The sequence below is a fragment of the Pecten maximus genome, chromosome 14 (genome assembly GCF_902652985.1).
Source record: "Pecten maximus chromosome 14, xPecMax1.1, whole genome shotgun sequence".
Classification (NCBI taxonomy): domain Eukaryota; kingdom Metazoa; phylum Mollusca; class Bivalvia; order Pectinida; family Pectinidae; genus Pecten; species Pecten maximus.
In genome coordinates, this window is record NC_047028.1 from 7,222,955 (window position 1) to 7,295,043 (window position 72,089).

General features: G+C 37.2%; 2 protein-coding genes across 3 annotated transcripts; one reads left to right on the plus strand and one right to left on the minus strand.

Annotated features, from left to right (window-relative positions):
- Positions 1-413: 413 nt before the first annotated feature.
- LOC117342411 (U2 small nuclear ribonucleoprotein auxiliary factor 35 kDa subunit-related protein 2-like) lies at positions 414-14,320 on the plus strand. The gene is made up of 10 exons (XM_033904567.1): positions 414-531; positions 3,357-3,457; positions 5,682-5,851; positions 6,436-6,531; positions 7,819-7,857; positions 8,824-8,933; positions 9,249-9,358; positions 10,761-10,923; positions 11,348-11,457; positions 11,759-14,320. Exons 1-10 carry the CDS (start codon positions 437-439, stop codon positions 12,703-12,705), a joined length of 1,941 nt encoding a protein of 646 aa, XP_033760458.1. The 5' UTR covers positions 414-436; the 3' UTR covers positions 12,706-14,320.
- Positions 14,321-24,944: 10,624 nt separating this feature from the next.
- Positions 24,945-46,048, minus strand: LOC117342897 (sodium- and chloride-dependent glycine transporter 2-like). Of its 2 annotated transcripts, XM_033905188.1 has the most exons (15): positions 45,822-45,923; positions 43,874-44,008; positions 39,906-40,037; positions 39,412-39,620; positions 37,231-37,319; positions 36,615-36,747; positions 36,294-36,428; positions 34,426-34,529; positions 33,846-33,970; positions 31,457-31,572; positions 30,803-30,934; positions 28,385-28,484; positions 27,429-27,529; positions 26,128-26,295; positions 24,945-25,325 (listed from the first exon to the last, which is right to left on the minus strand). In XM_033905188.1, exons 3-15 carry the CDS (start codon positions 40,006-40,008, stop codon positions 25,110-25,112), a joined length of 1,731 nt encoding a protein of 576 aa, XP_033761079.1. In that variant the 5' UTR covers positions 40,009-40,037; positions 43,874-44,008; positions 45,822-45,923; the 3' UTR covers positions 24,945-25,109. The 2 variants fall into 2 exon arrangements, with proteins under 2 accessions (XP_033761079.1, XP_033761078.1); XM_033905187.1 differs by lacking the exon at positions 43,874-44,008 and having other exon boundaries at positions 45,822-46,048.
- Positions 46,049-72,089: the final 26,041 nt, after the last annotated feature.

Here is a 72,089-nt window from a genome sequence, read left to right on the forward strand (position 1 = left end):
GATCTCTCTGCGGGCAAGCCTCTTTAATGAGATATGGGACCTAGCATTAGAGATATTTCGAGAATTTGGTTATTGCATCAATATGAGAAAACTGCAGTATATTATCTATGGGTATACGATTTATGAAAAAAAATTGTAACGATATATACGATGTATAAAGTCTACGTTAGCATGTAAGTGAGCAGAAACGTGAAGTATATAGTTAATGTTATGTCGGTATTTAAATATGAATTACAAATTGTACAGCTAATATACAAGAACAGGGGATAAGAATGCTTAATGCATTTATTCCGGTTTTTTTATTCGTACCAGTATAAGGCCTCTGGTTAGCCAGAGACCTAAAAAGTTTATTATGGTTAACGACGTACCGGGTATTGGTTTGCTGTACAATTGTGTATCGTGACAATGTTAAGCGTCTATGCGATAGAGATAAAGCATGGAGAACGAGGGAGAAGAACATGGCTGTGCGCAGGAGAAAGTCACCATGATTGACGATTGTTGCAGCGAACAATCGAATAGCACCAAAATAAGGTTAATATACATGTGCATATCTGTGTTATCGTTCATCTTGACCGCCATTTATGTGTTTATAAATCTGTTATATCGACCGATTCGATATATAACTTGCATCACATGTCGTTCAGCTGTCGTTTGCTAAGCAGATACACAAACACTCAAAATTAATACAGGTAAAAATTTCTGTCATAATATATTTACAGTTCACAGCACCAGTAATCTACTGCAGAGAAAATGAGGTTGAATAAGAAATGTCCTCAAAAACAGTCTACCGCTAAGCTATTTGGTTTATTTTTATACCAGACGAAAAGTGTTTTGCAACCCTAGCCTGTTAAAGGCTAAATTACTTGAAATTAGTTTGGTAGCTTACATATTTTATTGAAGATATATCTCATTACAAATATTATACGGATAACAGTGGCTTAGCTAGACCTGTTTCTACGCAGAAGTGGTACCGAAGGTACCAACTTATTTTGTTATAGGCCTTTCGAGCACTTTAACTTGTTCTACTGCCCCTTTTCTGGTGTAATGAAATAAAGAACAATTACTAATTGTAATTGGAAACATTTACAGAAGTCCCCCAAGTGATCCCGCAGTCGTACCTCTGTTTTCGCCATCCCTCAAAACCACTTAACACCAATTTTCAACAAAATAGAATAATATTTAAATTTCGACAAATCGGAGCCTAGTAAATGACTACCATTTCGTTAAAATATGAAAGTGAGGTTACAAGAGTGACCGCTGTCCTATGATGTACCTAGATACCAAATTGCAGAAAATCTGACATTATCTGAAGAAGAAGAATATTTTAGCGTAGTTGCATATTGTTAACTTACTATCCATGTGTTTATCATCAGGGACAACTTAAAGGGACATCACGGTAAAAAACATTGTTATTTTCATTGAATGTACATGTTTTGTACCTTTCCAGTTATGTTTCTGTGCTATCCCAACATTCACAGTCGATCCTTATGTCCAGCTTGACCCCTCGATTTAGTTGGGAATCCCCCTCTAAATTTAGCGCGGAAATTATTTTTAAATCATCACATAAATGTTTTGAAATCGAGTCATTTTCATCCATAAACACAAACACATGATAGCTTACAAGTCGAAATATTCCATCTGGGTTTGTTGGATAACGATGTTATACATTGTTTCAAATGTTTTAACATGTTCTGCATATATTTTGGCGTAAATATTCATGTGTATGTATAAGTGTTAACCCTGTGCATATAGTAGTGAAAGACAGTAGCAAAGTACTAGTACTGGTACAGACTATGAATATTGTACCAAGTTTGCGTATAGACATAGCAGCATACATATTCATGGTTCGCTTGTTTGAACTGTTCCCATCTACTGTACTGCTTCCCAGTGTAATTCTAGGATTGTATTTGACCATTTGGCCATTCTTCTCTTTGTTGCTGAAGCTGTTACCGTTTTCAACTGCTGTCGACTCGTGTGGGAGGCCATTTTTGTTTTCAAGGGTTGAAGTTTGTTGTGCCCATGCCTTAATTATATCGTGTATGATGCAAAATTTTCATATCCAGACTGTTGATCAACGAATTATGATTACCTCTTTATAATTAATAATTTATGTTTTTATGTACAGATTTCATTAAAATCAAACTCATCATTCATAAGGATATGCAATAATATGAAAAAAAATGCAAAATAAAAATTGGTTTACGGTGATTTCCCTATTAGTAATTAGCAGTTATCGTTACCTATCGCACTTTGTCTGAGTATTCTGATATTTTCGGATTAGGCTTGAAGCTACTTGCAGCTGGTGCGGGGGCTATGTTCATAACAGGATCCAAACAAATGGTACCTTTACCGCTGTGTCAGAAACACAATAAATCTCTTTGACTAACTTTAAAAAGCTTTCTATCTTTTGGCTAGTACCTGGTGCTTTCTTCATTTTCAAATTATGTCTACATGCTTACTTTCTCAATACTCGGTATTCTAAAAAAGAAAATACAAAAAACAATGACAATTAAAGCATATTTGTTTTTTTTTGAAGGATTTTTTTTTTTTAATTAAGTGTACCCACTTGCGTACCCCCGTATAGGAAGCTACGCTCCTGGATAATTTGTATAAAACATAAGTAGACTTAGAATGATAACACTGAGAAAATTACATATGTGCACATGGGCTGATCAAAATATATCACAAAAACTTCATCCATTCCTCATTTACATCATTAATTGTGTAAACAGGACAATTCAGACAGACTTGATTACTTACAGTTACTCAGATTCCAAAATGTGCTTTGGCAAAGTAAACAAGTATGCAGCTCACAAGTCACCTGCAGTGTCCATCTATACTTTCAATTTAAGAAAATCAGGTCTGCTAGACTTACCAGTTAGATATATAATGGTCTTCAACTCCTCATGGTTCAGATTGATTATCTACCCATATTTTTTTGTTCTTGAAACATGTGACCATTAGTTGATAGAAGTCTTGAAATTAATAAGTATAAAACTGACCAAACATCATATTTATGTCTGTACACCGGCGGTATTTGTCATGGGGGAGATCACATATGTTATTTTTCTAACCTGAATAGAAATACTCGTAAAGACCTCCTTTGGACCAATTTGCATTAGAGCTGCATATTTAAAGCTGTCCAGTCTTTTGGATTTCGATTTTAAAAAGTAAGGAACTTTTTTATGAGAATTTGTGCCTATAATTTCACAATCATGATCAAGAGTCTCGGAAATAAGTAGGATAGGCATTATTTCACAAGATTCCAGTTACAATACCCTATAAGTGATCAACCTATAGAACATCTTGATGGTTCAGGATGGCATGCATGATGTTGGTTTTTTTTTTCTTTTCAGTCATAAACAATGGAGAGGAAGACTAAAGAGAGAGAGACGACGTCAGAAAAGACAAGAACATGCCAGGCAGTCTACAGCAAGTACAGGAACGGAAAGATTAGGTAGGATATTTGAGAAAAGTAAAGCTATCCATATCATTTCATAGCTATAATATGAGTGGTTTGGGTGTTATGCATATTTAGCTCGCCATCATCACATGTTTAGCTGTTCAAATCGCCTTTCTTCAATGGTCGTCCGTCTATCCTTTTGCTCACAAAGACAGAAATTACAGATATTGGTCTCCTGTTGTGAATAATGAATTGTGGGCCAATTGGAACCAATATGGCCGACAGGCAACCATTTTGAATTTGACAGGTTAAAGTTTGTTACTGCTATTTCTCAGAAAGTACTGAATGGATCACATATCTCATGAACCCACTGACACATTTATTTATATTGATGAACAAGATAATTGGGTATTTCTACATAAACTCTATTTGTTTTATTATGTTTTTATTAAAAAATGGACAGAGATGAGAGAAAAGTTCAGTCTAAATCTATCAAACGACTTAGTCTAGTGCAATATTTTTTATGCATCAATTTAATATAACACTACATTTCTTGCAGAAAAATTTATATACTAAGGCTTTTTTTCTGTATGAAATAAAATTGGTTGAAATCAGTCTACCAACGATAATCAATACTGTATGTAACTGTTATGAATTTTCCTATTTCTAAAATGAAATTACCTCAGAACTTTTGTTGTTAATGTTTAAGTATCTTACCATGATTATCTTTGTTTGACTGAAAAATTTTTACTCCTAAAATTGTTGGTACATTTTTAGCTCACCTGGTCCGAAGGACCAAGGTGAGCTTATGCCATACCGTGGCGTCCGTCTGTCGTCCGTCCGTCCGTCAACAATTGACTTCTTCTTCATAACTGCTGATCAGAATTTGATCAAATTTGGTCAGAAGCATCCCTATGGGTAGGGGACTCAAAATTGTACAAATGATGGGGCTGGCCCCCCCCCAGGGGCCTGAGGGGCGGGGCCAAAAGGGGTCAATTTGGCTATATTGATATAAACGATTTCTTCTCTGAAACCGAGCAATGGATATCGCTCATAATTGCCTGGTAGCATCACTATGTGGTGAGGATTAAGAATTGTACAAATGATGGGGCTGGCCCCCCAGGGGTCTGAGGGGCGGGGCCAAAAGGGGTCAATTTGGCTATATTGATATAAACGACTTCTTCTCTGAAACTGAGCAATGGATATCGCTCATATTTGCCCGGTAGCATCACTATGGGATGAGGATTCAAAATTGTACAAATGATGGGGCTGGCCCCCCAGGGGCCTGAGGGGCGGGGCCAAATATGGTCAATTTGGCTATATTGTTATAAACGACTTCTGCTCTGAAACCAAGCATTGGATATAGCTCATATTTGCCTGGTATCATCACTACGGGGTGGGGATTCAAAATTGTACAAATGATGGGGCTGTTCCCCAGGGGCCTGAGGGGCGGGGCCAAAAGGGGTCAATTTGGCTATATTGATATAAACGACTTCTGCTCTGAAACCGAGCAATGGATATCGCTCATAATTGCCTGGTAGCATCCCTATGGGGTGGGGATTCAAAATTGTACAAATTGTGGGGCTGACCCCCAAGGGGCCTGAGGGGCGGGGCCAAAAGGGGTCAATTTGTTTAAACAACTTCTTCTCTGAAACTATGCAATGGATATTACTCACATTAGTATGGTAGCATGGTTATGGGGTGGGGATTCAAAATTGTACAAATGTTTGGGTTGACCCAGGCCGCCAGGGGGCTGAGGGTTGGGGCCAAGAGGGGTCTATTTGGCTAAATTGATTTAAACAAATTATTCTCTGAAACTTAGCAATTGTTAGACTGGTAGCATCCTATAGGGGTAGGGATTCAAAATTGTATAAAGGAAGGAGCTGACCCCCCAGGGGGCAGAGGGCAGGGTCAAAAGGGGTCAATTAGTCTTAGCAAGATCTTCTCTGAAACTAAGTAGTATGGATATCACTCACATTTGTGTGGTAGCATCCCTATGTGGTCGCGCCAAAAGTCAATTTCATTTCAAGGATTAATGCACTTTTTGGCATTTTTAGCATTAAAATAAAACCAATGTACATGTACCCATATAAAATGCTTATGATATATATTGACATAGCAATACCAGCGACAAATATACTGAAGCATCATTCTTGTTTCATATCTCATGAAACCAGGTGAGCGATACAGGCCCTCTGGGCCTCTTGTTTTCTGTTGATCATTTAAATATTTCTTGACAGTATTATGAGTAAAATCAATCCCTGTCTTTGGTTGTCAGAAATTGAAATTGTGGATGAAGAGTTTGACAGACTGAAGCAACAAAGAGATGAAGCTGAGAGAGCATACCTCCATTCGCAATGGCTCGAGCGAGAGAAACAAGCACAGCAGCAATGGAAGAGAAAGAAGGAAAGAGAAATAGTGGAAAAACAGAAGCGAGAGGAACAAGAAGTGAGTGACAGATTTAAGTTTATTTTATGGTCTAAAAGGAAATTATTATTGGCAGTTATTACTAATTTAAGACAAGAGATATCTCGAAGAAAAGGTGGCCGGCAAAGTTGACATTATTGTACGTTTTGAAATTTCTTAAATACAAGACTGTACATGTATATACAAATGTATATATTTTTTTTTGACAGAATTGAACAATCAACTGGCTCGAGATAATAAAGCTGTTTCATTTTGTCTAAAATGAAGTTTTAAACATAAACAGGGAATGACCAATTGTTAAAATTACTGCATTTATTTAGAAACTGTAAAATGTAGATTTGGCACAGAACAGAACATGTCTGACCTCATTATTGGAAACAAAAAAGTTCTGATCAATCATAAAATTTGCAAACTGATCTTATACAGCTTTGCGAAAAAAAATCCTTATCTACATTTATTGGAGAAATATAAACAAAAACAACACCATCAATGCTCTATAAACTAAAGGATAAAATCACTCCAATTCATAACAAATTAACATCCCAGCATATAGTATTAATATTCAAATCAACACCGGGTAAAATTTTGTTTCTTTCTAATTTCAGAAAAAGATCAAGGAAGAATGGGAAGAACAACAGAGAAAGGAAAAAGAAGAACAAGAAAAGAAAGACCAGAAGGATAAAGAAAAGAAGTCTCGCCAGGTGAAAGAAGCGATGTACACAGGATATCCTAAAATTACAATGTATTACATAGTAGACATCAATCCTAAAATTACAATGTATTACATAGTAGACATCAATCCTAAAGTTACAATGTATTACATAGTAGACATCAATCCTAAAATTACAATGTATTACATAGTAGATATCAATCCTAAAGTTACAATGTATTACATAGTAGACATCAATCCTAAAATTACAGTGTATTACATAGTAGACATCAGAGGTCTGTTGAAAAATGTCGTGATATTATGGTATATTCAGAGATGAAAAACTTCAGCCAATTGGCTGATTTCAGCCTTTTTAGCTCCCAAAAAATGGCCAGTTCCACATATAGTTTCCATTAAAGAAATAATTTTCAGCCTTTCTTATATTAAGATTTTCCATTTTTATTCCTGTATATTACTAGAGTAAATGTCAGTGGTCTGCTGAGAAATACTTTTTATTTTTTGATATATTGAATATTTTTAATTACAATGCACAAAAATTTAGTTGGCCTAGGATGGTTTGGTATCCGAGTACTTGGCGTGTTTTGCTAGTTAAGATGGCTTAAATGCTACATTAAAGACACATTATGAAATAAAAGGTTATTACATGTACATGCCTAAAAGGTGTTTGATTAAGGCTAAGATTTTGAAGTAATTATTTCTGCATTATACATTGAAAATGTTGATAAAAATTCCTTGACCAAGACACTACATTATGGCGACGAATTGGAATGGCAGGAAGATGTGTTTGATAGAATGTATCTTTTGTGGATTGGAATCAATATGTGACAGATTTCTGTACTTATTTGATAGTAATACTTTGACTTTTAATGGTGCCAGTAGTGAATATCTTATAAACCATTTTTATTGTTCCCAGATAAATGTTGGGAACACATTTGAATATCAGTGTAACTTTTATCAGACCTAACATGTTATGGACACGTGTGTGATATGTGAACTTTAGTGAACAAGAACAATAACTCAATAATTTCCTTTGATTGTTTTGTGTGACATTTTTGCGCTTATTGATATCGGATATTAATTACATGTGTATTTATCATTTGAATGGGGAAATATAATGCAATTTTGAAGTTCAAATAGCATCATGTTCCCAAAATCCTTAAAGATACAGTAGGAAATTAATTTAGAATCATATTTCAGTATGTGACCCAAGGTTTATATCAATGAATATGGTACATTTGTTTTGACATGAACTTAACTACAGATGTCAGACTTTTCAGCCCTGATCCTGCTTTGTCATCAACATGCTGCTGTTTTGTAGGAGGATCTTCTTCGTCAGGCTACAGCCAATGAAAATAAGGTATGTACACTGCTCCATCAGTCTCTAGCCAATGAAAATAAGGTATGTACACTGCTCCATCAGTCTCTAGCCAATGAAAATAAGGTATGTACACTGGTCCATCAGTCTCTAGCCAATGAAAATAAGGTATGTATACTGCTTCGTCAGTCTCTAGCCAATGAAAATAAGGTATGTATACTGCTTCGTCAGTCTCTAGCCAATGAAAATAAGGTATGTATACTGCTTCGTCAGTCTATATCAAATGAAAATAGGGTACATGTATGTACTGTATACTGCTTTGTGAGTCAACAGCCATTGAAAATAAGGTACATATATGTACACTTTATCATCAGATTCATTTCATTAAGAAGTAATTATAAATAATAAATGCATCATGTGTATACAAAATCACAAAAAGGGGGATACGGCAAGAAAGAACCGAGGTCAAACGGCCTGAGGCCGGTAGATTTAGTCTATGGGCTACTCAATAATGGTGACTACTAGCCCAGTTTTCAAGTGCATAATTTTTCATAATACATGTAATTGAGATCGGCTTTGTCAGGAGAAGACTGATTATGGTAAGGAGGGGGGATGAGATTAGCTTTCTTGTTTGTTAATTCAAGAGAAGAATTAACATGGTAGGGACGAGGTGGGAGGGGGGGACAGTCAATCTGTTTTTTTCCTCAGGGTAACTTTCAGACAGGGAATGGCTACACTGGACATATGTGATATCTATTTCATATGGTTTCATTTTGTGTAGTAGCATACTTTCTTTACCTTTATAAGTGTTTATCCAAAAACAGTTGATAGCTTAACCAGAAGTCCATTACTGGTGTGAGCCAATACTGTGGGCCAGGTAATCTTTGGACATTCAAATATTACTCAATAGAAGTAGGTCACTGTGACCTATATGCAAACAGTAGAAGAAATATCTAGGTCACATTTGGTTCCGGTATGTTTTGATAATCATGTTGTTTGCTGCTTCAGGATGGAGATGACCAGCCATGGCATAACCCCATTGTCCGAGTTGTCCAGGGGAAGGAGAGAGACAAGTGTCCATTTTTTGCTAAAACAGCAGCATGCCGGTTTGGTGACAGGTAAAAAAATTGATAAAATATACCATAATAAAAATACCAACCCAGGGGCTGAGGGACAGGTACCAATACTGAGAAACAGCAGCCATCTTGGACTGTAGAAGTTGAAGTTTTATTATCGCTTTTTCTAAAACAGTTCTTTGTCTGATTTAATATGTAAAGACGATTAAGAGGAAAGATTAGGAAAGTAGAGAAAAGATCTGGCTTTAGCAGACTGAATAAAGATCTTTCAATAGTGGAAGCCACAGTCCCTCTGGGATGTCTTGTGTATATTTTGTATTATGTTGTAAGTTGACATAAAATGTTCACATTGGCCAGGTGTTCACGTACACATCCCCAGACTGAGAGCAGCACCACTCTGTTGTTTCGCGGCATGTACAGTCACTTTGAGCTGGAGCAGGGCCTGATGGGCGAGGAATATGATACAGGTAACCTAATCAATCAATTTCTTCATACAAGAAATATATCCTGTTCATTAAATTCAAATTTCATTGATGACTGGGTCACATAGATCAATTATTCAAGGTAGAATTTTAAAGAAACATATATGTTTTTCTTTCTCATACAAAGATAGATATTTGTCCTGAATAAAACATTTGAAGTTAAGTTGTTAATAAAAGTTATTTTGGACCTAGGGTTAACTAGTTCACTTGATCATGAAGTGGGTATCCCACAGCTGTCCATCCACACTTTCCTTAGCTTAGACTCTCTCAGAACCTGGAGTGAATCCATAAACTTTCACATGATGAAACACTGTTGTGACCTATGTAAAAAGATATTTAACCAACGTCGAGGTCACCTTTCAAAAATAGAATGAGAGATATACTTTAAATTATGTGCCATACAGTGAAAAACACAGCACCTTACATGGCCTTGCTTGCCCCTATATTTCACCATGTTATTTTAAGATTGTCCTTTATTATAACCCCCACTTAGTAAGTATGGGTGCACTGTAATCACTTTGGCTCTCTGTGTGTGTGTCCATCGGTCCCTCCATAATCCATGCCAAGCTTGTACAGGGTACAATCTATTTCATGGACAGCTTTGGTTTGTATTCACCATAATATCTAAACATCATGTTCTACACCTGTTTAAATTTTGGTGATCATCGATCAAGGTTAAAGGTCAAAGGTCACACTTGACTCTTTTGAGATATCAAGCTTGTGTACAAAATATTTTGTGTTTCCATGAACAGATTCAGTTACTATTTACACCATAACATACTGAGATCAGATTTTACACCTGACCTGATATTGGTGGTCATAGGTCAAGGTTAGGAATCAAGAGAGAAACTTCTCCAGTTTTAGAATAAAAAGCTTCTGTACAAGATATCATATAACACTTTTATAAACAGATTTTATTTGTTAATTGAGGCGAGTCCCTGCTCATTTTGCTTTAATTTTCAAAATACTACTGCTTACTCAGTTTGGTAAGAAAACATGTTACCAGGATAAGAATTTCCACACGATTTAAGAAAACATGTTACCAGGATAAGAATTTCCACACGATTTTAATTTTGTAAAGTTCATTATTAGTTTGGTAATCCATTCTTTATCTAGAAACATTGTTTTGAGGCAATGATGAATATTTTTGGGGAAATGATGTCACACTTTTCAACTAAGGTATACCTTTAAAGGAGATTTATTAGAAATCACAATGCGTGTCTTTGGGAAAGGCATTGTCAGATATGATGAGGGAAGGAACTATTATAGAAAATTATACAACTATATATGTATGTATATCTGTATGTAGTTGTGGTACATTTAGATAGTATTAATCTTGGTATGATTGATGGTTGATGATCATGAGTGTTTTCCAATATATCCTCAGATCTAATTCTTGAATATGATGATTCTGAACTCTACCAAAACTTCCGTGAGTTTTATGAAGACATTGTCCCAGAATTCAAAGATATTGGTCAAGTGGTTCAGGTGAAAGTTTGCTGTAACTATGAGCCCCATCTCCGTGGAAATGTCTACATCCAGTACAGAAGGTATGCTGTCACACTGTAGTGTACTATATATTTATTCTCGCTGAAAGGCTAAACTCATGTATTGATTTAAGTACTTTTGTTGGCATAGATTTTCTTAGTAGCTTCATCAATTCTTCTTCACAATCTTCCCAAAAGCTCTGACTAGACAGTAAAACAGTATGCTGCTTAATCTTGAAATTATCAACATTACAAGAACTGCTACTAATATATATTTAAAACAAAATACATTGATATGTATAGCCTGAACATCATTAAAGAACCAAGGACTTGTGTTGTTTCTTCCTACATTCAATGTCAAGCAAATTAGACAGATTTTGGGTTGTCGGGTGTCAAAATCTGTATACATTTGATCAACATAATTGTCATGTACTGCCAATGCATAATTAACATGTTTGAAATTACAAAATGAATTATTATCTTACAGAGAAGATGATGCTGCCTCAGCCTTTGTACAGTTCAATGGTAGATTTTATGGTGGAAAGCAGCTGTCCTGTGAATATGTCACTATCGTGAACTGGAAATCAGCTATTTGTGGTAAATAAGGAATAGAGAAGTTCTAACAGACTGAACAAAATGTTGCTTTTCATTTCTAGTATTAAGCATTTTTACCAGAACTGAATTATTGATCTGTAATTTTGTTAATGTGATTTTATTTTGCCATTTGGGTCAAAAGTCTCATTTCAAGAATCTATAAGAAAACTTTACCAGTTTAACTTAAAGTGAATGTAAAGACATTTTTTTATATATATATTTCAATATCTTATACAGTATACTTCCAGCACTTGGTCCTGTATGCTGACAATGTGTTTTATTCAAGGATTTTGTATTTCAACAGGTTTGTTTGGCAGTGGACGATGCCCCAAAGGGAGAAACTGTAACTTCCTGCATGTGTTCAAGAATCCTGGCAATGAATTTTGGGAAGCAGATCGTTATGACAGATATAAACAAAGAAACTCACAAAGTACAAACAGAGAATGGTCTGAGAGGTCATCAAGTAGAAGGCAAAGAAATAGGTCAAGAGAGAGAAGAAGAAGCAGGTCAAGAGAAAGAAGGAGAAGCAAATCAAGGTCAAGAGAAAGGAGGAGAAGCAGATCAAGGTCCAGAGAAAGAAGGAGAAGTAGATCAAGGTCCAGAGAAAGAAGGAGAAGCAGGTCACCTAATGGTGGAAGGTCAAATAGGTCAAGATCATCATCAAAAGACAAACTTAATGAATCAAACAGAAAGAAAAGGTCAAGAAATCACTATTCCAGGTCGAGATCCAGGAGCAAAACTAGAGACAGATTGAAATCCAGAGAGAAAAGGTCTGCTTCAAGGTCATTGTCCAGAGGTCGATCAAGGTCACCAAGGATGAGAAAGAAACGTTCTGATTCAAGGTCACACTCCAGAGGTCGATCACATTCACTGAAGTCAAAGTTGAGCAAGAAACGGTCTTTCTCAAGGTCCCTGTCTAGAGGTCGAACAAGGTCTCCATTGAAGTCTAAGTATCAAAATGAAAGAAAAGATTCCAAGGTAGAGGACATTTGTACTATAACGGACGATATTGCTCAGAGTGAAAATCAATTAGTGTCAAAATTTGAAGAAAATGTTGAAAGACTTGAAAACAACAGAAATGAACAAAGTTTAGAAACAGAAGTAAGAAACGACTTACAGGAAAACAGCAATAGTTCAGATTCTGAGAAATCAACTCAAAATCGTCATCACAAAGACAAAAAACATAAACATAAGAAGAAACATAAACATAAAAAACATAAAGTCACATTAGAATGGATAGAGGCTTCTTGAATTAACCATATCATCTGTCAGTTTTTCACAGTAGATTTATTGCTGTAACACCTCTCACAACCAATATTTTGTTTACTCTTTTTGTTAAAAAATGTATTTTTGTGTCTACCATGTTTTTTGGGTCATCTTCAAAGAAGGACTATTAAAATCGAGATTCCTCGTCTATATAACAACCTTAGTAAAACTATTTTGAAAAAATAAAAAAACGATCCTTCCTACTCTAATTTTTTCTGGCATGTTGGTGGACACACACATTATTTTTTTAGGCCTTACTGTTGCATACTTCTCGAAGTTACAAAGAGTTTTTTCCCGAAATACGGATCATTCGTTATTGTCTATCTCATGATTATAAAAACATTCAGTTTACCCCCAATGCTTATCCAATCGGGATTCAAACGTTTTGATTGTTGATGACGTAACGACAGCATTAGGAAGAGAGTTCCAATGGTTAACAACCTGCTCACTGAAAGAATATTTTCTCAAATTTAGTCTATTTCTTCTTTTTAGTAGTGGCAGACTATGTCCTCTTGTTATCTTATTATTGTTTGGAATTAACAAACCAGCAGTGACAGCTTTATCGTATCCTCCATTTGTTAGTTTGTATACTTGGAGATCACTTATGTTCAAAATTTCAAACCAAGAAAAGTACTATTAAAGACCATATTTTGACAATGAAATGCATATTTAGAGCTGCTTTGTCTTCTTGAATTTCAAAATTCTGAATAATTTCTTACTGGTACAGCTTGTCTTAATTTACAGTCAAAAATTGAGGCTCTCGCCCAAATAGGAAAGGTTGGCAAGTGTGAAAAAGTGATGATATTTACCACAAAGTATGGAGAGTTGATCAAGCAGAGCTACCAACATCTTGATAATTTTATTGAATATTACTGTAACAAAGTTAGGATGGTATACTACATGATTTTCTGTTCATCTGTTGCTATACAGGGTTATGTCTGGACAACTTGTGAAGTTCTGTGGGTGTACATGTAGTCGCCACATACTGAAGTTTAGTACCTTGGTCTTCTTTTTTTTTTTATCTGCTTAATACTCTTATGGCAGTTTTGTCCCTTTTAGTTTTAATAGTAAACTGAACGTTGTCTTAACAAAACTTCAAGGACTTTTTGACTAAACTTTGTGGAATATCATTTTGAGAGAATTGGGGTGGATTTGGGAGGAAGGTATAAACGAGGCTTTTGCTCGCAATTAAAGATATGAGCTATAGTACCATTACTGTGAAAAAAAGCTAAATAGGGTTTATAGGTTCATAAGTTATAATTGATTATTATTGATATGAAAAAAATGTAATCTTTCAGAAATATCTTGTTGTAAACCAACTCCAAATTATTGTTTATTAAAAGTATGTGTTGTGAAGAGCTCATTTCGAAAGGGAGAAGCCTGTTTAGGGTTAGGTAGCACATTCCTATAATGGTATTATCCGTCCTATCAACTATAGTATACTGATGGTGGATAAGGTTTTAAAGCAAATGCTCTGTGATGACTCCTTTACGCATTGCTGGACTTTTTGGTTCCCACTTGGAACTCTCTAGACTAGAAGTCATACTTTGCCAATTAAATAATGTATTAAAGTCAGTGGACCAAAACTTCTGAAATTTGACTTTTGTTCTAGTGATTATTTCCTCCCCGTCCCTCTGTCAGTCCGTCCGCTCAGTTTTCCGCTTTTTTCTCAGCCATGCTTCAAGGTATAGTGGTGAAAGCTAGTATGTAACTTCAGTATGAGTACCTACAGATCAAGTTTGTGTTCCAGGCTTTTTGTGTTAAGGTCAAGGTCACTGTTACTATTCTTAGCAGGGGCCTGCAGGGGACATGTGTTGCTTTAGCAATATCCACCATTCATGTTAGTGCAAAGGACCGGTGAGGTTATGTCATGGTGCAGTGTCCTTCATCTGTCCGTTGCCTTCTATTAATCTTTTCTAAAAATTGCTACTTGTCGGGAATGTCTTATCAGATTTTGGCCAAACTTGGTCAGAAACTTCTTTTGGAAAAATGTAACCGATTTTGTATAAATGAACACTCTGACCCCTAGGGGCTTAAGGGCTGGTCATATATGGGAAATATAGGAGGTTCTTAACAATCCTAAGGTGAAGAATTCTCTCTCCACTTAACCCATTCGCATAGAATTCTTTCTCCTCTGAACCCCTCCCTGTAGAATTATCTCTCCTCTTAACTCCTCCCTGAGAATCATCTCTCCTCTTAACCCTTCGCATAGAATTCTTTCTCCTCTGAACCCCTCCCTGTAGAATTCTTTTTCCTCTGAACCCCTCCCTGTAGAATTATCTCTCCTCTTAACTCCTCCCTGAGAATTATCTCTCCTCTTAACTCCTCCCTGAGAATTATCTCTCCTCTTAACTCCTCCCTGAGAATTATCTCTCCTCTTAACTCCTCCCCGGAGAATTATCTCGCCTCTGAACCCCTCCCCGTAGAATTATCTCTCCTCTTAACTCCTCCCTGAGAATTATCTCTCCTCTTAACTCCTCCCTGAGAATTATCTCTCCTCTTAACTCCTCCCTGAAAATTATCTCTCCTCTGAACCCCTCCCGGTAGAATTATCTTGCCTCTGAACCCCTACCTGTAGAATAATCTCTCTGAACCCCTCCCCATAGAATTATCTTTCCTCTGAACCCCTTCCTGTAGAATTCTCTCTCCTCTGAACCCATTCTCTCTCCATGAAGACCCTCCACAATACAATACCCATGTGGTCTTTGGTCTATCTGACAGAGATCCGATCAATAATGCTATTATTTTGTATTAAATGGTGGGTCTGGCTCCCAGTGGCAGCAAATTTGGAAAGTATAGCAAATTGCAAATCAATATGGCCCCCTTGACCTCTTGTATACTTATGACCCACCATCATCAGATGTTAGGCTATTTAAATCACCCTTCATCCATAGTCCATGGTCTGTCTATCTAGAAATTATTCCTTGGTATTGCTATTTCCTCAGAGAAATATGAGAAAAATCTTTCTCAAACTAAAGCAGACTAAGTAGATTTTCCTTAGTTACTAGTTTTGCCTATTAAAATTCAAGTCTGATTGGGGACAAAAAATGGCAAACAGGCAGCCACCATGGCTTTTAGTGGTTTTATATTGTTTTTGTTATTTCTTGCAGGTTTTTTCTCGAACTTAGAGATTATCTCATAATCCAACAGGACAAAATGAAACTTCATATGGTGTCAGTGATGTGCTGATACTCAATAAGTGTTTAGTTGTTCATTTCATCAAACTTTAATCAATCCTTTATCAAAGTATGGTACCTCTTGATAATTGAGAATAAGATTTTTAGCCCATCATATGACAGTCCATTTAAATAATTCTTGTCATCACTATTTCAAGAGAAGTACTGAATTTCCTAAACTTAACATGTATGTTCCCCATGGTCCCTAGTTACAAGTACATTGTGTAGGTTCCCCATGATCCCTAGTTACAAGTAGGTTCCCCTTGGTTACTACTTGTGCCTGTTCAATTTTGAGTCTGAATAGGAAAACAAAGTGTCCAAGAGTTGGCCATCTTTGATTTCAATAGTTGAAAGTTTCATTGCTATTTCTGAAGAGTACTGGAGGGATATTTCTCCAGCTTTCTGTAGGATTTCCTTGGTCCCTTGTAGTGCTCATTCAATTTTGAGTATTATCCGGAAAACAACATGGCTGAAAGGAGGTTATATTCTTTTGAACAGAAGAATTGTTGCTATCATCATACTATTTCTTGAGAAGTACTGGTAGAATAATTCTGTAGGTTCCAGTTTGTCCATAGTTGTACCCATTCAATTTTCGTTCGGATCTGGAAATCAAAATGCCGGCAGGCGGCCATCTTGAATTTTGACAGTGGAAATTTGTTGTCACGTCACTATATCTCAGAAAGCTCTTATATCTCTTTTACAATTCATGAGTAGATTGTACATGCCATCACATGGTTAAGAGGAAGAGGGAAAGTAGAGAAAGGATCAGTCTCCAATAAGACTGACCAAGATCCATCTGAGATTTCTTGTTAAATATTTATCACATACATGTATGACCCCTGTGACCTTGGAAATACGTCAAGGTGGTTTATGAAACAAATTTGGTATCCCATAACCCAGGATGCTACCAGAGACCTATATACTAGTATATAGGTTTCTGATGCTACGTACTGGCTCATAGTCACGTCTCGGGACTTTCTGGTTATTGAGAAGAACTCTGTCGTGTACCCGTTAAGGAATGGTCTTTTCAAGATGGCGGACCATCATGATCACAGAAGATAGTGGTGCACTTTAAGCTAAAAAGTTAGGACTCGAAGTGAAGCTAATGGTCTAAAGAAAACGTGGACTTTGTACGAATTCCAAAGTCACTGTTCACATATATGTATTGTAATATCAAATACAGGTACATATACACACTATATGGACCGTGGACTGGGGATTCGTCCCTGTGCTGAAGACAAGGCTGAGGAAACTGAAAAGGTTGGAAAGCTATATTAAGATTCAGGTTGGGGAGTTTCAGAAAGATCAGTTGGGAAAATATAGTTATCCGTACAAACAAAGTTCACGACGGACGGATCACGCCATACTATAACACCCGTAAAATTTAGGTCTAATGTTGCACTTGACCACTTCTGAAATGACAAAAAGGTTTGTGTACAAGTCACCTGATGAACCCCGCAATTTCATTCACCATGGATTTATAATATCAAAATTATGTATATACATTTTGTATATTTGCAGCATATCCGTGGTAATCATTGTAACACTCGGGTTAAGATTATTTCAACAATGTTAGAGGATAACACGGCGAGAAACTTACGACGGGCGTCGGTCGGTTGGCGTCAGTCAGGGACATTTAGCTAGCTGAAGTAAGGTTAAGTTCAGGTTTAGACAGACACGTCGCGGGCCCTCCGTGCCGATTTATGTAGTGAACTAGGAAATAGACAAGTTTTATATGTTATGTGTTCAAAGTTACCTAGAGTAGTTAAAGCTGTACGCTATAGTCAGCCAAATCTATGCGAGTTGCTTCCCTTAGATTAGTTGTTAATTAACCCGTTTTAGGTTTACACTCTTCATTCTATATCAAGGTAAAATATAACCAAACGATAGAACCTGAAAGGCAGTCGTTATTAGGTAGCACACGGTCCGTGGGACCAGTGGTCAGTGCCTAGGGCTATATATGGAAATGACGAGATAGGGGTTTAGATACGCCCATATTTCGGGTTAAAGGTCAGGATTGGTCAATTGACCACATCCTCAATTCATACATATTAATTAACCCTTAGGGGATATAAAAAGACTTGCGCGTTTTGCATAAGGAGTTCTCCAGCAGCTTTCAGTCTAAACGGACTTAGTGCCGTTTGGATGTACATATTTAGGATGTGAGGACTTAGTTTTTGTTTAAATGTGTGTGAACTGTTAAGTGTGAATGCGCCGGCGATAGTGTGGAAGATGGATGAAACTTCATTGGATTGTATTGTACCTTCGGGATTTTCCTGTGGATTAATAAATATAAGTAAACTTTATATCCAGTGTTGAATTATGTTTATCACACCACAACCATCCCAAAAAAAGAACTTTCACGTCCCGTGTTCATGGAGAGCGGACGTTACAATTGGTGGCAGCAGCGGTGGGATGGTTTTAAAATGTGGTTGTGATAAACTGTAACTAACACTATGGATGTTTGAATTCTACGAAAAACTGATGTCTTTCGTTCGACGGAGTTTGGTACGATTGGATTCATACAACTCGTCAAATCCTGTAGTGCTATCGAGAGCACGAAAACTGTGTGTTTTAAGTCCGTTACTCTTAATTTACAAAGGAACGGCATATATTCGGAAACTTTGTTCGGAAATGGATTTTAACCCTGGAAGTGCTTGCCTCGAGCTTGTGGATTTATCTCCGCTACCCACATCATATAGTTGTTTGTTTCACAAAGAAATGTTGAGTAATGGAACGCTTTGACTGTGTGTTTAGCAGTTGTGTTCTTTATTATATTGAAGTTATATTGAGAAATCTATTTACTCGGGATATGATGCAGGACATAGGTCAAGGAGTTTCGGAGGATATTTACCATCGGGAAGCTGAGGATTTTTCTAGTGGTTTCCGAGTTACTATGGAAGTTAACTCATTGTGTTTTCTCGCGTTAATAGTGCCTAACGGAGAAGTATTTAGGAAATTAAAAGTGAATATTTTCGCTACTTGGAAGTTAAAATCCGACAATTTTCCGGGATTATATACAGGATATATACAGGACATGTATAGGAAATTTTATCCAATGAACCGTGAGTACATTTAAAAATCATCGAAATATTGTCGAATAACGCTTATAACAGCTGTGACGGTGTCAAAGAACTTTTGAATTGCTAAATAAAATGATTAAGCATTTTAGACACATGTTTTTGACCATTTAGGAAACTATGATCGTTCATAGATTGTGACGACTCTCAGAATAAGTAGTAAAATGAGCAGGAACTTGATCAGTGTATCGTGTGTCAGTCCTAGATTCGGGAAGGCTCAAATCAGGGAATAACCAAAGTCAAGTATCGCCAATTTCTGGACCTAAGACAGTAAGGTTGATGGGGTCGACCATACGGGGAAAGCGAACGGTGGTGCTAAAACAGACATTGGGAGAAAGTGGAAAAGTTTAAAATCTTCCGCGCAAAGTCGCAGACAGGAAGATGTGAAAGCTAAATTCGTGATGTTCGAAGCAACGCGAATAGGAAGTTGATAGCAAAATAGCCGTTAACTTAATTGGAAATTAGACTCTGGGGCCAGGAGTAATTCCATGATGGAAACATCTTTTGGCGTATCATCGAATACAATGTAACACCAGAAGAACGGCCTGTGTTAGTACCGTTTCGCACGCGATTTGAAACTACTTATGTCATGGAGAAATGTGCATTATTCAGAAATTGTGAAAATGTGGAATTGAAGAGACAAGTTTTAGCTCGTGGTTTTGGTAAAGAAAATGAAGAATTCCTGGAGAATATGTGTTAACATAGCAGATGATGTGTATCCTACACGTATTTGGTCGTATAGATGATATTTGGTCGCATTCAGTGGAGCTGTGGTTTAATTCGCTGGTATTTGTTAATTTGACTCTTTTCATCGATGTCAGATTGAGCCAAGTCCGCGTTCGTTACGTCTCAGCTAGTGAGGATGATATTTGTACATGTAGATGATTTTGGACTTTGAATAGTGCCAATCATGTGTTCCAGGATGGAGTAGGCGCTAAGTGGAACGCTAGTGCATATAATACTATATACATATATACGTAGTGCTTCATCTGGACAATAATTGTGTACGCGAAGGATTTTAAACAGTTTTGGTATAGTTTGACCGCTGTTTGGTAGCCTTGATATCGCGCGAAATTTAAGGCGAATAATGCAACTTCTTGTACAATGAAGTTTAGATCCTAGGACAGGTGGTTTCTCAGGATAGCATTGGAAATCCTTCGAAAATCGCGGCAGTTGAAGCGATGTTGCTCCAGTTTTGTATATTACCGAGTTACAGCTATAGAGCGTTAGATCTCGGAATTGCGTCAAATTATCGGAAATTCATGTTCGGTTTCGCACTAATAGCGAAATTTCTGCGTGACCTCGCCAGGAAAAGGTGTTTAAGTGGTCAAATCATGGACTAAGGAATGCTCAGTGTATGTTCGCATTCAACGAACTGGAATAACGACATATCTGCTCCGATTCTCGGATATCCAAGCTTGGAAAGTGGAATTTATATTCTTGACACGGATGCTAGTAACTTTGTCACATTTAATTGTAAACTCTGGATTTACATTAAGATAAGTGAAAATTAATGTTTTTCAAAGGACATATACTGGAAACAATATTCAATTCGAACTCAGTAATAATTCGAATTAACTCGGTAAACGTGTTCACAAAGTTTACCAATCATTCAGTACGGCACGGAAAACGGTAGCTATATTCATGACCAAAATGTGTTATGATATTGGAGATAAAATACGCAGATTCCAACATTAAATAATAGTGGGAACTAAGGCTAAGTTAGCCCGTGATTGGACCGGACCGTGGACAGTAGTCGCACGGCTTAGTGATGTGTTATTTAGAATTCGTTACTCCGGAAGATCAGAGCCAGTTGTAATACACAGCCTTACGGAGGTACACGTACTGAGGACAGCGCGACCGACCCCAGCACAGCGGGAGCTTCCACCCCTACCAATAATTTACCTATGCGTTTGGACTCGCCAGGTCCAACGACTGACCAGAAGTGGACACCCCTCGTTGTCAGGACAACGCGAACTGGGCGAGCCATCGAAACTTAAGAGACCTCAGTTTTAAACTTCAAAGGACTTACGAAGATCATCGACTATTGCCCTTTATGGACGCATGCCAAATAGGGATGAAGATTGGATTACGTAGTTATCATCGACATAATTATTGCCCTATGTGGACGCAGGCCCCTGGGGGGATGAAGAATGGATTTTGTTTTGAATCGGTAAAGATTTCAACTTTGTGAAGTGACTCACTGACTGAACTTATCTAATTCAAAAAGTAATGTTCGTTGAACTTTGGTTTTGGATCATTACCAGAGTAACTTTGGTTTTGGATCATTACCAGAGAAAGAATAAAGTTTTGTGAATCGCGAACATTCAGGACTTTTAAAGGATTATTAACTTTTTAATAGGAACGGTGCAAACTTATCAAGGGATTTAAACGTTGATACTTTGATCTGATGTTTGAACTGTGATATTAATTCAAACTTTCGACTTGGATTAGAACATTTAGTGAAATACGGAAATTCGTTACTTTTGGATTTGTAACTTTGAAATGGACTGAACTGTGCAGAATTACCAAAGGATTATTACGTGCGTGGATACTTTACAGTGACATTATATAACTGAACTTTGTGATATCAAAAAGTGACTTAATAATTTCCGATGGATATATTATTTAGGACAAACACACTAACTGTGATTATTAGTTATTGTTTCCGTGGATCACATTTATACATGTGAATTTTTTGGAATTTATTTCACTGTGTCAAAGGTAATGTACGAATAGCATGTTCATTAATATTATAGTTGTGAGTATTGCCTCCAATGTTAGATTTCTATCTTAGATGTAACTCAAATTAAGGGTTATGGGTGGATTTTATCTCAATATTGTAGTATATCGTATTAGTGGATACGTATACTTGGGGGTTTGGACGTTACAACTAAACCATACATATATTTGTTATTTCATATCAGAAATATACTTGAAAAATGATATTCGATTGTGTCCGTGTAGCCAAATAGGTAGGATATCGATGTAAAATTGAGAATTTATATACAGTCTGATGACGTTTTATGTGTGCAGGAGTATAACGTGTGATAGAGATGTACGGAGAGTACGAGTTGCTGTATGTTTTTGTAGACTTGGTACATTTTTGAAAACGTTACGGTAAAATAGTAAAATGTATGTTAATATTTTGGTAGACATTAGTTTTACAATGTTAGATTGAACTTTGCGGACAGCCGCCAGGAGCTCGTAAGCGATCGATGTTAGCTATAGGCTTGTAAACATTATTTTTATTACGCAAAGAAGTTTTAGTGCCAAAACGTTTTAAAATAGTGTAGAATGTCAGGAAATAATATTTGACATTGAGGTTTAGACTCGTACATGTCGTAAGAAAAGTTCTGTTAATGCAAACGCAAAATGGTATTTTAATATGTTTTATGTTTTCACGTTAGAATAGATAGATTGCTTTTGTTACGAAAACTATTAACTATGTATGACGTTTGTGGGGACACAAACTCTTCGAAAGAAGGGGGTTGTGTAGTGAACTAGGAAATAGACAAGTTTTATATGTTATGTGTTCAAAGTTACCTAGAGTAGTTAAAGCTGTACGCTATAGTCAGCCAAATCTATGCGAGTTGCTTCCCTTAGATTAGTTGTTAATTAACCCGTTTTAGGTTTACACCCTTCATTCTATATCAAGGTAAAATATAACCAAACGATAGAACCTGAAAGGCAGTCGTTATTAGGTAGCACACGGTTCGTGGGACCAGTGGTCAGTGCCTAGGGCTATATATGGAAATGACGAGATAGGGGTTTAGATACGCCCATATTTCGGGTTAAAGGTCAGGATTGGTCAATTGACCACATCCTCAATTCATACATATTAATTAACCCTTAGGGGATATAAAAAGACTTGCGCGTTTTGCATAAGGAGTTCTCCAGCAGCTTTCAGTCTAAACGGACTTAGTGCCGTTTGGATGTACATATTTAGGATGTGAGGACTTAGTTTTTGTTTAAATGTGTGTGAACTGTTAAGTGTGAATGCGCCGGCGATAGTGTGGAAGATGGATGAAACTTCATTGGATTGTATTGTACCTTCGGGATTTTCCTGTGGATTAATAAATATAAGTAAACTTTATATCCAGTGTTGAATTATGTTTATCACACCACAACCATCCCAAAAAGAACTTTCACGTCCCGTGTTCATGGAGAGCGGACGTTACACTTATCTAGTTTAATATGGTTAATTTTGAGACTGATCAGAAAAAACTGCTGATAGGCATACGGCCATCTTGGATATCTCGTCATACAGTTCTTTTGTGGTCTGTCTCAGATTACTTATGTACATTACGTTCCCCCTGTCTCTAAACTATAGAACTGTAAGCCAATGGCTAACTTATGTTCCCGCTACCCATCATTTACGACTATGGTATGGACCTATGAGACCGAGACATACATACAGTCTATAACAGGAATTCCACGGAAGTGGATGTATTGCCTGTGCAGAAAGTTGGATGATTACAACAGTTCTTGCATGGAATCGAAGCAGACTTCTATATATAGTAACAATGCCCTTGACCTTTGATCTTTGGACCAGTAAAATAGTCCACTGCAAACACTCGTGGTAAGGAAAAACTGGATGAAGTTTCGGTGTAAATGTAGTAGAATAGAAAATTAACATGTGTCGGTGTTTGAATTTAAAAAAGAAATGCTTCTTTAAATAGTCAGGGCCCTGCATATATCTGTCGGGGCTCTACAGTTATTTTTGTGTCCATCTGTCAACAATTCGTTTCTTTATATCAAAAATTACAAAGTCGATGCCCTTCAATTTGCACAAGATGGTAACCCGAGTATTCGCCTTGGGTTAAGATGAAGGTCACCACCTATTTTAATGAAACTTGCTGGAAGATTTTGGGTGCTATAACGAACCATGGATTACATATTTGTGCTGATCCGAATTATGGTTTGAACATAGGCGCTCTATTTTATTGATAAGCTCATAACATCGCTGTTTCTTGCAGGAATTGGTCTCTCTCCGCAGCGGAATACTGGCAAAGAATATATGCCGATCCGGAAAGATAAGATACTTGTTATAATAATAATGTAGCTCTCCCCAGAGTGTGAGGTGTACGTTTGTTTTGGGAGGCTGTGGTATGGTTGTGTTAGTCTCCTTGTGATTGATTTGATTGATTTACGGGACTTAATATCCTTGTTCCGGTTATAACCAAGCCTAGGACACCTTGTGATAACGGGGAACTGATGCCGACTTTATAGTGCGATCTCACTGAAATATACTGCCGAAGCCATCCCACCCGGTCACATCATACTGCTAACAGTCGAACCAGTGGCCCCACTCCCAAATGAAGGATCAGGAAAGGACGTAGTATAAAAAGAGTGATACAGATTTCAAATCTCCTGGGCCATAACATATATAGGATCGTATCCGCGTACATTGTAATTGTCTGCAATCAGACCGTACATTGTAATTGTCTGCAATCAGATCACAAACTAAAATGTCGGCATTTTCTTAGATACGGCAACCGGAGCATTTATGTGGAGGGGTGTGGTTCAAAAACGATTTCTGAATTCTAAATCTTTGTTACAGTTATGTTTTGCTATTTTCATAAGTAGTAGGTATCTTTTCAAATGTTTCGTTTTTATCGATTAATCTGTCCTGCATGTAGAGCGTAAGAATTGTACCTGGTATGGCCATTGCACGATCGTAAGACAAAGAGTCGCCAAATTTTTTATCTTACTTTTTCTCTTACAACTTTCTTTTCACTAATGCCTATCCCTTGCCACTGGTGTTTTAGTAAGGTACATGTACCTAGCACTATAATGCTGGCATAAGTTTTGTGCTATCACAAGGAGAAACCATACCACAGTCTACTTCTCGCACACAGGAGAGACCGTTAAATTACCTCACCTGTTGGATAATACAAAATCAAACCAATGGAAAGATATGAGTATGAGCAAAATGCGTTAAATAACACAGGGAATCGCCAAAACATCCGAGATTATAACATTTTATTTGAAAAAAAAATATATATTATACAAATCTAGTGCTATTTAAAAGGTTCTATAGAATGCATATATAGTGTTTCGTATATTTAATATTAACTTGTATGTTTCTTTTATTATTTGATAAATGGTGATATTCCTACTATTGAACACCTTAAACCCGCCCGTCTCTGTTCATTGCATACATTTCGGGTATGTCTACTCCAACTTCTGTAGCGAACTTGTCAAAACCCCCACGTCCAGTCAAATTAAACCAGGCTAATCTCTTGAACGAGCGTGTGTAGGTACGTTCTGAAGCTCGATAGACGGGAACGGAGTTCTCATCTGCAGGTCCCCACTCTGTTGAGGGTTTGAGAAGGGACACGAATCTCTGTCGAGTAAAATTAGTTTTTATTAGTGTCGTATCGATCTAGTGTACACTATATAGGGCAATTTATATTAGTATAAAGGACATCATTGCAAATAACGTATGCGTAAAATTAAGTTCAAAAGGGTAAAAAGTACATTTAGTGGAATAAGCACTCCAAGTACTGATCGAAGATATCACAAGTATTTGAAATGTTAATGTAGACAAAAAGATATTTAAGAGTACAGAATTGAGACATAAAGCACGAGAGCCAATGCCGAATTTTGACCCTTTGGAAGTAAAAATAAACCAAATTGATGCAAAACAATTTAAAGTACAACTCGACACTGGAGCTTCAGAGAAAACCTGCAGTTCTGTGTCGGACATTTGTATCAGTTTAACAATACAACTTTCCTTCTTAGTACTCCAGGGGTAACGTTCATTCACTATAATTTTTTGCACCCCTGTCGTGGACAAATTGAAAGCTCAGTGACGGCCACCTTGCGGATAAAACAGATTACTAATAATAGTAGTTTGATACTATAAAGTAAATTGAACGAATCTCGAGGTCGTTATACCGTTAAATTAAACTTGGTTGTCGCTCCTCTGTGATCTTCAAAAGAAATTATCAGCGTTGGTCAGTGTTTGTTTTGACACCAACCAATTAGCCAGTGCGTGCTTTCAAGTTTGCCATGACATACTCCAAGGGTGCAGAAAGCGATCGTAACCCCTGGAGTATCATACTTCGTTTTTGGTTTGGTTACCTTTACTTATGTCAAAATATTTACCAGTTAAAAAATACAAAAAACAAGGGATATATGTATACCTCCTTCAATGATCCTCTCTGCCTCTTTACCAACCAGGCCATGTAAATGAAGAAGGGGACAAGAGATACAAGAGCGAAACACCATCCAATAATTTGGGCGTAGCCCGGATACACGTAAGTGCCGTAGGTAGGTGGTTTGTATTTGAATACGCTGACAAGGACTAAAAACTGAAAAAAATAAGAAGGTTGGTCAAATATCAAACTAAAGTATAACCCATCGTATTCAGACATAGAGGATACTGAATTATTTCCCGTTTAAACGCGAAATTTAAACCATTCAATTTTTAAAAACAAAATTAAAAACATCGAAAAATTGATAGTGTCAAAAACTGCAAGAATCAGTAATGATGTCATCTCTTTGTGAAGTTACTCCACGTTAACATGACGGCGCCATTTTGAATTGACTGATCAGAGCAATTTAAGCGTTTTCTGCTGTTATCGGAGAATCTGTGCATGAATAGCTAACGCCAAGTGAGCATTTTGTCAAAAAACTAGTCAGAATATTTCAGAAATACAGCAAAATAACCAATTTATCTATTTCCGCTTCGACTGGAAAAATCGATAAGTTTTAATGAGGTGAATACAAAAAGGGCTAGCTCTGATTGGTCAAAAACGGAAAACTTATATTTTCACTGCAAATCTTATATTTTCACTTCTCATAGCTGCAGTGGAAATATAAGTTTTATTAGTTTGACAAATTTCTATATTTCACTGGCAAAAATGCAATAAATTTCCATATTTTACTGGCAAAAATGCAATAAAACAAATACTATACAAAAGGATAACAGTACGATATAAATTGTACAACCGCGTAAGTAACAATATATCTTCAATCGAATAGCAAAACAAAATTGTACAGTGTTAATAAAGATGTGAATGTAAACTTTATATATTTTATAGCAATTTCAATAATCAGTCCTACTGTGGGGGGAAAACCGGGTTACCCAGATAAAACCCACGTTGTCGGTCAGGTGACCCCCATATCTTTTTGCGTCCGATCGGGGATTTGGTTTGGTTTGATTTGTTTAACGTCCTATTAACAGCTAAGGTCATTTAAGGACGGCCTCCCGTGCGTGCGACATGCATGCGTGTGGTGAGTGCGTATGCGTGATTTGGGAGGCTGCGGTATGTTTGTGTTATGTCTCCTTGTGATAGGCCGGAGCTTTTGCCGATTTATAGTGCAGGGAAACGAACCCCGGCCGCCTAGATGAAAGGTAGGTGTGTTACAACTGTGCCACCCGACCAACTAAATAAAGATACACCTCTGCAGTCTGCTCGTAATGGTAACTTTGTACACTAACCGTGAGAGCAGTTGGTGTAACGAAGGCCGTCGTGACTCGTACAAACAACGGTAACCGTCTACCAAGCATCAAACTGACATCCCGACTTAGTCTGTCACCACCTGGAATGTATTTATGTTATACATATAATACATAAAATTGTTACATTCTTAACGGCATATCAGCACAAGTATGTTTTTATTTCTATTGTTTAACAGCCCATTGGCAAATACTCATTTATGGTATCAAAGTAAAAAGATAAACATTTTAGCGAGTCTAGGGGCCAAAATTGATCAACAAAAAGACTTACTGTAAACGAAAGTCTTTTAGCGCATTGTCAAATTATAACAGATATGCACAATGATGAACTGACACACCTATATTATTTACCGTACAAGTTGAATATAGTCGGTGTAATTATGACAAGTATAATCTAGAGGGATGTTTTCGGGACGAAAACGGCTAAAGATTACCGCTTAAGGAGCCATTTATAAAACTGAGTCACTGTATCTCACTGTATTTTGACTATGTGTTCTTTTTTCAATTGGTTTTATTTTCAACATATAATGCATCATAATTATGAAGAAAATCCAAAAATATATTCCAGTTTCGTCAATATTGCGCCAATCTGGGAAATGCCCTCCACTTTTTCACTCCCTCATACACTATAACTCGAAATAGTCCCTGACCTGACCTTAACTTTATGTCATATCATGACCACCATAATCTCAAGGTTTTTATCTATAAACAACAAACCAATAAACTTATCGGTGATAGCCACCAGAGCGCCCAAATTGGCAACCATTTGTGAATTTGCAATAAAAATAAAAATAATTTAGTAATATCAAATAACGGAATTACTTTCAATGGCTGTGTCTTTTGGAGCAACACATCAATATGTCAAGGTTTCGTGAAAGTATATAAATTATACTCGATATTCCTACAATCGATTGTCGAGATTTATGAATTGTACCTACCGTACACCCAAGAAAACACGATTGCTTCAGTTACAGCTACAAGTAAAATAGTCCAAGTTCCTGCGTACCAATCCAACAGTTGAAACATGTAGACACCAGCCTGAATAAAGACAAGATGATTTATAGTTTACATAATAAATCTTTCTGAGATGTATCACGGTTTTGACCCATTGTGGACACCACAGTGAAAACTGATATCTAGTTGGTTGGTTTAGGTTACACCTCCTTGCTGCAAAACTGATCATAAGAGATAATACCGACATCCATACTCAAATGGAAAACTTCAATACAGGTACGGCACAACATCGTAAGAGGGGACTAAATTAGGGATCTTTTCCCTGCATTTTAAACAACTTTCATCTTCCTAATGTCTGCCCTGACACTTCCCAACTTTTGACCTTTAGTTTGCGTTCGATCCTTCTAGCAAGGATTCGGGTTCTGTCCCCTAGACGAGACATACCAGAGTAAATATAAATGGTAGTTATGATTCCTGCTCAGCGCTCAATATTTTGGAAGTGGGATGACTGGTTCACCCGTTGTCAGTACAATGTGACCATATGGGAGTGACCTGCTTCAGTGAGGTAGTACTATAAAACATCAGTTTCGTGCTATCACAAGGAGACAAACACGGATATACCGAAGCCTCCCAAAAACAAACATACACGTTACGCATGCTCTCGTACACAAGGATGGCCTAGATAGGACGTTGTCTAAACAACGTTTTCCTGTTTGGTAAAAATGTGTTTATATAGATTTTGAAAAAGAAAATCCAAATCAATGTACCCTTTTTGACACTTGGTCATTGAGGAACGTTCACATAAAGGAAAACAATGACTCGATGCATGCGACACTTCAATGAATTGACATTGTAAATGAGTCTTTCCAGTGTCCCATTTACGTCAACCAATACCGAAATGGTCATTAAGGCCAATAAATGGCAGGCGAAAATGGGTTTTAAACGAAACACAAAAAACACGCAATATGAATATTATCTTTGTACATTCAAGTATATAGAAAATTACAAATGTGATTGCATATATTGTGGTACAGACCCAAGTGAACAGCCTTCAAATAGTTCAAAACTGGGTAAAGTTTTGAATAGGTTGTAGATCAATACACTACGATGTGTCTAACGGTAAAGATTTCCTTAATGAATTGATACACTGTTAATTGTTTATTTAAAGCCTATAACTCGGCGATTCGAGTGTTTGGATAAAGTTTGATAAGTTTTATGGTCATCATTTCATTGTATGATGTGGAGGTGTTTACTTCCAAACGCGGGTCCCCTCGGAGATTTTATTCCTGTCTTCCATTAAGGGGACATGGATGAGGTCAAAATATTATAACCAAAGCAGTGATCCGATCGAACTTTTTGTCGGTACCTAAAAGCCGAAAATTTGAAGAACACCGGTAAAAAAAATAGTTTTTCTTATACATAAAATTTGAATGACATGTCACCTTATCTTGTTTTGGATTCAAGGTCTTGTCAAAACTCTGGAAACGAGAAAGCTGGTAAGGCTTTAAGACAGTACTTAACATACAGTAAAACGGCACCATACTGCCATATTCCGATTTTAAACCATTGATAACGAACCTGACAAATTTGATCTGACGAGATCATTCTTCACAAACGGCAAATGATCTTTGCAATTCTCAACCTTAAGTGGGCACAGGGTATGTGGTGAAAAAAAGAGCAAATACATCGTCGGAAAAGTTGTCTTCTGACTGATAAGGCATGAGACAAACTGTATACAGTTTTACGAAAGGAAATCCTCCATTCTGACAATGAACAATTTTGACAATGGGGCCTTTGTCATGCCTGTGATCAATCTTTTACTGTCAAGCATTTTATGATTGTGCACTCGATTTCATACACACTCGCGAGACTTTCTTAACGTTACGTTTGGTTTTGTAATATTTAATACGTTAATGTTGGACTACGGTTCCATTATCTATAGATCTGCCGGAAAATCATATCTGATATTGTAAGATACCTTACATCACCAGGGTCCGAGGCTCACCTTTGGAACCTTTAAAACCACACCATCAGCAAGTCTCTACGTAGAGGCAAACGATTATTTTTTTGTAACACAATGCACTTCAATTAAAATCAATCCATGAAACCCTACGTATCCACTTGTTCTATCTGTGAACGTCCTTCTGATCTGGTCTGATTTGTCCTAAGTGACTCGAATTGCTGATCGGCTGTGAAACAATACAATCTGCTGCCATTATTGCCAAATAAACTGTTGGGTTATTAAATCTTGCCTTTTATTCTTCGTTCTGTATTATGACTCTGTTGGTGATTCGATGTTGGCACGTGTATTAATGTTTCTGCAGTGTCAATTGGAATACACTTTAAATAGTACAGTAAATAAACATTGTTCTGATGTCGATTGTTACGTTTAGTCCACATACCTGCGAGGCGAAAGGTATTCCCATTATAAAGGTAATCACAGTGAGTCCTGTTAGAAGCGGAATTCTTCTTTTTCCAATGGTTTTCGGGAAATTCTCCTCAATTACACAGAGAATGGGCTCCATCATTACGGTCTGTCAACACAGAAAATAATGTACTGAATATGACGCACTCAAATGTTGGCGCAAAACCAAATAAAACAGATTAGTGATATGATGAATTAGCGGAATGCTTCCAGGCGAAATACACGAAAATATGATTACCGCATAAATATGTACTTTTACAGTATATATAGTTTTCTTTTATAATTCCAAACAGAACGCAAATGTAAGAATTTATCTTTATAATGTCATACTAATGAGACTTGTCGGGCACTGGTCAGTAGTTTTATCAGTATTCAACGGTATGAACTTATTAAGATATATTTTAGATATTTTAAGCAATGGACAGGGTTCAAATCTAACCTCACTTGTACGACAGATTTCTCGAAAATAACACCGATGGAAAAGAATAATGTATATCTTGTAGAATTTCATAACAAATGATTGTACAAAACACAAGATATTAGCATATTTCAATGCGAATTGATAAGTAAGCCTGCAAACATAAAAGATGTTTTGGGTGTGCAGGAGGTGATGTATCATTCATAACATTACCTGGGCATCCAGGCCTGGTAAAAGCAGTACAAGGAAGAAGATGAAGGCCCATACTTGTGGAAAGGGGAAATAGGTTATGGCCTGTGGGAAAGCTACAAATCCCAGGGAAAATCCGCCTACAAAAAGGAAGTGTGCATTTAGCTCAAGAATACATATGTAAACTGTCAACTAAATATTGTATAAGTACCCTTGCAAGTTGAGACTGACACCATAATAACGGTTTGGCACCCGTACGTGTAGAAAGAATTTGGTTTGGTTTATTTTGTTTAACGTTCTATTGACAGGTCATTTAAGGACGGCCTCCCGTGCGTGCGACATGCATGCGTGTGGTGAGTGCGAATGTGTGCTTTGGGAGGCTGCGGCATGTTTGTGTTAAGTCTCCTTGTGATAGGCCGGAACTTTTGCCGATTTATAGTGCTACCTCACTGAAGCATACTGCCGAAGACAACCAGCAGGACACCCCACCCATTCGTCCCACTCCAAATATTCTGAGCGCCACGCAGGAGTAGCAACTACCATTTTTAAAGACTCCGATATGTCTCGGCTTGGGGACAGAATCCAAACCTTCCTCACAGCGGCGAACGCTCAACTAAAGGCCAAACGTGAGGCATTGTCAAAGGAGACATTAGGAAGAAGAAAGTTTGTCAAAACGTGAAAAGATAATATCCCAAATTTAGTCGCCTCTTAGATCATGTAATTGGGACAGCAGGTACAATTCTTACGCCCTACATGTTTAAAAAAGCAATGACAATGTAAAATGCTTCAATAGCTAAGCGGGAGAACACGTCTAAATGTCCTTCATATCTTGCTTCGGAGTTTATTAGACAAACTTGACGTACGCCATGACACATGACAACATACTCAGTGTCAGATTAATCGACTTTTAATTCGAATGAGTCTGTTGACAGTTGGTGTTGACGTTCAAAATCTTGTGTTACAAAGTTTATCGCGATGTTACTAAAAAACAAGTATTTCAAACACGTTGCTTTAAAATAAAAAGTTTTAGTTTGTTTTTTTTATTATTATTCGATGTCCTACCCAAAACTGGCCATTTAAGGATGGCCATGGAGAACCTCAAAAGTAAGCAAAAGACGTCATTGGAAATCCGGGTTTAAACCATAATATACCAAAAACCGCCATCCACAGAAAGGTAAGATACGGAGAGTACTCAAACTCGGGGTTAATTATTTATTAACTCAATCAATTACATGATGCAAAGGAGAAATTATTGTTTTGTAAGCAATACTTAACCAAACTCCAACAAAAGAAACTTCGACCAACGCCATGAGACTGTTCCACATCCCAGTGAAATACAGCTCAGTCCCAAGGATCCATTCGGGGTTTCGTATCCCATCTGGAAAATCCAGTCACGAGTTTCTAACTCCGTGCATGGATTCCGGTAGCGGTTCTAACCCCATTCAGATAATTGATATTCAATAGGATTTTCTGATACCATTTAGGCATAGACATTGTTCAGGCTTTGTCTATCAAGTTGTCCAATCCCACAATTAAAGTGGATTACCCCGGTTCCTTTATTCATCGTATCTCGGTGACCTGGGGTCCTACCTGTGCTTTTGCATGTGTTGGTTGTGTGTGGGAATGACAGTGAGGATAGAAGCAGGAGTCCGTATGCTTGGAGTGATACAGGTGACAGGCGACGACAGAGCTAATTGCCTATAGCAAGCTTACGATGATATCGATACAGATAGGTACACCGTTTTCCAGGAGAGTGATAAAACGTGACCGGTTTGGATGTCTTCAGCAGTATGTTCCAGTAAGATAGCACTATAGTCAGCACCAGCACCATCACAACGAGACCAAATTTATACAACTTGTATACAACAGAGAGCGTCCTTTAATGATCGTTAGAGGCTAGTAAATATGGATACCCTTTCTCTTTTGGAACGCCTTTCGTCTTCCTAACGGCTCTATTGACACCGTCTCACTTTTGGTCGTTAGTTGAACGTTCGACTCAGTGATGATGTATTTTTTGTTATTTGCTTGACGGTGAGCATAACGTTGGTCGTAAACTGGGTAGCCAAACAACAGTACACTATGGTTTCGCTGTCCATCGTTAGATGACAGTCCCTGTTAAGAAAACCCCTAAACAAGCAGGTTCTAATTTCCAGAGTATGTGAGCTTCACCCAGAATGAGTTCATTACGTTTGTTTTTACTCTTGGACTGCGAATAAAATTTGATTATTTTGACTTCAGCATAACATTGAACATGGGAAATTCTGTGTCTTGCCTGTGTGTAGGATAATGATCATTTGCTACAGTTGTATGTCAGAATCCAAAATGATCACATAATCTAGAGCAGAGGTAAAGATTGTAGTATTATTCAGAACATTTACGGCAATAAAATAAAGATGTAAGAAAGTAAACTTACCTGATGTAATGACCTTGTCAAGCGGTATACCACTTTCGTGGGAGAGAACACCAATAACGGAAAATGTGACGAGTCCATTGAATAACCCATAACTCGCCGTCAATACTGTGCTGATAACAGCGTCTCTGTGAATACAAAATTACTTCGTCACAGAATCTAAAACTGTCACTAGGAACAGGCATCGCGTGTACAGATGACTACAGTATTTTTCAGGTTTGAGTTAGTTTATTTTATTGTTTTACAACCCTAACAACAGTTAAGGTCATTCAAGGACGACCTGCCGTGCGTGTGGCGAGTGCGAATGTGTGTTTTGGGAGGCTGCGGTATGTTCCTGTTCAGTCTTCTTGTGATAGTCCGGACCTTTTGCCAATTTATAGTGCTACCTCGCTGAATCATACTGCCGAAGACACTCAGTAGGACACCCCACCTTGTCACATTATACCAATAGTATTTTCTAGGAAATAAAGTTAACACTTCGCATCGCAGAGACAAATTACTTCACCCTGCCCCAATACCACCACCCCGCCCTCCCTGACATCTTATTGCTGTTCAAACAAATAAAAATTACTGCACTTTTTACCGATAACAGTTGTCTGAAAATCTGTTATGACTTCCGTACATGGCCAGTCCTCCCCATGCGGGTCCTAGTGTGTAGAACGCCATGAACGCTGCCTCTATCCAAACCTAAACCAAAACAAAGATATATATATAGCACAAGAAGGAAAATCTCCAGAAAACATAAAAGCCACTTTTAAATATACATTTATATTCTCATGTTTTCTGATGCACCCGGTATATTCTGAATATGGGCGTCTGATACCAATTTAAAGCAGCAGTCATCCCTAAGGACCGTATAACTGACCCCTATGTAGTCTAGCATACATGTACAAGTTGAAGGCTTTCGGTTTCGTCCCCTGGTAGAACTACACCCGTCTATAAAAATAGTAGTTGCTACTCTTCCTTAGTGCTTAGCATTCTGGGATTTGTACCACTGGTTAGCATGTCCGTTGTCAGTATAATGTGCCCGGATAGGTTGTCCTGTTAGTTGTCGTAGGTAGTATGCTTCAACATTTTATAAAGTCTGCATTAACAGATGCATACCGCATTCATGCAGGAGCGGGAAGAGAATATGTGTGCTGTATGAGACTGCCTGTCGTAAGAGGTAATGGTTTCTCCATCGTCTTCAGGTCAAGGGACATTGGAGAGCCCCAGAATAAGGCCCGACGTACCTGACTTCATGTTGATCGTAGAATCGACTAAACTAAAAGTGGGCTCCCTGAAGAAACGGGATTTTTTTCCGAATCTCCTATTAGGGGACAATGAAGAGAGCAAACCAGAACTTCTGACCAATTTCAACATTTGGGATCTTAAAATCTGTCCTCTGATCTGTCTTTCTGTGCTTTGTTTTCTTCTATATGTGTCTCCTTGACACCAATCCTCATATAACCCTGGCCGTTTCGAGGACGTTAAACCTATAAAAGCAAGTATACGCACTGACCACGCGCATGCATGTCGCACGCACGGGAGGCCGTCCTTAAATTACCTTAGCTGTTAATAGGACGTTCAACAAAATAAACCAAACCAAACCAAACCTATAAAAGCAGTCCAACAAAACAAACACAAAACAAACACCCACATGCATGCCGCACACACGATTGGCCGTCCGTAAATGTTTTTAGCTGTTTATAGGATGTTAAACAATACTAAACCTAAACATGTTTACTTTGCATCAATATAACGTGATGAGATGTGGTGTCTTATTGAATGTCTTCGGCACTGCAACAGTGCTACCACAAGGAGAAAAGCACCAACATATCCCAGCTTCACAAAGCACTCACTACTCGCATGTATGTCGCACCAGGGATGCCGTCTTTAAATGATCTTATTTGTTCAAAACAAACTATTCAGGTGACCGGTGTGATGTTTTTACTGGGGGGGGGGGGGGGGGGGGGGGGGGGGTCGTCGACAGTAGGCTTCAGTGAGGTAGCACTATAAATTCGACATCAGTTCCTCGTAATCACAGGGAGGAGAACACAAACATAGCCCAGCTTCACAAAACAGTCACTACTCGCATGTATGTCGCACCAGGGATGCCGACCTTAAATTACCTTAGCTGTTCAAGCCAAACTACTAAAGTGATCGGTTGTGGTGTATTGCTGGGGGTAGTCGACAGTATGCTTCAGTGTGGTAGCACTATTTAATTGGTACCAGTTCGGTGATATCACAAGGAGGCAAACTCGATAATCAAACAGGTGCATCTCGTACACAGAGGAAACCGTCCTTTTGTTGAGAGGTGTAAACAATAAAAATACCAATCCTTTGTAATATGCTTTTAATAGCAAATAATGTCGTTATCGATTTTGTCAATAGCAATTGCGATCAGGCGATTGTGTAGGACCTAACCATAAACATTATGTTATTTTATCATTAAAGGTACAAAACACTTACTTCCGACTTGGCGAGGCGAGTGAAATCTGGCGTGATGAAATAGCTCATACCAGCTGTGGCTCCCGGAAGTGTGAGAGCTCTAATCCACAGAATGATTGTCAACACCACCGGAGTTATAGTTGTAATATACATCATCTGAGGGAGAGATGTAAGATCCATATTTGAATATAGAGGTACATTCTCATGTACATTATGTAGGTGTTTTGTAGAGTATAGGATTTAATGTGTGTATTGAAGTACTTAACTACTGAGATAGCGGGTAGTTGTACCCTTTAAATTCATATTTATTTTTATTAATTTAGCACATCCCTACACACTCACCTTGCCGATTGATTGGATGCTTTTGATCAGCGACAGCCAGACAATCACGTGACATGCCAGTATGTATAAAAGGTATTTCCAATTCAGTTCACCAATATCATCTATGCCAGAGGAAATATCCAGGATCTTGTAGCTGTAATGTAAGGTTAATTCATTAATCACAACACTAAATCATTACATGGTAGGGTTTTGAATAACCATGTGTATCGAGATGGTGCTCCCAGATGAGAAAGAATACACAGGCTAGATTAAATAGATACCTCACTGAATTCAAGGTAGTAGGACTCCCTGCTCCTGGTAATTTTATACTAGTAAGTTAACGAGTCCTTACCGACACTCGTTTAAAAATCAATGACAGCTTCCCTCTTCAAATTCAAATCTTAAGTCAAATGTTGCTATGGGGCTCACCATATTCTTTTGAGTCGTTTTTGTGTCTCAAAATGGAAAATACAATAAAATCCGCACAGTACTTATAAAGAAAAATGCATTGGATCTTAACACATTATATATTGATGTCCGTATATGTTCATTCGTTGATTCTTGTAAATAGCCAACCTATAGGAATTAATTGTTATTTCATCCAAATATTGTATGGTGTATATTATATATTACTAACTTCCAGAACTCCTCCACAGACGACATGTAAACTAATGACGTATCATTTCCACCAAGAGATACAGAGTTCGCGGATTCATTAACTCTCATCTGCAACAAATAGATCAATAATTATTATAATGAGATAGAAAAGAACATCAAAATAACGACACAACATGAACACGGTCAATTGATATCCTAACATTTTGTTTTTGGCAACAAACAAATGATTGAGATGAACGCTACTGACATAGGACGTTTGGCTTTAGAAGAAGCATAAATTGCATCAACTACACGTCTCCCGAACAGTATACCAGTCTATCTGAAAGTTGTCGGTCTCTACCACAAGATATGAGTAGATTTTTTTAAAGTATATACGTAGGTGAACCAATATATTTTAACACATATCGTATGTTCAACTGAACACCGAAAGTGAGGTTTTCGAAAGAACCAGAAATGATAAGCTCCTAAATATTCTTGATTGGATGTTTAAAAGAACATGTTGATAGAAAATTGTATTATGAATCTATTCAATATCATTGATGTGCTCGTGTCAGAAAATTTCATTATGAATCAATTCAATATCAACGATGTACTCGTGTCTAACGCATTACATATTTATCATTATGTAAGTATCAGTTCAATATGTGCCGAGAAATCTAGTTAGTTATTACATTCTTAAAGAATAAGGCCCGCTATATCACACTGCATGTATATCATAGAATGCGAGTGGGAGCCCTGAAGAATCGCGAATTTCTCTCGTACTTCGCCATGTTGGATAAAGTTTGCCCATAGAAGTCTGTCTTACATAACATATCACGCGCGCGGAGTAATCTCCTCGTCAAAATATTTTAGACAACTTACAATTTGTTTAAATCAATTGTATTATCGTAAGAGAAGACTAAATATGGGATCTTTCTTTTTCTCTTTTTTCTTTAAAACAACTTTCTGATTCATAATGTCTCCCTTGACATGGCCAACTTTTGGCCCTGTTCGGAGGGCTTTGGCTTCTGTCTCCTGACCGACACATACCACCAGAGTCTATAAAAATGGTAGTTTCTACTCCTGCTTAGCGCTCAGCATATCAAGAGTGGGACGACTGGTTCGTCCGTTGTAATTATGTGACCGAGTGGGGTGTCTTGCTGGGTCTTCGGCAATATGCTTCAGTGTGATAGCACTATAAATCGGCAAACGTTACTGACTATCACCAGGAGACTAACACGAACAAACCGCAGCCTCCAAAAACACGCATACGCACTCACCACACGCATGCATGTCGCACGCACTGGAGGCCGTCCTTTTGTAACGGGAATGGAATTGAGTTATGTACCTTTGATTGAGAGTTGTGTCCCTTGTGAAGTATGTATTTGTGTATGTATGGCATTATTTGGTTGCATTATAGTTGATTTATTCATTGTGATTGTGAATATATGTGTTCAGAATGTAAATTATATGTAGTATGAGAATATGTATTTAGTTTGGGAATTTGTGCGAGTGATTATGATTGTGTATTTTATATTGAAAACAGTGCATGCTAATCTATGTGCACCATTGTGAATGGAAAAGGATGCTAGTTTATATGTGTGAATGTAACGCGTATGTATGGGAAGTTTTATGAAGATATAGAAGCCATTGGCTGGTACTTCATTACTTAAGTTGGTTGTATACTTCCCTTCTATACTTTCCTTTCTCTACTTTTCCTACACTTAACAGAAGCCATTGGCTGGCTACTTTCCTTCAGTCTTTCAGTCTATGATTTGGGGTGATATCTGTTTCGTGTATGATAGTTTGGAAGATGGTTTTATTCTGTGGTGTTGTAAATAGTTATGGTTACTAGTTTTATATTGCCAATGACGGATTATTGAATAAATGTAGGACCTGTATTTAATTCTTGCGTGGTTTATGTATTCAAAGCACGGTACTATTAAGCGTAATTACGAACCTGGGTTATAGCGAAATTCAAACCGATACACTTTAGTCACTTTAGCTGTTGATAGGACGTTCTTGAATGACCAATTGTTGTAAATTTAAATAAAACCTTACGAAACTTCCGAAAATGCATGTCACATATACTGCGAAGAGTGCTATAGGTCTTTCTCCGTGACTCGCACTTCCCGAGGCCGATGCTGAAATCAATTATGTTGGTGGATACATGTATAGAATATGTAGTCGGATGTGAATAAAGCGGCAATATAAATCGTACCGTTACATTGCTGCTGTTGTAAGCGGGGTAGGCATTGGTTACCAAGTTTCCGGATTGGACACAGCCCGGAGTGTTCCATTTGTTCCCGCACGAAGTCCATGGAAGCTCAATCGAACATGATGCCACAATATACTCTATGGTCCACGCTTTGCGCATCATGTAGTAAACCGCAAGAATTAAGTTGACGATAAGAAAAGTAATTCCAAGTCCTATTAATATAAAAATAATTAAAGTACCATGGTTAATATCTCGTTGATTTCCAAATGTAATAGTATAATATTTATATTGATATGTTGTAACTAAATCTCTAATCAGAATATTTCTAAAAAAAAATCCTGAAATTTTGTCATATTTCTTATTGTGATGGTATTGGATTTTGCATACAATTAACCGCATTGATCGAATTTGGACTCCAGAATATAAATATCGAAAGTTCAATTACGTTTTAAACCATGCATCATATTATATTTCAGTCAGAAGAATATAATACAAACCTCTGAACAATGGACATATATCCCACACGCGCCAGGTTCCTTTCCCAGCATATTGTGACGTCAGGATTTCTAGGAAATACAGTGGCATTCCACACGCTACCATGAAGAAGATGTAGGGGATTAAAAATGCACCTGGAACATAAGGATTTTGTTAAATTTAACTGATATTACTGCTAACAATTCCTTGGAAAATACAAAGGACATCATGTGCATGAACATTTTTATTTAATTACCATCTGCCTAATTCCAAAGTAAGTCGAGGTTTGTTGTCAAACTTCAGCTGAGAAATCGGTATCGGAGAGGGGAGTAAATTTTGCGATGAGTAAATTTACTGATATCGAGACAGCATGAAATTACATCGGACCTCACTCGGAGCTAGCTAGCAATACAAATCCCGAAATCGGACATATCAGGAAATAATTTATTTTTGTTTTGCATTGTTTAACGTTCTATCAACAGATAAAGTAATTTAAGGACGGCATCCCATGTGTGCGAGATGCATGCGGCCCAATCTAAAGAAGAGTCCGACAAATAATTGACCATATTCTTACTAAAGTTGTGGGCCCTAATTGTATCTAAAAGTTCAGAACTCTGGCACGGTAATGCTCCAGCAAGTCGTTGGCTGTGAATTTAGCCCAAGACATGTGGATCCTTTGAAGGCGCTCTAAAATGGAGCGGTTAGCTTGAGCTGGTTTTAGAAATTTAGAAAGATTTGAAACCTGTCTCTGAAACCCTCTGGTTGGGGGACCACCCTTAGCCTAAACCTCAATCACTGAAATATGGTGAATGGCCTGAATAAGTTGGAAAAAAAGCCGAATGTATTAGGCGTTCAGATTAGAATTTCTGAATTTTGGCTTTTGCCATCTCTTATTTCCGTACGCCTTCTTGATAAAACTTGGAGGTTCAAACTAATATAGGAGATTAGAATTGATAGTGTAAGACAAAAATGGAGAACAAAATGTATAATTTAGTACTCAAAATCGGGTTGTTTTAAGAAAAATGGCCGAAAATCAGAACAAAAATGTTAACATGAAAAATGGAGCTGAAAAAATCCTATTACCGCTAAAAAAAGCACTTAAAAAGGCAAAAAAAAAAAAAAAAAACAGCACTAAAAAGCTATTACATATCAAACAGGAAATACGAAACCTGAAAAACAAATTAAATGATTAGAAATACACAACAATATATCAAAGTACAGGTTAAGGATATAAGAACGAGTCCGATGCCGTCGTGCTGTCTCCTGTTGATGCTTCAAAATGGTAGTTGCTACTCAGAATTTTGGGAGTGGGATAACTGGTAAGCCCATCGTTAGTATAATGTGTCTGGTTGGGTGTCCTGTCTAGTGTCCTCAGCAATATATTTCAGTGAGGTAGCACTATAATGTAGGCATCAGTTCCGCGCTATCATTAGAAGGACCCAAACACAAACATACTGCAAACCCCCGAAACACACACACACATAGACTACGAATTGCATTGCACATAGGGAGGCTGTCATTGAGTGACCTTGGCTGTTTCGACGTTAAACAACAATAACCTAACTTCGCACCATGAAGCCTTCATCAAAACCGACTTTTCCTAAAAAAAAATTTCTTTCCAAATTGTATTTAGTTCAGATGATACATAGCTTCAGTATGTTTATCTGGGTCCGGTTCATACAAATAGTTGCTAAAAATAACTTAAGAAGGGGTCAAACATGGCTGTCCGTTTCACTAACCGGACAGGTGCAGGTGCGGGGAAGGAAAATACCTATGTTAGCTCACTGCATGTCGTAAAAGGCATCTAATTGTGGGGCCCCTGCAGGTTCCGGGATGGTTTGTGCTTTGTTTCCTGTTCAGAGGACATTGGAGAGCCCAAGAATAGGGCCCGATGTATCCAACTTCATGTTGATCGTAGAAGTCGAGTGCGTTCCCTGAAGAAACTGGCATTGTCTTCTGCTTTCTTTCAAGAGGACATTAAAGAGGCCAAAGTATATCTTCTGGCTCCATTCCAACACTTCTTTAATCTTTCCTCACTAATCCGTCTTTCTTTTCTTTATTTTCTTACTGGCTGTTGCGAGAATGTTAAACCCCTAAAACAAACCGCCATTCAACCCAAAACGGTGTCAGGATACTCCTTAATACAATGTGTACTATTGAGGTTACTCAACTGTGACAGGTCATTCATACACGTGTAGTGCACGTGTTGTCACCCAGGTGAGTTTGCAAAACTGGTTTGGCAAGTATAGGGGACTAAGGGTGTCTCAGTCAACTCAGGTAACTCATGTATAGGGGACTATAGGGTGTCTCAGTCAACTCAGGTAACTCAGGTAACTCATGCTAAGCATGCTGTTTCAAGGTATTTTATAAGGAGCCCAAGGTAGGGTGGGGTAGTACCAGACAGAACTGTGACGACGAAGGTTGCCTAGGGGCTCTCCTCTACAATGCAAGTGCTGGGAGGCTAGCGCTGTGTGCCTGAAAATCCAACTCTACATGTATTAGCTGGGTGCTAATGATGGCTGAGTGCATACTATGCCAAGCTGTGTGCTTCGAAGCTGTGGTGTATAGGCTGTGTGCCTTGTGTTTTCTGTGGACTGTGTCCATGAGGCTGTGTGCCCTGTGTTTTCTGTGGACTGTGTCCATGAGGCTGTGTGCCCTGTGTTTTCTGTGGACTGTGTCCATGAGGCTGTGTGCCTTGTGTTTTCTGTGGACTGTGTCCATGAGGCTGTGTGCCCTGTGTTTTCTGTGGACTGTGTCCATGAGGCTGTGTGCCCTGTGTTTTCTGTGGACTGTGTCCATGAGGCTGTGTGCCCCGTGTTTTCTGTGGACTGTGTCCATGAGGCTGTGTGCCTTGTGTTTTCTGTGGACTGTGTCCATGAGGCTGTGTGCCTTGTGTTTTCTGTGGACTGTGTCCATGAGGCTGTGTGCCCTGTGTTTTCTGTGGACTGTGTCCATGAGGCTGTGTGCCCTGTGTTTTCTGTGGACTGTGTCCATGAGGCTGTGTGCCCTGTGTTTTCTGTGGACTGTGTCCATGAGGCTGTGTGCCCTGTGTTTTCTGTGGACTGTGTCCATGAGGCTGTGTGCCCTGTGTTTTCTGTGGACTGTGTCCATGAGGCTGTGTGCCCTGTGTTTTCTGTGGACTGTGTCCATAGGGCTGTGTGCCTTGGTTTTGTGAAGGACTGTGTGTCCGGATGAAGCTGCCTGGGAGTTGATGTGAGTATTGCCAAATGTGTATTTGCTGATTGATAGGAGAGTGTAAATAAAATGCTCAGTAAAGGGGGTATTATCAAAATGTTCTACTTTTATGTAAGTAATAAGTATATAGCTTATCACTATATTGAGATATGTGATAATTATAGTGCGGACACTGCATGGTAATATGGTATTTCTTAATAGGGTGTCGACCGTTAGTAGTACCGAAGGCATATAATAATGTTGTACTAGACATTATGGCTAGATTATAGGGACTATATGTCATTGGTTATGCCTTTTAGGTAACCTCTTTATGTGAACCCGACGGTATATAGGCCTCCTGTAGGAGCTGGTTTGCTGTAACCTTGATGTGACCTAGAGTCAACCATGAAAGTTGGAACAATAATTCAACCGGAAAGGTTTCCTACATTATAAAGTTTTGAATGACACATTCGTACTATCTCCATACATGCCGGAACCACGCACGTATATGGATTATCAGACTTTTGGAGTATGATGAAACCGTGTGCAGAGACTTAAACCATTAAAACTAGTATCGGTGTAGAATGAACTGTTACTTATATTCAGTGAAATATTTGTAAACCAAGGGCCTATATATAGTTAGGTGTGGGCGGATGAGTACTGTGACAGTGTTTGTTTACTTGTTTTGTATATATCTTGCTTGGTTGTAAATAAATGTATATAAGTTGGTTATGCTGGTTTTCATCAGCATTGATACATTATACCAGACCTTGTGACAAACGGTATACGATAACTTGGTGATGACGTAGATCGTTACCTCTGGTAATGTGACCGGGTGTCCTGCTGGATGATTTCGGTAGTACAAAGTCGACAGTAGAAAGGTGCCATCATAGATAGACCAACACGAACATGCGTCTTTCACAATGACGAGGCCGTCCTTAAATACCCATACCTGTTGATAGGACATTGAACAACAAAAAGCAAATTATACCTTATCTCTTGAAACACTTGCGTCGTTATAATTTAGGCTAACCTGAGCTGACCTTGTGCCCGTCGTCGTGTTACGTTTTCCTTGTAAATGCGATCAATTGAAAAAATATGAACGGATTTTCATACTACCTTAAACAATAAGATATCAGTTGAGGTCGACAAACAGCCCAATTCAACTGTAACTTACAGAGTTTTGTCCCTTTTCAGCATCATTACCATAGGACCTTCTGGACATAACGAGAATAAATATGAATGGATTTTGATAAAATTTTGTATGGTGTGAGCTTGATATGAATAAGATCTTGAACAGTTTCCTCACTGGGATCAGTCTGACGATACCACGTACGGCCCTTTGCAATTTAGGTCTTGGGTAAGGCTATTGGTAAGTAGCATGCTGGGATGAAAGACTACCCAGTTTAGATCAAGGTCATAAAGGTCAAATATGTTAAATCTTAGTTTAAAAGCAACAAGGCATCGCAAACGATACAAATCCCCTCGCGTGCTAACACATGAACGCAAAATGGGGGGTGGGGTTATTGCAGGACATTGAAATAACATCAGTTGTCATTTGCACTGAACTGCAATAGACATGGATGGGCTTATTATCAGGCATGGGCTCATTGCCAGATAAATATGGTATATATTGTTATGCATTCAACAGTATCTGGTTACGCATGCTGGACCAATATATGAAGTTTGGTCAGGATCCATTCAAAAATGAAGTCGCAACAACGCTGACAAAGATTTTCTATAAATAGTAACGGTGACCTTAACCTTAACCTTGGCGCCCTGAAACACGAACTTGTTTGAGGTATTGCCATGCTTGACTCATATATGAAGTTTGGTCAGGATCCGTTCAGAAATGAAGTCGCAAGAGTGCTGACAAAGATTTTCTATAAATAGTAACGGTAACCTTAACCTTGACCTTGGCACCCTGAAACACGAACTCATTCGAGGTATTCCCATGCTGGACCCATATATGAAGTTTGGTCAGGATCCGTTCAGAAATGAAGTTGCAAGAGTGCTGACAAAGATTTCTATAAATAGTAACGGTGACCTTGACCTTAACTTTGGCACCCTGAAACACGAACTCGTTCGAGGTATTCCCATGTTGGACCCATATATGAAGTTTGGTCAGAATCCGTTCAAAAATGAAGTCGCAAGAGAGCTAAAAAAAGTGAACATACGTACGTACGAACGGAACGCTATATCCCCTCCCCGACTTTCGTCGCGAGGGGATAAAAATCATTTCTGGTTATATCGACAACTCGATAAGTGACACGACAAGGCCCGTCGGTAGCCGATATCCTAATCATGCTTTAATGAGTTCTTGAAGTCCTGACATACCAATCATATCGGACATGTAAAGAAAAGACCGTAGGTAGGTAGAGCAAGGATGGTACTATAAAGAAATGAAAAAAAGGTTGGAAATTGAAATTGTCACGCTAAAGATTGAGGTCAGCGACTTACGACGAAGAGGTTGTATTGACCATGTATTCTATATTTGAACGAAATGTTTCATATAGGTTTTTTTTCTGTTGTCCAAAGATAACGCTATATATCTGTAGATGATCCATCCCAACAATGTGATACAGCAGTTATATGTATCAAACATTTGATTATCTAAGGTACGAGACATCAAATCATACAACCTGTAAACACTGCCAGATGAGCTGAAAGAGTTGCAGAACCTACTTTAATATCTCTATCGTGTGAAATAAACAAATATGAGTTAATATGAGTTTTTCTTCGGCACAGGCGATTTATATACTTACCTCCACCATTCCTGTAGGTGAGATACGGTACCCGCCATATGTCTGCTAAACCTAACGAATAACCGACGAGGGAAATGATAAACTCCTTTCTGGACGACCATTTTAGTTTACTAGCTTCTGCCAGCACTTCCTCTTTATCATCGTCTCCATTTATTTTACTATCCATCCCGTCAGAGTATGAAATCAACACTGGTACAGTCACCTTGTTCAATCTCTTCTTTGTCTTGATATACATGTACATGCGTCGGATACAAACATATAAAATATTTTCAACAATTCAGTGAGTCATTTCGTAGTTTCATTTTGGGTAGTGATGCATCCAAAAACATCCCATTAATGCAAGGATCATCACATTTTGTTTTTATTATTTGATTTATATTAATGAAAACTCTTTCATGCGTAGGACAATTAAGTTTTCATACACAATACACACATGTTTGATACATGCCTAGTAAAGCCTACTGTTCCGGTTTGATAGGATTGTACAAAGGACACGCCTCATGCACACGTTACGATGTTTCGAAAGGGTCCTAAGTTTGGCAAATTAACACCGACGCAGAATATAAAATTGATGTTTTGTAGGCTATACAAGATATGGAAATATGCAGACAATTAGACAACTCTCCTTGAAGCACACCTACACTACATGAACATGACGTTAGTTTGGGGGATAAGAAGATATTAATTGCATAAAAGTATATCAGTATATATCAGAACACTGGTGACCGATGGGGACCTGATTATAGTTTGATACAGTGAAATTCTTTTCTGTGTATGATACCAAGGTATCGTTCCTGATTCTCTTCTTCAAAATTATATTTATTACAGGATACTATAGAGATTATCTACACGGAAGCTTCACATATCTGCCAACCCTATACATGCTGTCCCGTAGCAAATACCACACACTTTTTAAGGTATCGGCCAATGAGTGAACGAGATCGGTCATTTGTATTCGTAGTCGCGGTTGACAGACGGGGAGATAGTCTCTGAATGGCAGAGGACCAGACAGGGCGGAGTCAAAAACAGAAATGACAAAAGTTTAAATTGTAATCGTAACACGGATAATACCATCCATCAAGTTACTGAACTGCTCCAAATATGTTTTGCCATTTTTAATTATTTCCACAATTTACACTTATTTGTCAGCACGATCGTATTGTTAAGTTTTGTCATATATGGTTCCCCTTGGTCCCTTCTGTGCCCATTGGGCGTATATACATGTATATACGATGTATAGTGTCTTCCCTTGCCACATGATTGGTATCCTTGCTGTCCTGTCAGTGTTCTAGTTTTATTTTCAGTCTTTTCCAGAAAAAAAAATTGTCGCCCGGAGTCCATCTTTGATTTCGACGGTTGAAGATTGTTATTGCTATTTCATGAGAGGTACTGGGTGATTTTTCTCAAACGACACAAGTAATTTTCTCTTGACCCCTTGTTATGTCCAAGTAATTTTCAGTCTGATCCCGAAAAGGGCAACCCGATGACAGAATAATTAAACCAGGCGGGGTGTCCTGCTGGGTGTCTTTGGATGTAAGCTTAAGTGAGGTAACACTATCAGCTCTGCATATGTTTCGTTCTTACCACAAGGAGAAAAAATGCGAACATAACGGAGTCACCCAAACACGAACGTACGAGTTTAATCCAGAAAACAAAATGGCCGCCAGACAGCTTTCTTTGATTGCGACAGTTGAAGTTTGTTATCGTTATTTCCTGTAAAGTACTGGGTATTTTTCTTAAATTTTAAATATATATTTCTTTAGTCCCTAGTTGTGCCATTTGGACGGACAGAGTCTGATTGGGTAACAATATGGTCGGCAAGCGGCCATCTTGGATTTTGACAATTGAAATGTGTCAAAGTGAAGGTCTAATTTTGTATTTTTTTCACTGGTGAACATTTTGTTAGGGCAATATGAAGTAAGTCAGAATGATCAGAATTGAAACAATGAGTCAGCTGACTAAAGGTCAAGTTCACCGAGTCAAATTTCAAAGTAATATTTTGTATCTTTTTGATAATAATCATTTTGCCTTGGCATGTTTAATCAAAGTTCAGGTCATAATTCAGAGGTCAAGATCACTGGGTCAGAGACCAGGGTCATTTTTTTATGTTATCACTGATTAAACTTTTGTTAAAAGAATATGATTCAAAATAAACAAAGCGTCCTTGTGCTAAATGTCAAGGTCACTGCGTCAAAGCTGAAAGTCACATTTAGTTATAACCTCATGCAAATTTGATCAAAATGTTACCAGGAGTCAACTGGCCAAATGTCAAGGTCTTGTTGTAAAAGGTTTACGTTATTTTTTGTTACTAATGAACAGTTTAAGGCATTGTGAAGCGAAGCTGTTCAAAATTGAATAAGGAGTGCAACTGATTAAATGCCAAGGTCAAGGTTTGGCTTGGTTTATTTTGTTTAACGTCCTATTAAGGTCATTTAAGGACGGCCTCCCGTGCGTGCGACATGAATGCGTGTAGTGAATACGTATGTGTGTTTTGGGAGGCTGCGGTATGTTCGTGTTAAGTCTCCTTGTGATAGGCCGGAACTTTTGCCGATTTATAGTGCTATCTCACTGAAGCATACTGCCGAAGACACCCAGCAGGACACCCCACCCGGTCACATTATACTGAAAACGGGCCACTGGGTCAAACATCAAGGTGACATTTTGTATCTTTTCACGGAGGAACATTTTAAGATATCATGAAGCATGTTGGTCATAATTAAAACACGGGAGTCAGCTGATTAAATGTCAAGGTCAATGGGTCAAAGGTGAATTTAAATTTTATATGTTGTCACTGGTGAATATTTTGCTAAGACACTATGAAGCAAAGTAGCAGAGTAAACTAAACAAGGATTAAGGTCGTGGTGTCGAAAGTCAAGGTCAATTTTTTTATCGTTTTACTGATGAACAGTTTTAGACATTATGAAGCAAAGTTAGTCAGAATCACACAGGTGTTAACTAGCTGAAGTTAAAGGTCATTGGGTCAAGGGTCAACGTCATTTTCTTTCACTTAAGAACAATTTAATAAGACATAATAATAAAGTTGGTTAGAATTAAAATAATGAGTCGACCGCCTAAATGTCAAGGTCAAAGTGAAGGTCAAAGTTTGTATTGTTTTACTGTTGAACATTTTGCTATGACATTATAAAGGGATGTTGGTCAGAATTTAACAATGAGTCAACTGATCAAATTCGTGATATCAAAGGTCAAGGTCAATTCTTTATCGTTTTACTGATGAACAGTTAAAGCCTTTATGAAGCAAAGGTGGACAGAATTAAACAATGTCATGGTGTAAAGTCAAGATCAGTGGGTATGAGGCAACGGTAACATTTTTATGTTATCACTGATTATCAATTTGTTACGAGATTATGATTAGAAATTAGTTGATATTTAAACAAGGAATCCTCGCCCAAATCCTCGCGCCAAATGCGCAGGTCACTGGATTAAACGGTAAAGGGCGTTTGACTGAAAAGTTAAAAGTTCAAATGGATCTCGCGCTTAGTGAGAGGAGTATTCAGGATTAAAATGAAACAAGTCAAATCTAACAACAGAGTTTTTTTTACAGGTATTTCCATTTCCATTAGCTTAACAGATATGGACGCGGATGTGTATGATGTATATTTTCCCTCCTTGCCCTTGCCACATAATGGCGTCGTTGCTGACATGTCTGTCGGTGTTCTAGTTTTATTTTGAATCTGATCTTAAGTTTCTAATTCACTCCCTTAGACTCCATTGGTATGTCTCTTGCTATAAGATCATTCAATGGCGGGCGCCAATATATCTCGGGTTTCCGGTTTCAACATGTCGCTAGTCTCGCGTTGATAAACCTGTAGATCATTACTTCAGTAACTAGTTTGGCCCATGGCGTCATTTTCAGAGTGTCCAGCGTTGTATCACAAGGAGACGAACATAGACATTCCACAGCCTCCAAAAATACAAACGCATACACCTTACGCATGCGTTACTTTAGATGTTGCTAGGACGCTAAACAATACTAAACGAAAGTAAAGTAAAACCAGTATTCATGTACCATGAAATAACAACTTTATTCATATCTTAAATTATGACTTTATAAAATTTCGTCAGAACCAGGACGTATCTCGGGCAGTTCAGATAAAGAAAACAATTACACTGGGAAGTGAAAATAGTTTACAGTACAATATGTACATGCATTTTTACTTGCTCCTGTCCAAACTAATTAAAATCTAGATGGTCATTCTCACTACGTTACATGAATAACCATCTAGATTTTAATTAGATTGGCTCCTGTCAAAATAGTTATACATTATATAAATATATCCTTAGCCGTTGAATGAACGTTAAACAAATCAAAACCATTTTCAAGTGTTTGGCCAATAATCGGGTTATAGAACTTGTGGACAATTCATATTGGTAAGGACGATTTTTTCGAGCGTCAGTGTTTTTTAGCTGCCGAGATTGATATATAAAATATAAGGCCATGAGTTTTTGATCAGGATCAATGAAATAGAAGGTCATGGGTTAGGTCAGGAAATATGAAATATAAGATCGTGGTTTTGGTCGAGATATATTAGATATAGCATATGGTTTTGGTCGGGATCAATGAAATATAAGATCGGGATATATGAAATTTAACGACATGGTTTTGGTCAATTAAATATATGGCCATGGTCTAGGTCGGCATACATGAAATATGTTATCATGGTTTAGGTCGAGATAGATGAAATATAAGGTCATGGTTTTGGTATCAATGTATGAAATATTACATCACTGTTTTAGTCAGCGTCGTATCATTCATGACTGATTATCTAATTTTCAAATAAAACAAATCATCCGTTCTTAAAATTGTGCATAAGATGAAAATATTTTGATAATAATGTAAAATCACAGCGTTTCCAAAGAGATTCGCATTTACAACAAATCGATCTATGCATTAGAATGGGTTAATGAAACTCCTCTGTGTCAGTCCATAATATACTGCTTGTGAACTCTCTTGTATATATAGGCATGTATAAAATTAAACATGCATGTCCTCATGTAAGGCGTCCATCTCCGAACATGCGCCTTCAGTTTCTGTAGGGAACTTGTCATATCCTCCACGTCCCGTCAAATTAAACAATACTAATCTCTTGAATGATCGTTTGTAATTTTTCTCCAGATTCTGGTAGACAGGTATGACTTTCTTCTCTGCAGGCCCCCAATCTGCAGAGGGTTTCAGTAAGGACACAAATCTCTGTCAATTACAAATTATACAAGTTGTGATTTCTTAACGGCCCATCATACTATGAAGGTCATTAGGGCCGACAAAAGGTGAGTCTATTAGGCAAAAACGAAACAACATTATACAAGCGAAACATGTAAAAATAATGTAGATATAGATCGGAACACTCACGTATAGTTTGAGATGAAAAAGTGGCTATGGTAACTTAAATCTTGTGATACAGACCAGCAGAAAATTAACCCGAGCTAATGCATAATTTTCAAAATAATCTTTATAGATTAGTTATATTGATTAAACACGTACTTGAACAGTGTTTTAAATAACGAGGATGAAAGACCATTTTATGTGAGGCTTCGTAGCACAACAACTAAGTTTCATTAACCGTATACTATACATGACAAATATAGACCCTGCAATTGTCCTTTCAAGTTTAATATGGAAATTAAAATTTAAGTAGGTATGACAAATGTGGTAATACAATGTACCTGCTTTATAGTGCCTTCCTGGTATCTGACCACCCATCCCATATAAATTATACTTGGGACAATTGGTAGAATAGAGAAACACCATCCGATGATTTGTGCGTAGTTTGGGTACTCGTACTTGCCGTAGGAAGGAGGTTTGTACTTAAAAACGCTGACAAGGACTAAAAACTGAAAACAAAATAGCATTTGAAAATTATTGTTTTTAATCTACATGTAAAAATATATTAAAGATAAGATTGACCAAATGGATAAATTGTGTAAAGAACTAAGGTCGAATTCAACTTTAAACTTTTTGGCAACAACAGGACTGGTAGCAGTGATAAAACAACAGGAGAGAAAGGTTGGAGAAGAACAAAAGGATTATATTACTATTCAAAGTGTTGCAATGGGGCACTATATAATTGTAAACACAGAACGCAGGGATATCCCGAGAACGTACAGTGCAATCCAACGCTAACAATGAAGTATCCTCAATAACGAACTCTTTCCATTGATTTTGGACTTATTACTAACCATAAGAACAACTGGCGTTATGAAGGCCGTTGAGACTCGTACAAAAACGGGAAAAGGTCTACCAAGCATCAGTTTGAAATCTCGGCTCAATCTGTCGCCACCTGGAATTAGTTAAATGCATAGTCCAACACATTTGATTGATTTAATGTTTCATACATCGAACTGTTTATATGGTCAAGTTATTTATCATACAATGTCTTCAACACATTCAGAGTTATGGCTCGAAGTAAAAACTAAACAAAAACATGTTAATGTCATAGCTAAATTCCATAATATTATTACATTAATACAGACAATTGTAAACGAATAACGGGTCACTCCAAGGTAACCATTCAGTACCACTATTAATGCTGAATGAATTAGTGTTGTGGAAATCCGTCTACGCCAATATGGACAAACCGATTATTGTGCGTCCTATTTACACAGTTTGAACACTTTCGGCACTAAGGATGGGACCATTGATGTAATCATGAGATATTGATTACTGTTATTTATTTATTTTACTTTGTTTGTTTTTTTAGATCACAAAACATTTGTGAATGAGAGACTCGATCGAGCAGTTTTCACTGAAGCAACGCTATCAAATTTGTCACGTATTTGTTTAAAATATTCGCATATAAGGTCGAATTTTAAATAAATTTGTCTCGTACCTGAGACCGATGGTTTTGTCAATTCGTTTTGATATACTTGGTTTTACAAGTGTTTTAAAATCAGCGTGAGGCAGGTTTAAGAATCTCGGTTGTTGGGAAAACTGACTCCTTTATAGCTTAACGTCTATATGGGAGCAATACATACTAATTCATACTAAAACCTGAACACAGCAAACCGCACTAAGGCGAATGGTCAATGGTAGGGACAAAATCAAGGTATATTTAAACAAACCAACAAAAGAGTGTGTATGTTGAATTAGAGTGTAAAACATTGTACTGACCGTATACCCAGGCAAATACGACGGACTCTGTGACAGCTATCAGTAAGATACTCCAAGTGGCAGTATACCAGTCAATCAGTTGAAACATATAAATACCAGCCTGAATGAAGAGAAAACAACTCGTGTACTTGATGCAGCTTTTTTTTATATCGATTAAGTCATTCAGGACAAAACTCTACTCAAGAGGCCCACATACTTTATTTGGATTTACTTTTCTTCATGTTCTGTCTACTGCAATGTTCATTTAAGGACGGCGTCCCCGGTTATACAAAGTCAATACATGCGATGAATGAGTGGTTTTCGGAGGCTGTGTCAGTCTCCTTGTGATAGTCCGGAACCCGCATATTCGGATTCAGTGTGCTTTACGGATATTGCAGTATTATTTTAGGATGGTTTCAAATTGTGTTGTTGATTCATGCATATTCTATTGTCTTTCGAATACAAACAGCATGTTGTGCGATGATTCCTGTCTTTAAAATTGTGTATTTTACTTTTGAAATCATCAGTTTGCATACAGTGAAGACCGTCCGTAAATGGTCAAAGCTGTTGATATGAAGATGCGTGTTCAACAACAATGCTACTTGGTTCGTTAGTGAATTGCCATTTCTTGCCTTGCAGGTAGGGCGTAAGAATTGCATCGGCTCCCCATTTGAATGATCGTGAGAATCGACTTGTTCTGGGATTTTATTTTTTTCTGTTCCTTCTACAATTTCTCTCTGTATTCCTTGAAACTGCTTTGTATTAGATCTTTAGTTAAGCGTTCGCCCATGTCATGTATAATGTGACCGGGTGGGGTGTCCGTCCTACTCGGTGTCTTCGGCAGTATGCTTCAGTGACTTTAAAGTCAACTTCAGATTCTCATTATACTTACCACCATCAATCAGCAACACAATTATATTGCATTTCACATAAATACCTGGAAATAGGTTCATCATTTTACAGTTGAGTTGAATTTACCAAGCGATACACAAAGAATATAGTTTATTTTATTGTTCACCGTGAAGAAGTTACATAATAACCCATGAAAGTCATACCTGTGTGACCAGAGGGATTCCACAGATAAAGGTGATCACAGTGACTCCAGTCAGAAGAGGAATTCTTCTTTTTCCAATTGTTCCAGGAAATACCTCCTCAATGACACAAAACACGGGCTCCAGAAGCAGCGTCTATCCACGCAACACACACACATATATATAAGGCAGAGCATATGCAATGTTGTCTCAAATATGTAAAATCCGACTTCCACAGAAAATAATTTTCAAAGTACAATACTTTTTAGGTACTGCTTGAAGTTTGAGCTTCTTGCGACACCTAGAGTGTATCTGTATATCTAAATGTATAAAGTATATCTGATGCATTACTCTATTGATCTACAACTAACAAGTGAGAGTTTTCAAGTCTAAAGTTTCCTTTTGGGTTTGTTAGCATATACAAAATTTTGAACTAATGAGCATAGGCTATGCTTAGGACTTGCTACACCAACTATCGAACAAACCTGAGAATCCATGCCGGGCAGCAAGAGTACAATAAAGAAGAGAACAGCCCAGACTTGTGGTACAGGGAAGTAAGTGATAGCTTGTGGGTAGGCTACAAATCCCAAGGAAAATCCACCTATAAATAGAAGCTAATTATTTTAGCCATAGCATTGAGGCGAATGATCTACTAAACGCTGAAACGAGTTTTTTTCGATGACGGAAGGTAAGGTAGTTGCAATAGTGTCAAATGTGGATGTTAAGTCCACGAGGTTTGTGGTAACACTGTATACAGCCTCTTAATTATAAAGAATATTGGAACAGACTTTGTCAAGCATTTTATGATTATTGAGTGATCCGGTTTCAAACAGACTTGTGCGACCTTTTTCGAACGCAAAATTACAATATGATTTTGTTGCACAACTACCCAGTATCAATTTTTAGCACACTGGTGAAATAGGAAAAACCGACATTTTATCCCCCAGGCATAAGCATTGAAACGACAGCAATGATGACCACGAGTACAGGGAATACTCCTCACAAAGATAACTGTTCGGCCATCAGTATAATGTTACCGAACGAAGTATCTAAGGAAATATTCTTCTGAATAAAAAATCGATATCAGATTCGTGGTAGCACTAAAAAGTTGATATCAGATTCTTGGTAGCACTAATAAGTCGATATCAGATTCTAGGTAGCACTAATAAGTCGATATCAGATTCTAGGTAGCACTAATAAGTCGATATCAGATTCTAGGTAGCACTAATAAGTCGATAGCAGATTCGCGCTATCACAAAAAGACACACGCATAGATACCGCAGCCTCCCAAAGCACACACATTCACCAAACGCGTGCGTCTCGCACACAGTTTATAACAAGAGATCCCAGAGGGATCTTGGCGCCCACCATTGAATGATCTTCATAGGTTCCATGTCAGATTGATCTTTTCTCTACTATTCCCTTCATTTTACTAATCTGTGCAAATTGAGACATCCCTCCAGTACTTTTCAAACAAGGGAATCCTAGCTATATAAGAAATTTGAGATTTAACGATAATGGCTGTTTGTTTGCCAGGTTGTTTTCAGGACAGACTGGTCCAAAAATGCAATACATGGGACCAAGGGGAACCTACTTATGAAATTTGAGAAAGATCCATTCAGTACTTTGAGAAATAGAGATAACAAACTTCAATTGTCAAAATCCAAGATGGCAGTCTGTCGGAAATATTGTTTTCCAATTGATCTCAAAATGCAATAAGCATAACGAGGCACCAAGGGGAACCTCCATTTGAAATTTGAGAAAGATCCCTTCAGTACTTTCTCAGAAATAGCGATAACAAACTTCAATTGTCAAAATCCAAGATGGCTGCCTGTCGGCCATGTTATTTTCAGATTGGTCTCAAAATGCATCATGCATAACTAGGCACCAAGGGAAACTTACATATGAAATTTCAGGAAGATCCATTCAGTACTTTCTCAGAAATAGTGATAACAAACTTCAATTGTCAAAATCCAAGATGGCTGCCTGTCGTCCATGTTGTTTTCTGATTGGTCTCAAAACGCAATATGCATAACTAGGCACCAAGGGAAACCTACATATGAAATTTCAGAAAGATCCATTCAGTACTTTCTCAGAAATAGCGATAACAAACTTCAATTGTCAAAATTCAAGATGGCTGCCTGTCAGCCATGTTGTTTTCTGATTGGTCTCAAAATGCAATATGCATAACTAGGCACCAAGGGAAACTTACATATGAAATTTGAGAAAGATCCCTTAAACACTTTCTCAGAAATAGTAATAACAAACTTCAATTGTCAAAATCCAAGATGGCTGCCTGTCAACCATGTTGTTTTCTGATTGGTCTCAAAACGCAATATGCATAACTAGGCACCAAGGGAAACCTACATATCAAATTTCAGAAAGATCCATTCAGTACATTCTCAGAAATAGCGATAACAAACTTCAATTGTCAAAATCAAAGATGGCTGCCTGACGGCCATGTTGTTTTCGGATTGGTCTCAAAACGCAATATGCATAACAAGGCACCAAGGGGAACCTTCATATGAAATTTGAGAAAGATCCCTTCAGTACTTTCTCAGAAATAGCGATAACAAACTTCAATTGTCAAAATCCAAGATGGCTGCCTGTCGGCCATGTTGTTTTCAGATTGGTCTCAAAACCCAATATGCATAACTAGACACCAAGGGAAACCTACATATCAAATTTCAGAAAGATCCATTCAGTACATTCTCAGAAATAGCGATAACAAACTTCAATTGTCAAAATCCAAGATGGCTGCCTGTCGGCCATGTTGTTTTCAGATTGGTCTCAAAACCCAATATGCATAACTAGACACCAAGGGAAACCTACATATGAAATTTCAGAAAGATCCATTCAGTACATTCTCAGAAATAGTGATAACAAACTTCAATTGTCAAAATCCAAGATGGCTGCCTGTCGGCCATGTTGTTTTCGGATTGGTCTCAAAACGCAATATGCATAACTAAGCACCAAGGGGAACCTACATATGAAATTTGAGAAAGATCCCTTCAGTACTTTCTCAGAAATAGTGATAACAAACTTCAATTGTCAAAATCCAAGATGGCTGCCTGTCGGCCATGTTGTTTTCCGATTGGTCTCAAAACGCAATATGCATAACCAGGCACCAAGGGGAACCTTCATATGAAATTTGAGAAAGATCCCTTCAGTACTTTCTCAGAAATAGCGATAACAAACTTCAATTGTCAAAATCCAAGATGGCTGCCTGTCGGCCATGTTGTTTTCGGATTGGTCTCAAAACGCAATATGCATAACTAGGCACCAAGGGGAACCTACATATGAAATTTGAGAAAGATCCCTTCAGTACTTTCTGAGAAATAGCGATAACAAGAAGTGTTTACGGACGGACGGACGACGGACCACGGACGCAGGGCGATTTGAATAGCCCACCATCATCAGATGGTGGGCTAAAAATGGTGGTTGTTACACGTGCTTAGCGCTCAGTATTTTTTGGAGTGGCACGACTGGTTCGCCCGTCGCCAGTATAATGTCACCAGTATGGATGTTCTTGCTGTGTCTTAGTGATGCAGTACTGTAAAGTCGGCATCATTTTCGCGCTATTACAAGGAGACAAACTGAACCATATCGAAGTGTACTATCACAAGGAGACAAACACGACCATATCGCAGTGAACTATCACAAGGAGACAAACACGACCATATCGCAGTGTACTATCACAAGGAGACAAACACGACCATATCGAAGTGTACGATCACAAGGAGACAAACTGGACCATATCGAAGTGTACTATCACAAGGAGACAAACAGGACCATATTGAAGTGTACTATCACAAGGAGACAAACACGACCATATCGCAGTGTACTATCACAAGGAGACAAACTGGATCATATCGAAGTGTATTATCACAAGGAGAAAAACAGGACCATATCGAAGTGTACCATCACAAGGAGACAAACACGACCATATCGAAGTGTACTATCACAAGGAGACAAACACGACCATATCGCAGTGTACTATCACAAGGAGACAAACTGGACAATACCGAAGTGTACTATCACAAGGAGACAAACACGACCATAACGCAGTGTACTATCACAAGGAGACAAACTGGACCATATAGAAGTGTACTATCACAAGGAGACAAACACGACCATATAGAAGTGTACTATCACAAGGAGACAAACAGGACCATATCGAAGTGTACTTTCACAAAAATACAAACACGACTATATTGCAGTGTACTATCACAAGGAGACAAACACGACCATATGGAAGTGTACTATGACAAGGAGTCAAAAAGGACCATATCGCAGTGTACTATCACAAGGAGACAAACTGGACCATATAGAAGTGTACTATCACAAGGAGACAAACACGACCATATAGAAGTGTACTATCACAAGGAGACAAACTGAACCATACCGAAGTGTACTATCACAAGGAGACGAACACGACCATATCGAAGTGTACTATCACAAGGAGACAAACACGACCATATCGAAGTGTACTATTACAAGGAGACAAACTGGACCATATCGCAGTGTACTATCACAAGGAGACAAACACGACCATATCGAAGTGTACTATCACAAGGACACAACCAGGACCATATCGCAGTGTACTATTACAAGGAGACAAACACGACCATATCGAAGTGTACAACACAAGGAGACAAACTGGACCATATCGCAGTGTACTATCACAAGGACACAAACAGGACCATATCGAAGTGTACTATCACAAGGAGACAAACACTACCGTATTGAAGTGTACTATCACAAAGAGGCAAATAGTACCATACCGTAGCATGCTATCACAACTAGACAAACAAAAACAAACCGAAGCATCCCAAAACACTCACTGATACATTCACCAAACGCATGCATCGTGCACACAGGAGGGGGTTCCTTAAACGACATTAACTGTTCATAGGACGATAAACAATACAAACACCAAACCCAAACCAATCGCACACGGGGAGGGTTATACATTTTCTGCAACGCTGCCATGTAAGCATTCTGCAATAAACGACTTTGTGAGGAAAGTTATGTTTATCTGTTGTACAGATATACACACTTTTGTTTCGGATTTTTGCATCCCCACAAGGGCTAAATGTGGTAGCCATTTTCAATGTCTATTTATATTTTGTTATTTTCAAGTTTGAGGAACATAAACACCTTTTTACATTTGTTTGTACAGTAACACTCGAATAAACGTAAAGCGTTCACATTGGAGACTAAATTCATGATTTTGACAGCTGTAGAAGAGGGGGAGGGGGGGGGGGGGGGTGGCACATCTAAAAAAAAAGTCATGGCCGTTGATTTGCGAGTACTTTAAGTACTCTTCTTAAACATAGGGGTGACATCACACAATATTCGTCGTCGGCCTCACCAAGAGGCATCGAAGTGAAACCCACGTATTGATAGACAAAACCCAGTTTGAATGGTTCAGCGAAAAGCAGCCCCAAAATATTCCTATTTCAGGACCAATACTACTCAAGAAATCGGCGGATTGTGCCAAATAATTGGGCGACACTGATTACAAGCCGACTAACGGCTGGTTTGATCGTTTCAAACTTAGACATTGAATTGTGTGCCGTGTTGTGATCGGAGAAAGTGCTGACTGCAATCCAGAGATAGAAAATGATTGGCTTAATCAAAAACTATGAGTGCTTTCAAAGGGTTATGAGTGTAAGAATATCCTCAATGTGGATGAAACTGGTCTCTTTTATCGCTTAATGCCCGGTAAATTGTTGCAGTTAATAGGGTAACCCTGCCACGGCGGGAAGAAATCCTAGGAACGCTTAAGGTTGTTGTTAGCATCAAATATGGCACCGAAAATTTAAAACCACTAGTTAATGGGAAATATCAGAATCCTACATGCTTTAAAGGAGTAAAGTCACTTCCCGTGATTTATAAGTCGAACAGAAAGGCTTGGATGAACTCCGAATGGATAAAAGTTATTGACAAAAAAATGTTGATCGAAAAAAGACCAATCATGGACGATTGCACCCCCCATCCTAAAGTTCCAAATTTAAAAGCAGTGAACCTGTATATTCAACGCATGAACCAAGGTGTGATTTATAGCATGAAAGTGAAATATCGCCAAGCCCTTATTGGACATATTATCAGGGTAAAATATAAAAAAAAATATACTAAAATATTCTGAAATTGACCCTCGCAGTGTTACAACATCAAACCAGACATTCATGTTTTAAAGGCGATTCGGTTGGCATATTCCGCTTGGATAGTGTCGTCTGAATGGATCGCGCGGTACTTCGTGAAAGCTGGATTTGCAAGAAATATGACCAACAATTACGATGACGAAGACGATAATCCATCGGCGCGACTTCGCGAAACCGATGACGACGACGATGATGATGATGTGTCAATGACTGACGTGGTTAGTGTTGACAATGATCTAATTTATCACAGAGGATGTTTCGGAAAGCAAGAAGGAGGATGGAGAATGCTCTTCTACTGATCACCCTGTACCAACAGTTACATCAGTCAATGAATATTTTGATAACTTCGACGTTTCGTCGGGACAGAGCCGAATGTCCCGGTCGCCATTGTCAATGCAATACATATTGTACAATCATTTGTTGGTATAGGGACTGATGCATGCTTTCAGGTAAAGTCCATTTTGGACTTCTTTGCAAACAAAGAGAAAACGTATTTAAACGTACTTTTAACACTGCATACTTTTTTCTGTACATTAAAGTACATTAAAGAAACGTTATTTTACATGTTTGTTAACTTATTTATTGCTAAAAGAGTCAAAATTTTAAACACGTGTAACGAATTTTTGTCAATTCTTATTTCCATTCATTTATTCATTCAACGAACTACTTGTGTAATGATTTCAATTTCAAGGTTTCTTGGAGTTCATTAAAAACGAGTTTTACTTTATATTAAAAAAAATCAGCGGGTGTTTATTTGAGCATTACATTCGATGGCTGCGAGTATAACAAAAGTGACCTTTATCTTTAGACGAAATTCAAGCGAATGAATTAACATAATTTGAGGCAAACCTTTAATTAACTCTTTACATTTATTTACAGAGATAAGATTTTGTAAAAAGAAAGCTTACCTGAAGTGATAACCCTGTCAAGTGGTACGCCACTTTCGTATGAGAGTACGCCAATCACAGAGAAGATGACGAGACCATTGAACAGTCCGTAACACACTGTCACCACAGTACTAATAGCCGAGTCACTGTGAATAAAATATTACCGTTACCGTACTGATACCACCGTCCCTATGATAATTACATAATAGTCATACCAAGTCAAATTGTTGGTAACGATTGAAAAAAAATATATACAGTATGTAATTAAAAACAGGATACAGTTTAATATATGTAAAGGTTGACTGATGTGAGAACTGAAAAACCCAAGAAAACATTTTTTAGTGTCAGTGCCTCGAGACTTCAAAGCAACACCAATAAGTGACCTTTGACCACAACGGAACGTTTGTACTTCCCTTTCTCTGTTGTTGTTCAGCATCAACTGAGTTCTGATTGGCCCGTTGTCAGGATTCAGCGACCCTATAGTGTCCATATTATAAAGCTGATGATATTTAATCAACTTTTGCGGGAAGACCATCTGATGAATTCAGTATTTTATGTGGCTTTTGTGATCTATCATTGGGGAAATCAAATGCATATTTCCTTCGCGTTTGGCCCTTGTGCTGAGCGTCTGCCAAAGCCATGCAGCAAGATTATAAGTTCTGTATCTTTTCCCGAGACAAACTACATTATAAAATTGATATTTACTTCGATGTATGGCTTTTAGATTTTATTGTTGGGGTAAAGACTGACCAGTCCACAATATTGTAGGTTAACGCGTAGTAGTCGTTCTACCGTTCTCCTTTAAACTCGTATATTGGAATGTATTAATCTACAGTCTATAAAATGTAGTTTCTATAACATTATAACATGTCTAAAAGTTATATTCAAAACTGTCAACATATACAAAATTATGAACTATCTGGAAGCCGTCAGTCCATACCTCAAGATATGACAAACCATGGCAATATTCATCTTTTTCAAATATGTATGTGTGTGTACTAACATTTGTTTTACATATTCCATTTGTTTGGTGTTGTTTCGTTTAATACCTGTTTTGCTCACCATTTACTGGTCCTAATGGCCTGTTAATTGTTGGTGGTCTGTTAGAAACATAACAAATCAGTTTTTGACCTTTGATAATAATCTACATTTCTCAGGTATTGTATACCAGTGCGATGACAATATAACATTTCGTTAGTGACCCAATCAATTATAGATAATGCCTTCACATAACCATAGATTTTGTGACAATATAAAACAAATATAGATGTGAAGAGGACATTTTTCCAATTTTACCGGAAGCAATTGTCTGAGAATCTATTGTGACTTCCGAACATGGCCAGTCCTCCCCAGGCGGGACCCAATGTGTAGAATGCCATGAATGCTGCCTCTATCCACACCTAGAACACAATTAGTATTTGCTTACTTGACAATTCCTATTATACATCGTTCTAATTTAGATTATCCTATTTGTCCTCGTGCAACGCATTTAGGAAATGATGATTCGTGAGGCGCGACTAAATTTGGAATGTTATATTTTCTTTCTAAACCACTTCTTTTCCCCCAAATACCTCACCTTGCATTGCCTCCCTTTGGTCTTCACTGTTCATAAATTGACACCAAAAGGAAGTGTTTGAGAATTATTTAAGGGTTAACTGTAATATTTTTTTTTACGTTATTGAGCAATAACACAAAAAAACTGGGGTGTACTCTTTTCATAAACCGCACGCTCAATAACGTAAAAAAAATATTACAGTTAACCCTTATAATTTAATTAACAACGATAAGAAACATTTTCATTAAGTTTAACATGTTTATTTTGCTCCAGATATTTAAAAACGCATCGATAAATACAAAATCCCGTGAACAACGATTACTCCGCTGACGTCACAGTTTATTTTTTTTATGTTATGAGATGATAACATAATTTTTTGAGCCAATGAAAATGCTTGTTACAAGCAAAATTAAATTATTAGTACCAAATCGTATGATACGAGTTCCGAATCACTCTTATAAAGTCTCATCCTTCACCCATGAATATCTTAATTTATATTTCCATATCATTCCATATAACTACATGTATAATCGGTCTCGACTCCTGTTGTATGTGTTTTGACATTTTTATCCCTTTCACTAAAATGTCCCTCATTTTACACATGTTAAGGTGGCATTTTATTAACATCTTAATGATAAGACAATCCCATAAAAAAACGTTGCAAGATACATATTTGCGTACCTCTGGGTGAGCAAGACGATTGAAATCGGGCGTGATAAAGTAGGCCATGCCAGTTGTGGCTCCCGGAAGTGTGAGAGCCCTTATCCATATGATGGTTGTCAACACCACCGGAGCTATTGCTGTCACGTACATCATCTGGAGACGACATGTAATATACAAATGTATGTAAAAATTGTGTCGTCCAGGCACGTGTAAAAGTTAGAAACGGAAATAAAGCTACAGGAAAACATAATTAGGAGAATGGTTCATTCATACATCAGGTATCTATAATTGTTCAACAGGAAAGACTAGTATCAGTGCATAGCATTCAACGAACCATTTACGATAATACACCTGTTATTGGACTGCACTGATATTCAACAAACACGGGACCTTCATATAACACGATTTAGGTAAACCATCACAAGGAGACTTAACTAAAACATACCGCAACCTCCCAAAACACACATACGCACTCACTCTAAATGGACAATTAATGTCTAAAACTCTTGGTTGATGGATTAGGCCTAGTTGCCAACATTTATCTTATGATCTACTAATTTTAATCATGAGGCGAGTATTATATAATTGATAATATAGTCTTTAAACCACACTTTTTCTTGTGAATGTCATTGTATAATGATACATGATAAACATGGTATAACCTACAAGAATCAATTACCTCCTTTGTTTTGAATATATGGATTTAATCTCAATTTTTCTAATAATTTCCTTTAAGTCATTGATTGTTTTATATATTTTATTGCCAATGTAGTACTGTTGTGCATCAAAATATTATTAATTAATAGAAAAAACCTTGCATATAAGAAATACATATGTACATGGAGATCAACTTCACCAACTACAATGTACCTGTCCTCATTTTTGTTTTGTGTAACTGTTTTGTTTTGTAAGATTTGATTTATATTATTCTTTGTAAGTATGAGTGTGTATGAATGTAGATTAAGTATGACTTGCTTTTTATGTCTCTTTACTACTAACTTAAAGTATTACCTTTTGGTAATTGTAATTCTACTTATCATGTCAGGTAACATACACATAAATCCAGGTCCATCCTCGACTTCTTCTGATGAAAAATATTCCTTCAATGATCTTTCAATACTACACCTGAATGTTAGGTCTCTAAGGAACAAAATTGATCTAGTTGATGCGGAATTCTGTGATAATGATATCATATGCTTAACAGAAACTCATCTGGACTCTAATATATTGAATACTGATCTACAATTAAAATCCCATCCTAATTTGTATAGAAGAGATAGACAGCTTCAACAAGGTGGTGGCATTTTGATTTACACTAAAAGTAATATCCTTGTTAATCGCAGAAGTGATTTAGAAACTGAAAATATCGAACATATTATTTTAGAAATTAGATCCTCAAATAAAAAAATACTTCTTTGTTGCTTGTATAGACCTCCCAATACAACAGTTGAATATTGGAACAAACTTGATAATACATTAGATAACCTTATTAATACTACTTATAACATTATTATTACTGGTGATATTAATGTCGACCTACTAAAGATGAAACCTTCTTCTCATCTTTTTAAGCTTTTAACTAAATATCAATTAAAAAACCTTATACAAACGCCGACACGTATTACTAATACCACTGCTACATTGATAGATGTTTTTATTACCACTAATGTGAATATCTTTAATTCAACACTAGTCCTTTCACCCCTTTGCAGTGATCACTGCCCAATCCTAGCTAATATCTGTTTTAAAACTTTAAAAAGCAAACCATACAAAAAAAATATCTTCAATTTTAATGAAACAAATTGGGATAATATTAACAATGAGTTACTTAACATTGATTGGGATATTATTTTTAATGATAGTAATAATATTAATGAATTATATTCTATTGTCTTAGAGAAAATAAACACTGCCACTAGCACACATATACCACATAAAACAGTTATTGTACATCCTAATGATAAGCCGTGGATGACCGGTGAAATAAGACATAAATTGAGACAAAAGAACAGGTTACATCGATTAGCTAAACAAAAAAACAGGGAACAGGACTGGGCCAAATTTAGGAACTTTCGGAATGAAGTAATTGATTTGATTAGGCAAACTAAGGATAATTACATGACAAAATTACAGAGTTATCTTGCTGATAAGTCTACTAATCCTAGAAGATGGTGGCAAATTGCTAAAACGATGGGGAAAATTACTAATAATAGCAAACAATCATTTCCTTTAAAAAACAATAATGAAGTTCTTATTCATCCACTGGATAAAGCTGAAGCATTGAATACCCACTTTACTAGTATTGGCTCTGATATTACTGACTCTAATCTACCCGACTTACCTCCCCTGTCCCATGTTGAACTATCTGATATTATTATAACTGAACAAGATATAATTGATCAACTTCACATTCTAAATAAAAACAAACCAGCTGGACCAGATGGTATTTTACCAGTTATTATTAAACATATCTCGCCATCTTTAGTATATCCACTTAAATTATTGTTTAATAAAACATTATCTACTGGAGAAATCCCTGATATTCTAAAAGTTGCTAATGTTACTGCACTTTATAAAGGAAAAGGTGAAGTTAGTGACCTTAATAATTATAGACCCATAGCGGTTACACCTGTCTTTATTAAAATTTTAGAAAAAATTATTTTTAAATATACATATAATTATATTTCAAGTCATAATATGTTAAGTGAACATCAGTCCGGTTTCCGACCCACCGATCAAGGCAAAGATTTGCGCTTTGTTTTCTGTGATATAAGTAAAGCTTTTGATCGCGTATGGCATTTAGGTCTATTACATAAATTGAAATCTTACGGTATTAAAGGTAAATTATATAATTGGTTTAAAGCTTACTTATCTGACAGAAAGCAAAGGGTAATCTTTGAAGGGTATCAGTCTAGCACTAAACCTATATCGGCAGGAGTCCCTCAAGGATCTGTCCTTGGTCCATTTTTGTTTCTTCTTTTCATTAATGATATTACTAATAATATAAACAGCAATATAAAACTCTTTGCTGATAACACCTCTCTATATGTAATAATACAAAATAATAATGATTTAGATACACCTTCTTCACTGCTTAATAATGACTTACCCTCTATTTCTGACTGGGCATATAGATGGCAAATTCTCTTCAATCGCAATAAAACAATAGCTATGAACTTCAGTCGTAGACAAAACATTGATTATCAACATCTTTTGTTTAATAATAATCTAATTGTACAAAATGAATCTCATAACCACTTAGGGCTAACCTTTAATAGTAAAGGAACATGGGCGGACCATATTTCTAATGTGTATCAAAAAGCTAACTCTAGATTAAGTTTACTTCGTGTATTAAAAAAATTAGTTGATAGGAAAACCTTGAAAACTTTATATACTTCATACATAAGACCAATATTAGAATATGCTGATGTAGTTTGGGACAATTGCACTCAAGCCGAATCTGATCTTCTTGAATCTATTCAACTGGAAGCCATGCGTATAATAACAGGTCTCAGAAGAGGTACTTCTCACCATATCTTATATAATGAAACTCAACCAGATCCTTTAAGTAAAAGAAGACAGAATCATAAACTTGTATTAATGTTCAAAATTATTAATAACTATACTCCATTGTATCTCTCTAATATTATACAACCATATTTAAATGTAAACAATATATACACCTTTAGAAATAACAGAGTATTTAATATACCACAGTCACGAACTAATAGCTACATGAAAAGTTTTTTTCCTTCAACTATGACTATGTGGAATTCACTTGATATTTCCATTAGAGACTCTATTACAATTTCTTCTTTTAAATGTAAGTTAAAAACTACTAATGATATAACTATTTCTGAACTTTTCATTAATTCTGCTCCCAGACAACTTAACATAATTTTATGCCAACTTAGAAATTTTAAAAGTGACCTTAATTATGATAAACATTTTGATCACCTGATTGATAACCCATCCTGTGTATGTGGTGCTCCTAGTGAAGATTTAGTGCATTTTTTCTTTCAATGTCCCATGTATTCCAACTCTAGGCACCATATTCTTTCCATCTACAACTTGTTAGGTTATATAAATCTTCAATGCCTAGTGTGTGGCATCATTAATGCTCCTGATCATTTAAATATCTCTATTCTATATCATGTAAACTTATATATTAAATCCTCAAAACGTTTTTCTGTGTATAAATAAGAAACTATATGTAATACTGTCTTTAGTAGTAATACAATTATATACATTTATTCAACTATTATAGCAAGTTTGTTATGTTAAATACTCATCCTTATAACATTCTAGTATGAAAGTATGAATGAATGTGTGTGAGCGAGTTATTGTTGTTTATTACATTACATATAACTTTTCATTTTAGGCTTGGTGGAAATATGTTGTCTTCACTTTATCAAATAATAGTTTTGTTTTCTTACTAAGTAATTTTGAATAGTAGTTATCTCTATAATTATAACACCTATTCTATTTAATTTCATGATGAACATATAATTCCTTACAGTAATCCCTTTTTGAATTAGATACTATACATGTAATGATATATAATTTCTGTAGAAATAATAAAGTGAAACATATCATCTTTCTACCAAGCCTAACCGGAAGTAATAGAAGAAGACTGATATAGGCATTGCGCCTGTTGTCTTATTCTTTTGACAATACTTTGTATTTATTTATATTTGTATTGTTAATAAAATATTTCTGAAATTGAAATATACGCACTCACCACACGCACACATGTCGCACGCACGGGAGGCCGTCATTAAATGACATTAGCTGTTAAACGGACGTTAAACTATATGAACAAAACCAAATTAGCTAAACCTTCGTCATGTTTTTAATCTTCCTTTATCTATTTTACCCGTCATTTATTGGCCCTATTCAGTATAATGTGTCCCGGTGGGGTGTGCTGCTGGGTGTCTTCGGCAGTATGCTTCAGTGATGTAGCACTATAAAACGGCAAAAGTTCCGGCCTATCACAAGGAGACTTAACACGAACATACCGCAGCCTCCCAAAACACATACGCACTCACCACACGCATGCATGTCGCACGTACGGGAGGCCGTCCTTAAATGACTTTAGCTGTTAATAGGACGTTAAACAAAATAGACCAAACCAAACCAAGTTTGTTAAGAGAAGTATAATTATAATGTAAATGTTAAGTTGTATTAATTATTGTACTTTGAGAAATAGTTTGTGATTTTTATGTATTTTCATGTATATTTGAACTTAAATCATCTGCATTTACCAAAGCGTTCATCTACATGTTCTCTCGCTTTAAAACAGTGCATTGTATATGGTACATTTTGAATCCTCAGAAAACTAATATACCATATTACCATTATCAATAGACTTGACCCATTTCACCAATTGCGATGCCCTGCAGGTAGGGCGTAAGAATTGTACCTGCTACCCCCATTGCATGATCGTAAGAAGCGCCTAAATTTGGGATCTTATCTTTTCTCTTCTTTCTTAACAGCTTTCTTCTTCCTAATGTCTCCCTTGACAATGCCTCACTTTTGGTCGTCAGTTGAGCGTTCGCCGCTGTGAGGAAGGCTTTGGGTTCTGTCCCCTGGCCGAGACATACCAGAGTCTTTAAAAATGGTAGTTGCTACTCCTGCTTAGCGCTCAGCATATTAGGAGTGGGACGATTGGTTACCCCGTTGTCACTATAATGTGATCAGGTGGTTTGTCCTGCTGGGTGTCTTTGGCAGTATGCTTCAGTGAAGTACACTATCAACGGAGACTTAACACGCTGCCCCCCAAATATACATACGCATTCACCACACGCATGCACATCGCACGCACCGGTGGCCGTCGTTAAATTACCTAAACTGTTGATAGGATGTTAAACAAATAAACCCAACCAAAACCCTTCTGTTAAGCGTTCGTCTCTGTGAGGAAGGCTGTGAGTCCCGTCCCTTGGTTTAGACATACCAGTTATCAGTTTGCTCTATCACTCAAATGTTTGCATAGCAGTATGCTATAATGAGTGTCCCTGTGATACGCTCGTATTATACGACAGGAAAGAATGTTCATTTTTTGTATATCAATATAAACATAATCAAGCATTGCAAGGCCGTTGCGTGTACATAAAATTATCTATATGCATAAGCAAAACTGTCACGAGCCATGTGTCAGGTATGATCTCATAGACTGAAATGTCACCAGTAATGAAAACGGAACTGGATAAATATTCCGAAAATATTGAGCGGCGAAGCTAGCTTATGTAAGGATAATATCGTAAACTCACCTTGCCGATGGACTGGATGCTTTTCATCAATGAAACCCAGATAACCACATGACATGCTAGTAGGTATAAAAGGTATTTCCAGTTCATTCTGCCGATATCATCAATGCCAGAGGAAATATTCAGGATCTTGTAACTACGAGAGAATGTATATTCACTGTCAGGTTACACATACACTTGCCGTTCTTTTATAAAAAACAATTAATTAAAAATAATGTTTTGAATAATCAAACTTTTAGACATATTTGACTCTTACTATCTATGACGAATACCGAAATAATAACGAAACCAACATTAATGAGTTGCATCGATAGCCTTGATAATGTAAAAGGGTAAAAGGACCAGAGAGTAAGAGTCTTCTGCTTCTACGTTTATTCATATTCACAAATGCGAACTATGATGGTTACAAACGACCGCGTTTTTGGTCAACTCCCTGTTATCCACACATTGGGCCATTAACACCAATACAATAGTATAGTTTAATTCATTATTCACTCCAAATTCACATTGCTTGTATTCTATTGTTAGTATTTTTTATATGAACAAATGAAATATCACAATGTAATTTGTCTACGTTTGGAAAGAATTCTTTTACTGTAGATTGTATAAAAAGTATACTAACTTCCAGAATTCCTCCACAGACGACATCCGGACAAACGAAGTACCATTTCTACCACCAAATGCTGTGTTCGCGTGTGTAGAATACCCCAGCTAGAAAACAAAACATCAAATGAGTGTTTGTCATATATTCGTATCAATTTATATTTACATTCTGTGTGCTAGTCTCCCATTACTCCTGTGTTAAACCAGATGGTATTGATCACTGTATAAATGCAGCCAAGAACACATGACGTCACTTCCGTCAGCGTCAAAAAATGTTTGTCATTGCGTTAATGTAAACTTTATTTTATTCATTCATTGGTAACACATGAAAAGTAGACACAATCAGAAAAAAATACAGCATGAAATGGATTCAGAAACAAGTTTTTTAAAAACTTATATTAATCCGTCTCCGTTAATGACTCATCAATTTAGCATGGTAACAAAGTGGGAGAATGAATATGAATATTGAAATAACTCTATATTGGAAAGAGACAGGTAGTGGGAAATGATAAGATGAGAAGGGAAAGAGAAAGAGGGAGACTGCCGATACCATTGTTCATTTAAAAAGAACTGCATGCTGATACAACTGTGAAAACGATAAATACAGAGTTGAAACGTGGAATTAATCGAATCTCTTGGAGCTGATAATGAATTGTTGCACACATTTAAAAATCAAGGAATTTTTGTCAAAAGTTAAGTTGTTGCTGCCAAAAAGTAATATTTCTGTCGAAATAGGATGATTTAGGGCAAAGAGGGAACGATTTCGAAGGTCGGAAAAAAATCTACAATGTAATAAAAAATGTTCGTTAGTTTCATCAACTTGACAGTAGGAGCAAAGTGGACTATTTACCAGATTCCTACGAAACAAATAATATTTTAGTGAACTGCACTCCATCCTCAATCTTGCATGGTGAATCTGACCCAATCTACTGCCGATAAGAAAATATGGTGGGACTTTAAGATTTTGTGCGTTTAGATGATATTTTAGTTTTGTTATTGAGGGACTGGTTTTTATTCCATCAGGAAGTGCATTCCAAAGACTAATTACAGATGGCAGAAAGGATTTCATGAAAAGGCTTGTGCGACCGGAAGGTGGACGGAAATTATTACCTAATCTAGTGTTATGATCATGAATATTATTATTTCGATGAGGAAGTAATTCTTGAAGATACTGGGGAAGGAAACCATGAACTATTTTATGAAAGTGGATAATCTTGTGATGTTTGCGTCTTTGTTCTAGTGGAAGCCAGCCTGTTTCAAGATAAAGTTTTACCCTACTAGTAAGTCTAGTTCCACCAGTAACAATCCTTGCTGCTTCTAATTGAAGATCTTCTAATATGTCTGATTGGGCTTTGGAGAGATTGTCCCAGATTATGTCTCCATATTCAAAAATTGGACGAATCATAGAAAAATACAGAGTTTGAAGTGATGCACAATCTAAAGTAAACTTAAATCTACGTAGCATATTTAATTTGGGTGAAATTTTAGATTTTAGAAAATTTATGTGAACCGTCCACCCACCATTTTCCTAAAGAAATAAACCAAGATGTTTATGTGAGGTAACAGCAGTAAGTAAGGTATTAGTCATAGTTAATGGAGGATGTAGTGGGTTATTTGTCTTTTTAGATATTAATAAGGTTTCAGTTTTTGCAGGATTAAATTTAACCAACCACTTAGATGACCATTCATGAATCTTATTTAAATCGTGATTTAAAATATCTGTAGTGTTTCTAACTGTATCGACAATGACGTATAAGGATGTATCGTCTGCAAATAACTTTATATTAGCTCTTATGTCTTCCACAATATCGTTAATGAATATTAAAAACAACAACGGGCCAAGAATTGAACCTTGGGGAACTCCGGCTTTTACATTTGACCAATTAGAGAATTTACCATTAATTACTACTCTTTGTTTTCTATGAAGAAGATAATTTTTGAACCAATTTAGTAGAGAACCCCTTATCCCAATACATGACAATTTACATAAA

Coding starts and splice junctions, on each gene's coding strand:
- LOC117342411 (XM_033904567.1), top strand. CDS start 437: ATGGAGAACGAGGGAGAAGAACATGGCTGTGCGCAGGAGAAAGTCACC. Junction 5,852..6,435: donor AGAAGCGAGAGGAACAAGAA/GTGAGTGACAGA, acceptor TTCTAATTTCAG/AAAAAGATCAAGGAAGAATG. Junction 11,458..11,758: donor CTGGAAATCAGCTATTTGTG/GTAAATAAGGAA, acceptor GTATTTCAACAG/GTTTGTTTGGCAGTGGACGA.
- LOC117342897 (XM_033905187.1), bottom strand. CDS start 45,987: ATGGATAGTAAAATAAATGGAGACGATGATAAAGAGGAAGTGCTGGCA. Junction 36,429..36,614: donor GCATCCAATCAATCGGCAAG/GTGAGTGTGTAG, acceptor TCTCTCCCTCAG/ATGATGTATATTACAACTAT. Junction 30,935..31,456: donor TACCAGGCCTGGATGCCCAG/GTAATGTTATGA, acceptor CTGTGTTGACAG/ACCGTAATGATGGAGCCCAT.